The sequence below is a fragment of the Rhinoraja longicauda genome, chromosome 3, assembly GCF_053455715.1.
Source record: "Rhinoraja longicauda isolate Sanriku21f chromosome 3, sRhiLon1.1, whole genome shotgun sequence".
In the NCBI taxonomy this organism is placed as follows: Eukaryota; Metazoa; Chordata; class Chondrichthyes; order Rajiformes; family Arhynchobatidae; genus Rhinoraja; species Rhinoraja longicauda.
In genome coordinates, this window is record NC_135955.1 from 101,180,092 (window position 1) to 101,247,850 (window position 67,759).

Consider the following 67,759-nt stretch of genomic DNA (forward strand, 5'->3'; position numbering starts at 1 on the left):
GAAGGAATGGGTGACGTTTCGGTCGAGACCCTTCTTTTAGTCTGAAGAAACGTCGCCCATTCCTTCTCTCCTGAGATGCTGCCTGACCTGCTGAGTTGCTCCAGCATTTTGTGAATAAATACCTTCGATTTGTACAAGCATCTGCAGTTATTTTCTTATACTCAATGATTGACTCACTCTGCATTATAGACAATAAATAGACAATAGGTGCAGGAGGAGGCCATTCGAGCCAGCACCGCCATTCAATGTGATCATGGCTGATCATTCTCAATCAGTACCCCGTTCCTGCCTTCTCCCCATACCCCCTGACTCCGCTATCCTTAAGAGCTCTATCTAGCTCTGTCTTGAATGCATTTTTAGAATTGGCCTCCACTGCCTTCTGAGGCAGAGAATTCCACAGATTCACAACTCTCTGACTGAAAAAGTTTTTCCTCATCTCAGTTCTAAATGGCCTGCCCCTTATTCTTAAACTGTGGCCCCTGGTTCTGGACTCCCCCAACATTGGGAACATGTTTCCTGCCTCTAACGTGTCCAACCCCTTAATAATCTTATACTTTCGATAAGATCTCCTCTCGTCCTTCTAAATTCCAGTGTATACGAGAGTTGGGACATTTAGAAACGCGATCCGCGATAGAAACCGCCTGTATTATATTCTCATCGTTTCTCTAACGTGAAGCAACTATCTTGAGGTCTGACATGAGTCTGAAGAAGGGTCTCGACTCGAAACGTCGCCCATTCCTTCTCCCCAGAGATGCTGCCTGAGTTACTCCAGCTTTCTGTGTCTATCTTCGGTGTAAACCAACATCTGCAGGGTTCCCCCCCACATATCTCGAGGTGCAAGTATACCAAAGTTTTCCTACCGGGTTTGCAAGACGAGACGGCGGGGAACAACACGACCCGAGTCGCACCGGGCGCTGAAACGTCTCGCGGCCGAACCGGGCGGTGGTAGGAAGACACAAACATTCCCTCAGCTGGACGAGAGGGCAGAGGATCTAAGGGGATAGAGGAACAGAAAGAAATTTGCATTAGGCGAGAAATAGTATTGGGTAGACTGATGGGACTGAAGGTTGATAAATCCCCAGGGCCTGATGGTCTGCATCCCAGGGTCCTCAGGGAGGTGGCTCTAGAAATAGTGGACGCATTGGTGATCATTTTCCAATGTTCAATAGATTCAAGATCAGTTCCTGTGGATTGGAGGATAGCTAATGTTATCCCACTTTTCAAGAAAGGAACGAGAGAGAAAACGGGGAATTACAGTCCGGTTAGCCTGAGATCGGTGGTGGCAAAGATAGAAACATAGAAAATAGGTGCAGGAGGAGGCCATTCGGCCCTTTGAGCCAGCATCGCCATTCATCGTGACCTTGGCTGATCGTCCGTGCCTGCCTTCTCCCCAAATCCCTTGATTTCACTAGCCCCTAGAGCTCTATCTAACTCAGAAATGCTGGAGTCAATTATTAAAGAGGTAATAATGGTGCATTTGGATAGCAGTAAAGGGATAAGTCCAAGTCAGCATGGAGTTATGAAAGGGAAATCATGCTTGGCTAATCTTCTGGAATTTTTTGAGGATGTGACAAGTAAAATGGATGAAGGGGAGCCAGTGTATGTAGTGTATCTAGACTTTCAGAAAGCCTTTGATAAGGTCCCACACAGGAGATTTGTGAGCAAAATTAGAGCACATAGTATTGGGGGTAGGGTATTGACATGGACAGAGAATTAGTTGGCAGACAGGACCAAAGAGTAGGAGTAAACAGGTCCTTTTCAGAATGGCAGGCAGTGGCGAGTGGTGTGCCGAAGGCTTGGTGTTGGGGCCGCAACTGTTTACCATATATTAATGATTTGGAAGAGGGAATTAGAAGCAACACCTAGCAAGTTTGTGGATGACACAAAGCTGGGTGGCAGTTTAAACTGTGAAGAGGATGTTAGGAGGTTGCAGGGTGACCTGGACAGATTGAGTGAGTGGGCAGATGCAGTATACTATAGATAAATGTGAGGTTATCCACTTTGGGGGCAAAAACAAGGAGGCAGATTATTATCTCAATGGTGTCAGTTTAGGTAACGGGGAAGTGCAGCGAGACCTGGGTGTCCTTGTACACCAGTCACTGAAAGTTGGCGTGCAGGTACAGCAGGCAGTGAAGAAAGCTAACTGCATGTTGGCCTTCATAACGAGAGGATTTCAGTATAGGAGTAAGAGGTTCTTCTGCAGTTGGAAAGGGCCCTGGCAAGACCACATCTGGAGTATTGTGTACAGTTTTGGTCTCCTAATTTGAGGAAGGACATCCGTGTAATTGAGGCAGTGCAACGTAGGTTCATGAGATTGATCCCTGGGATGGCGGGACTGTCATATGAGGAAAGATTGAAAAGACTAGGCTTGTATTCACTGGAGTTTAGAAGGATGAGAGGGGATCTTATAGAGACATATAAAATTATAAAAGGACTGGACAAGCTGGATGCAGGAAAAATGTTCCCAATGTTGGGGGAGTCCAGAACCAGGGGCCACAGTCTTAGAATAAAGGGGAGGCCATTTAAAACTGAGGCGAGAGGAAACTTTTTCACCCAGAGTTGTGAATTTGTGTAATTCTCTACCACAGAGGGCAGTGGAGGCCAATTCACTGGATGAATTTAAGAGAGAGTTAGATAGAGCTCTAGGGGCTAGTGGAATCAAGGGATATGGAGAGAAGGCAGGCACGGGTTACTGATTGTGGATGATCAGCCATGATCACAATGAATGGCAGTGCTGGCTCAAAGGGCTGAATGGCCTCCTCCTGCACCTATTTTCTATGTTTCTATGAGTTGCGATCAAAGTAAAAGGTTGGATACGAAAACATCTAATTCTGTGTTTCACACAACGGGGAGATTTGTGATGTTATTGCAAGTGGATTTCAAGGCTTGGTGAAGTCCTTTCCCATGTGTGTTTATGTCCGGCAACTGAATCATCCCACCAAAAACTCTCCAGAGATGCTGCCTGTCCCGCTGAGTTACTCCGGCTTTTTGGGTCTATCTACCAAGAACTAGCATCTGTAGTTCCTTCCGACACATTGTACCAACAACTAGAGTTCAGTTTAGTTTAGTTTGATTTAGTGAAACAGGCCCTTTTGGCCCACTCAATCTCTTGTGTCTCCATTTCAAAACACTTCCCAGTGAACCTCCTGCCTAGGAATATAAGAAAATAACTGCAGATGCTGGTACAAATCGAAGGTATTTATTTCACAAAATGCTGGAGTAACTCAGCAGGTCAGGCAGCATCTCAGGAGAGAAGGAATGGGTGGCGTTTCGGGTCGAGACCCTTCTTCAGACTCCTGCCTAGGAACACAAGCCAGGCAGGGCTGTTGGTAAGCAGAAAAGGGCAATTGCTCACTTACTTAAGCAACGCACAAAATGCTGGAGGAACGCAGTGGGTCTGTGGAGGGAACGGACAGACGGAATTTCGGGTCCGAAGCCTTATTTGGTGGTGTTTATAAGACTTCTGGATTAGCGCATGGATATGCAGGGAATGGAGAGATATGGATTATGTGCAAGCAGATAAGAGATGGTCTTGGTATCATAGGTAGACATAAAAAGCTGGAGTAACTCAGCGGGTCAGGCAGCATCTCTGGAGAGAAGGAATGGGTGACGTTTCGGGTCTCTTAACATCACCCATTCCTTCTCTCCAGGGATGCTGCCTGTCCCGCTGAGTTACTCCAGCATTTTGTGTCTACCTTCGATTGAAACCAGCATCTGCAGTTTTCTTTCCTACAGGGTCTTGGCATCCTGTTTGGCACAGACATTGTGGGCCGAAGGGCCTGTTCTTGTGGTTCTAGGCTCAGACTTTTAATGGAGTGGTTAGAGCGCCGTGTGACAAGCTCACGTACACACGCAGTGTGCGGGCAGAAGGGAAAGTCCATACGTTTTCGGAGCAGAATTACGGCTGTTCGGCCCATCGAGTCTATGCAACAAAGACCGCGGGAAGGGGAATTGGGTTGTTTTTTTGGCGAACCAGGCTCTCCCCACCTTCCTTTTCCGAGTCACCAGTCACCAGAAACCCCAAATACCGGCCACCGAATGGTGAACAAGGTCTAATTGACCTGGACGATGACACGTTGGTGTTGTACTTCGTGGTCCGGTACCTTTGTTGAGACTCTGGACGGACCACAAGTACACGTGTGTAAAAGGTTACAATGTTGGAGCTTAACTCCAGGCTGTTTATTCCGTGGCTACCTGGAACCAGAGTGGCCACCTAATCACATCATTACCTTATATACACATTACTACACAGGCAAACAAAGTAGTCCTTGTGATACAATAAAGTAGTCCCTACAATATCACAACAGTTGGCCTGGCTCGCCTCAACGGAGCTGCAGGTCTAAAAGACATACGACAGAGAGATCTATTCCTCTTTTCCTCCAGAGATGCTGCCTGACCCGCTGAGTGCCTCCAGCACTTTGCATCTATCTTTGGTGTGGACCAGCATCTGCAGTTTTCCCCGTTCCTACATTTTCAAGAGCTTTAGATCCGGACCCCAATAACTGATCTCAATGATCGACTCGTTTATTCACAAAATGCTGGAGTAACTCAGCAGGTCAGGCAGCATCTCAGGAGAGAAGGAATGGGTGACGTTTCGGTCGAGACCCTTCTTTTAGTCTGAAGAAACCTCGCCCATTCCTTCTCTCCTGAGATGCTGCCTGACCTGCTGAGTTACTCCAGCATTTTGTGCATAAATACCTTCGATTTGTAGCAGCATCTGCAGTTATTTTCTTATACTCAATGATTGACTCACTCTGCACGACGAGTTATAGACAATAGACAATAAATAGACAATAGGTGCAGGAGGAGGCCATTCGGCCCTTCGAGCCAGCACCACCATTCAATGTGATCATGGCTGATCATTCTCAATCAGTACCCCGTTCCTGCCTTCTCCCCATACCCCCTGACTCCGCTATCCTTAAGAGCTCTATCCAGCTCTCTCTTGAATGCATTCAGAGAATTGGCCTCCACTGCCTTCTGAGGCAGAGAATTCCACAGATTCACAACTCTCTGACTGAAAAAGTTTTTCCTCATCTCAGTTCTAAATGGCCTACCCCTTATTCTTAAACTGTGGCCCCTTGTTCTGGACTCCCACAACATTGGGAACATGTTTCCTGCCTCTAACGTGTCCAACCCCTTAATAATCTTATACGTTTCGATCAGATCTCCTCTCATCCTTCTAAATTCCAGTGTATACAAGAGTTGGGACATTTAGAAACGCGATCCGCGATAGAAACCGCCTGTATTATATTCTCATGATTTCTCTAACGTGAAGCAACTATCTTGAGGTCTGACATCAGTCTGAAGAAAGGTCTCGACTCGAAACGTCGCCCATTCCTTCTCCCCAGAGATGCTGCCTGAGTTACTCCAGCTATCTGTGTCTATCTTTGGTGTAAACCAGCATCTGCAGGGCTTCCCCCCCCCACATATCTCGAGGTGCAAGTATACCAAAGTTTTCCTACCGTGTTTGCGAGACGAGACGGCGGGGAGCAACACGACCCACAACACGAGGAGAACTTTGCAAATCATCCCCGGGCGTTGTTTCCGGAATAAACTCCGGACTCTGGATATGTTGGTAGAGTTGCTCGCTGGCGCTGCTCACAGTGATGAACGACGGCGACCACCCACTCAATGACTCACTCACCCACCCACCCCTTCACCCCACCTCTCCCCTTCGCTGCGATGCTGGGCAGTTGGCTGCGACTGAGAGAGGAGAGTGGTCCGCAGTGAGCGGACGGAGAGGGAGAGATAGGGGGGGGGGGGAGAGAGGGGGAGAGAGAGAGGGGGAGAGAGAGAGAGAGGGAGAGAGAGAGGGGGAGAGAGAGAGGGGGAGAGAGAGAGGGGGAGAGGGAGAGGAGGAGAGACAGTGGGAGGGAGAGATGGAGAGGGGGAGAGAGAAGGGGGAGAGAGAGGGGGAGAGAGAGAGAGGGGGAGGGAGAGAGGACGAGAGAGAGACAGAGGAGTGGGAGGGAGAGAGGGAGGGGGAGAGAGAGGGAGAGGGAGAGAAAGAGGGGGAGAGAGGGGGAGAGAGAGAGGGAGAGAGAGAGGGGGAGAGAGAGGGGGAGAGAGAGAAGGGGAGAGAGAAGGAGAGAGAGGGGGAGAGAAGGAAGGAGAGAAAAGGAGAGGGGGAGAGGGAGAGAGAGAGAGAGTGGGAGAGGGAGAGAGAGAAGGAAGGGGAGAGAATGGGAGAGAGGGAGATAATGGGAGAGGGGGAGAGAGAGAAGGAGAGAGGGAGAGGGAGAAGGAGAGAGAGGAGTGGGAGAGGGGGAAGAGAAGGAAGGAGAGAAGGGGGGGGGGGGTAGGGAGAGAGGGAGAGGGAGATAGAGTAGTGACCGCGGCTCTCTCTGTTGCCACCGCCGATGATCGCTCGCCGGCTCCAGTCGATTTCTCAATCACACCTCTCTCCTGATTTAGCAACTGTCCGGAAACAATTCCAGGCACCAATTGCCTGCAGGGTGCAACAAAGTGAAGCGTTCAGCGAGATCGGAAATTTAAAAGAAACCCCCACAAAACGGATAAAGCTGGGAGACAAGGAGAGGGTTTAACGTCGCAGCGAGGAAGGCAGATCAGATGAACAGGGCAGGACAGGGCTGGGCTGGGCTGGGCTGGGCTGGTGCTGTGGGATGGAGACTGGACGCTTCAAGTGGCCACAGAGGCTGATGTGGGAGACGCATTACTCTGACACTAACGGGGAGGGAGGGAGGTGGTTGGTGTGGGGAAGGGAGGGGAGGAGGGGGGGGGGGGGTGGGGAAGGGGGCGGGCAGTTTGTGGTCTGCTTCCCACACTAGGGATTCGCAGCACACAGGCTGGAGGGCAAATATGTTTGAATGATAGCGAGAATAAACTGAGAATAGATAGACTGGGAACAGAGGGGGTGCGTCAAGAGTCAAGAGCGTTTCATTGTCAAGTGTGTCCCGGACACAGAACAATGACATACTTACTTGAAAAAAACTTTTTCAATCAGAGAGTTGTGAATCTGTGGAATTCTCTGCCTCAGAAGGGCAGTGGAGGCCAATTCTCTGAATGCATTCACGAGAGAGATAGATAGAGCTATTAAGGATAGCGGAGTCAGGGGGTATGGGGAGAAGGCAGGAACGGGGTACTGATTGAGAATGATCAGCCATGATCACATTGAATGGCGGTGCTGGCTCGAAGGGCCGAATGGCCTCCTCCTGCACCTATTGTCTATTATCTATTGTCTATTGTCTAGCAGCACTACAGAATATGTCAAGTCAAGTTTATTATAAGAAAAGTGTACTATACTACAAGTATACTACAAGTGTAGTATAAGAAAATAACTGCAGATACTGGTACAAATCGAAGGTATTCATTCACAAAATGCTGGAGTAACTCAGCAGGTCAGGCAGCAATATGTAGACACGGTACACTGTAAACAAGATAATCAACGGGGAAAAAAAATCCGTATATATATCAAATGTTTCAAATGTCGTTTATTGTCACATGTACCAATTAAGGTGCAGTAATATGCGAATTGCCGTACAGCCATACGGAAAAGCGACAAGACACACGACTACATAAAAGTTAACATAAACATCCACCACATCCTCACTGTGATGGAAGGCAAAAAAAAGTCCAATCTCTTTCCTCTTTATTCTCCTGCATTGGGGCAGTCGCTGGCGCAGCGGTAGAGTTGCTGCTTTACAGCGAATGCAGCGCCGGAGACTCAGGTTTGATCCTGACTACAGGCGCTGTCTGTACGGAGTTTGTACTTCTCCCCGTGACCTGCGTGGGTTTTCTCCGAGATCTTCGGTTTCCTCCCACACTCCAAAGACGTACAGGTTTGTAGGTTAATTGACTGGGTAAAATGAAGCACATTTAGTGTACAAAATCGTGAGAGGAATCGGGAAGACGCACAGTCTCTTGCCCAGAGTACGAGAATCGAGAACCAGAGAACATAGGTTTAAAGTGAGGGGGGAAAGATTTAATAGGAACCTGAGGGGTATCTTTTTCATACAAAGGTTGGCGGATGTATGGAACGAGCTGCCGGAGGAGGTAGTTGAGGCAGGAACTATCGCAATGTTTAAGAAATATTTAGACAAGTACATGGATAGGACAGGTTTAGAGGGATTCGGGCCAACTCAGGCAGGTGGAACTAGTATAGATGGGACATGTTGGCCAGTGTGGACATGTTGGGCCGAAGAGCATATTTCCACGCTGTAAGACGATGACTCTACTGTGCAGAGCCAAATTTAGTACTTTGAAATGTATTAAGATGATATTCAGAAATTATTCATGTAATTATCATATCATATATCATATATATACAGCCGGAAACAGGCCTTCTCGGCCCACCAAGTCCGTGCCGCCCAGCGATCCCCGCACATTAACACTATCCTACACCCACTAGGGACAATTTTTACATTTACCCAGCCAATTAACCTACATACCTGCACGTCTTTGGAGTGTGGGAGGAAACCGAAGATCTTGGAGAAAACCCACGCAGGTCACGGGGAGAACGTACAAACTCCTTACAGTGCAGCACCCGTAGTCAGGATCGAACCTGAGTCTCCGGCCTCACCACATGATTCATGTTCAGAAGTGGGAGGCTCAATCCCAAGCAAATTTGTTTTGCATTCCTTTCATTGCCAAGGTCAAGTATGCAACTCTGGCAGCAACTGCACATTATTCTCAGAAGCACAGGAACATTGTCCTTAAATTATTTATAATTTAGCTGCTCAACTAGACCAAGTGTACCCGTTGGGCCCAGGGCCATTTTTACAGCATTATGGGCCCCCGGGCAAAGCAGTGTACTGGGGCCCCTACCGTTACTCTCCCCCACCCCCCTTTCCCTACCAGCCCCCCCCCCCCCCCCCTGTCGTGCTGGCGAAAAGCACTTACCGAAAAGCACTTAGCGATGGACTTAGGGTGCTACATTGTTGCGAAAAGCACTTACAGATCGCTGTGAGAAGCACTTAGTGACCGAAAATGTTGCGAAAAAAGCACTTATTGAACCTACATTTTTAAAGTAGTATTTATTTATTGCAAGTCACTTAACATACACAGATCAGCATGGGGCCCCTATGCTCGTGGGCCCCTATGCTCGTGGGCCCCCGGGCAAATGCCCATCAGGCCCATGCGTTAAGACGGCCCTGGTTGGGCCCAAACCTCTCCTGCATTGGTGCAGCACCCTCTCCTCCCCCCCTCCGTTCTCCCTTCTCACCCCTTCCTCTCCCCCTCAACCCCCCTTATCCCCCCTCCCCTCCCTCCCTTCCCCCCCTCCTCCTCCCCTCCTCCTCCCCCTCCATCTTCCCTTCTCACCCCTTCCCCTCAACTCCCCTTATCCGTCCTCCCCTCCTCCTCTCCTTCCCGTCCTCCCTCCTCCTTCCCCTCCCTCCTAAGCCCCCCATCGCTCCCCCCCTCCTCCTCCCCTCCCCCCTCCTTAGGAGATAAATTTTATACTTTAAAATGTGAATAACTTTTAAAATATGACACCAATTTCAATGAAACCTCTTCCATTAGCACCAAAGGGATGACGGTGAGTAAGGTGGGCCTAAAATTGTCGGGCTATCATGTACCGATTTGGCTGTAGTTCAGGAACAAACAAACAAAAGAGAGTTGTAGTATATAGATGTTATACATGATATAAAATTTCACGGCCACTCTTTTTCCAATGTAACATTTTATTGCACTCTGACACATTAAAATAACAATCGAGAAATATAAAACAATAAAATAGGTATTCAGAAAATTCATTCATAAAGTGATAGTCTATTTACCCTTCTCATAAGTCAGTCATGCGAAGCTTTAGTGCAAGAGAATTCTCAGCGACTTTGTTTATTTTGCCAGGGTCTGTAGTACACACTGTTCCTTGCATTCCTCTGGAATGGAAGTCTGCAGTGACTTTTCATTTCCCATGGAGAGTTGTATAAATGACAGGACATATTTTTCCACAAATAAAGGCGTTTTCAGTTGTTTGGGTTTTAGAGATCACTAGACCAAGTGGACCTAACTTGGGTCAAACCTCTCCTGCATTGGTGCAACACCCTCTCCTCCCATGATCAGATCAGCCATAATTGAATGGCGGAGTAGACTTGATGGGCCGAATGGCCTAATTCTGCTCCTTGAACTTATGTAGGACAAACCCGCACTGCACGTCTTTAAGACATGGGAGAAAACCTGGAGCACCCGGAGGAAACCCACACTGTAACAGGGAGAAAGCTCAAACTGCACACAGACAGCACCCGAGGACAGGATTGAACCCTGGCCTCTAACGTTACGAGGGGCCAACTCTACCAGTTGTTATTTAGAAAGTACAATATCAGATAGTCTAATATCATATCATATCATATCATATATATACAGCCGGAAACAGGCCTTTTCGGCCCTCCAAGTCCGTGCCGCCCAGCGATCCCCGCACATTAACACTATCCTACACCCACTAGGGACAATTTTTACATTTACCCAGCCAATTAACCTACATACCTGTACGTCTTTGGAGTGTGGGAGGAAACCGAAGATCTCGGAGAAAACCCACGCAGGTCACGGGGAGAACGTACAAACTCCTTACAGTGCAGCACCCGTAGTCAGGATCGAACCTGAGTCTCCGGCGCTGCATTCGCTGTAAAGCAGCAACTCTACCGCTGCGCTACCGTGCCGCCCATAGTTGACCACCTCGGCCGTTTAATCTAATAGTTAGCCACCTCTGCCGTCAGTAATGGAGAGGGTTTCTCTATTTTTTCAAATCAGTTTATTGCCAGTGTGAAATATGAAGGCAGGTGAATTACGGGCGCAATGGTGGTGTCATCTATCTGCCTGTGGGGTGTTATTGAAGCAACATGGATGGGAATCTAACGTAGGAGCAACAGTGATCACACTGCCTAATCCGACTGCCCTCAGTGTTTTCATCAGGGAGACTGTTTATGGCAACCATTAGTGAAACTCCTGACGTTCAACCTCCCCACCACTTTGCACAACTGAACCATATAACAATTACAGCACGGAAACAGGCCCGTTCGGCCCTACCAGTCCATGCCGACCACTTTCTCTGACCTAGTCTCATCTACCTGCTCTCAGACCATAACCCTCCAATCCCCTCCCATCCATATACCTATCCAATTTACTCTTAAATAATAAAATCGAGCCTGCCTCCACCACTTCCACCGGAAGCTCATTCCACACAGCCACCACCCTCTGAGTAAAGAAGTTACCCTTCATGTTACCCCTAAACTTTTGTCCCTTAATTCTGAAGTTATGTCCCCTTGTTCGAATCTTCCCCACTCTCAAAGGGAAAAGCCTACCCACGTCAACTCTGTCCGTCCCTCTTAAAATTTAAAAAACCTCAATCAAGTCCCCCCTCAACCTTCTATGCTCCAAAGAATAAAGACCCAACCTGTTCAACCTCTCTCTGTAGCTTAAGTGCTGAAACCCAGGCAACATTCTAGTAAATCTCCTCTGTACCGTCTCCATTTTGTCGACATCCTTCCTATAATTTGGCGACCAGAACTGCACACCATACTCCAGATTCGGCCTCACCAATGCCCTGTACAATTTCAACATTACATCCCAACTTCTATATTCGATGCTCTGATTTATAAAGGCAAGCATACCAAACGCCTTCTTCACCACCCTATCCACATGAGATTATACCTTCAGGGAACAATGCAGTTATTCCCAGATCCCTCTGCTCCACTGCATTCCTCAATTCCTTACCATTTACCCTGTACGTCCTATTTTGATTTGTCCTACCAAAATGCAGCACCTCACACTTATCAGCATTAAACTCCATCTGCCATCTTTCAGCCCACCCTTCCAAAAGGCCCAAGTCTCTCTGTAGACTTTGAAAATCTACTTCATTATTAACTACGCCACCTATCTTAGTATCATCTGCATACTTACTAATCCAATTTGCCACACCATCATCCAGATCATTAATGTAAATGACAAACAACAGTGGTCCCAACACAGATCCTTGGGGTACTCCACTAGACACTGGCCTCCAACCTGACATACAGTTGTCAACCATTACCCTCTGGTATCTCCCATTCAGCCATTGTTGAATCCATCTTGCAACCTCACTATTAATACCCAACGATTTAACCTTCTTAATCAACCTTCCATGTGGAACCTTGTCAAATGCCTTACTGAAGTCCATATAGACAACATCCACAGCCTTGCCCTTATCAATTTCCCTGGTAACCTCTTCAAAAAATTCAAGAAGATTAGTCAAACATGACCTTCCAGGCACAAATCCATGTTGACTGTTTCTAACCAGGCCTTGTTTATCCATGTGATTATATATATTGTCCCTAAGTATCTTTTCCATTAATTTTCCCACCACAGACATCAAACTAACAGGTCTATAATTGCTAGGTTTACTTTTAGAACCTTTTTTAAAGAAAGGCACATGCGCAATGCGCCAATCTTCCGGCACCATCCCCGTTTCTAATGACGTTTGAAATATTTCCGTCATAGCCCCTGCTATTTCTGCACTAACTTCCCTCAATGTCCTAGGGAATATCCTATCAGGACCTGGAGACTTATCCACTTTTATATTTTTCAAAAGTGTCCATACCTCCTCTTCTTTGATCCTCATACTTTCCATCACTACTCTACTTGTTTCGCTTACCTCACATAATTCAATATCCTTCTCCTCGGTGAATACCGAAGAAAAGAAATTGTTTAATATCTCCCCCGTTTCTTCCGTCTCAGCACATAGCTGTCCACTCTGACTCTCTAATGGACCAATTTTATCCCTCGCTATCCTTTTGCTATTGACATATCTGTAGAACCCCTTGGGGTTTACTTTTACATTACTTGCCAAAGCAACCTCATATCTTTTTTTCGCTTTTCTAATTTCCTTCTTAAGATTCCTTTTACATTCTTTATATTCCTCAAGAACCTCATTTACTCCCTGCCGCTTATATTTATTGTATATCTCCCTCTTTTTCCGAACCAAGTGTCCAATTTTCCTGGAAAACCACGGCTCTTTCAAATTATTATTCTTTCCTTTCCACCGAACAGGGACATAAAGACTCTGTATTCTCAAAATTTCACCTTTAAATATCCTCCATTTTTCTATTATATCCTTTTCATAAAACAAAATATCCCATTTCACTCCTTTTAAATCCTTTTTCATCTCCTCAAAATTAGCCTTTCTCCAATCCAAAATCTCAACCCTTGGTCCAGATTTGACCTTCTCCATAATTATATTGAAACTAATGGCATTGTGATCACTAGACCCAAAGTGCTCCTCAACACATACCTCCGTCACCTGACCCGTCTCATTTCCTAACAGGAGGTCCAACACTGCCCCTTCTCTGGTAAGCACCTCTACGTATTGCTGCAAAAAACTATCCTGCACACATTTTACAAACTCCAAACCATCCAGCCCTTTAACAGAATGTGATTCCCAGTCTATGTACGGAAAATTGAAATCACCCACAATCACTACTCTGTGCTTACTACTAATATCTGCTATCTCCTTACATATTTGCTCTTCCAATTCTCGTTCCCTATTTGGCGGTCTATAATACACCCCTATAAGTGTTGCTAAGCCTTTCTCATTTCTGAGTTCCACCCAAACAGCCTCCCAAATCGAGCCTTCTAGTCTGTCCTGCCAAAGCACTGCTGTAATATCCTCCGACAAGCAATGCAACACCCCCACCTCTTGCCTCTCCGATTCTATCACATCTGAAACAATGAAATCCTGGAATATTTAATTGCCAATCGCAACCCTCCTGCAACCATGTTTCACTGATCGCCACAACATCATACTTCCAGAACTGAAGATAGACAACTGAAGTGGCGGCACGGTGGCGCAGTGGTAGAGTTGCTGCCTTACAGCGAATGCAGCACTGGAGACTCGGGTTCGATCCTGACTACGGGTGCCGTCTGTACGGAGTTTGTACGTTCTCCCCGTGACCTGCGTGGGTTTTCTCCGAGATTTTCGGTTTCCTCCCACACTCCAAAGACGTACAGGTATGTAGGTTAATTGACTGGGTAATTGTAAAAATTGTCCCTAGTGTGTGTAGGATAGTGTTAATGTGCGGGAATCGCTGGGCGGCGCGGACTCGGTGGGCCGAAGGGCCTGTTTCCGCGCTGTATCTCTAAAAAAAAAATGTTAAAAATCTAGACACAAAATGCCGGAGTAACTCAGCGGGTCAGGCAGCATCTCTGGAGAGAAGGAATAGGTGACATTTCAGGCCGAGACACTGCTTCAGACCGAGTCAGTGGTTACAACTGAAAACGACTGGGTTAAAGACGACATAAATATTATAAAACAAGCAGTGTAGCGCAGCGGCAGTTATTGTCTTACAGCACCAGAAACCCGGGTTCAATCCTGACCACAGGTGCATGTTTGTACAGAGTTTGTACATTCTCCCTGTGACCAGAGTGGGTTTGCTCAGGGTGCTCTGGTTTCCTCCCATGCTCCAAAGACGTAGGTTAATTGGCTTTGGTATAATTATCTTGAATTATATTCGACATCGATGCGGTGTCCTGGGAGAGCCTTGCAGCTGACCGTACGAGGTGGAGAGGTACCCTGAACCAACATCTCAAAACGGGGGAAGAGAAACTGACGAAGACAGCGGCAGACAAGCAGGCACGCAGAAAGGAGCGCGGCAACTTCAACAGACCAGAGACCACACACAAACGTGATCTTTGCGACAGAGAATGTCGCTCCCGTATTGGTCTCTTCAGCCACAAGCGACGTTGCTCTAGCCGAGGTGTGGAGCCAGCAGCCAACTAGGATGCATCATCAGCCATGACCAAGGGGGCATAAGAATGATCAATTGTCCCTACTGTGTGCGGGATACTGCTAATGTGTGGCGATCGCTGGTCGGTGCAGACTCGGTGTGTATAAGGACGGACCTGTTTCCACGCTGTATCTCTAAACTAAACTAAACAGCACAATTATAGAATTGATTTGGCCAAAGGTAGCTGTGATCCAGTGGAGAAATGTAGAATAGGGGGAAGACGGCGGGTGAAGAGAAATGACATTCTGGCCTTCCATCACAGTGAGGAGGGGACTGGAGGGGACTCACTGTGATGGATGTTACTTTTTTTTGTTTTTTTGTTTTGTGTTGGTTTGTGGTTGTGTAAATTGCTTATTTTATTGCTCTTACTGTTGGACTGTGTGTGACGAAACCTCGTCCAAAAGACTTGTTTTTTGGATAGTAGTCAATAGTCAATTTATTTGTCACATACACATAAGTGTGCAGTGAAATGAAAAATTACCCGCAATTCAACAATAAGACCAATAAGATAAATCAATAAAAATGCAATAACACATACCATCATAACCAACACCAAACAAAAGAAACATCCATCACAGTGAGTCTCCTCCAGTCACCTCCTCACTGTGATGGAAGGCCAGAATGTCTTTATGATAATAAAGGTAATTCTGATTCTGAAGAGTACAAAATAATTTGATCGCAGTTAGCTAGGGCCCAGAGTTTTCTAGAATGCTGTTGTATTTAATAAGATCACCAGAACAAAAATCTTAGGATGTATTTAACATGATTGCCTCAACACCATTCTGCTGATTTTGCTGATGGGGGGTGGAAGTTCCCACTCTATTAATCCGTTCTTTTACCTGAATCATTTTGTTCTGCCCAGAACGCAGAAGGTGATGTAGCTGGTTTTGGAAGGAGGACGATGCGTAATAATAAATCAATGGATCAAGACAACAGCTCACACTACCCAGGCACACGCAGAGCTGGTAAGGAAAATAAAGGAAATCCCCTTTATCGTGAAAAAGATTCAGGACGTGTAACACCAGGATGATGTTAGTGGGTGTAAAACAGACAATGAACACACAGAGTACAATGATCGCCAGGACGATGGCATGTCTCTTCCCCTGCCGGTTGACCGCACTGGCCGAGTGCAGCGTTGAGATTATCTTCGCGTTGCAGACTGTGTTGACGACCAGGGGAACGAGAAAGAAAACGACCAAGAGGTAGGGTAGATAGTTGCGGATAAAGGTGTACAGGTCGTCGGAATACTGCACGTCGTGGCAGGTGGTGATGTTCAGGTAGCGGATGTACACGGCCTGCTCTGTGAGGAAGAGGGGAAGAGTGCCGCAGATGGAGAGGAGCCAGGAGGCGAGGCAGAGACAGGCTGCTCGCCGGCGGCTCCGCCAGATGGTCCACCTGATAGCGTAGACCACGGCCAGGCAGCGGTCCACACTGATGCAGGTCATCAGCAGCACCGAGCTGCACATGTAGGCGTAGAAGCCGGCTGTCACCAGGCGGCACAGGAACGAGCCGAGCCGCCAGTCGTTGCCGGAGAAGTGGTAGGAGATCTTGAGCGGCAGAAGCAGCGCGAACAGCAGGTCGGCAGCCGCCAGGTTGGTCACGTATATCACCACCGAGTTGTTGGCTGTGCCCACCTTGAAGAGGAACACCAGGATCGCCAGCAGGTTGAGCGGCAGGCTGGCGACAAGCACCAAGATGTAGAGGGCAGGAATGACCACCGTCGTGCCCAGGCCCATCACGTGTCTCCTCAACGTCTCCGAGCTCCACGCTGCGGGCACTGGCACTGGTCCCCTCCTCTGGGAACCGCTGCCGTCGGAGATTTTGCGATACCGGCTCCCTCCAAAGGTTTTGGGAGAAAGGTTAATTCGGGAACTCGAGTTCCTCTCTGAAAATACAAGAACATTAAAAAAATAATAATAATGTAAACACGTTTATAGACAATATTGCCCTTCGAGCCAGCACCGCCATTCAATGTGATCATGGCTGATAATTCTCAATCACTACCCCGTTCCTGCCTTCTCCCCATACCCCCTGACTCCGCTATCCTTAAGAGCTCTATCTAACTCTCTCTTGAATGCATTCAGACAATTGGCCTCCCACTGCCTTCTGAGGCAGAGAATTCCACAGATTCACATTATGCTACTAAACGTACAAGATTATTAAGGGGTTGCACACGTTAGAGGCAGGAAACATGTTCCCAATGTTGGGGCAGTCCAGAACCAGGGGCCACAGTTTAAGAATAAGGGGTAGGCCATTTAGAACTGAGATGAGGAAAAAACCTTTTCAGTCAGAGAGTTGTGAATCTGTGGAATTCTCTGCCTCAGAAGGCAGTGGAGGCCGAATGTCTATTGTCTAAATAATATCAACTACCCCTCACTAGAACTTTTCATCTCCAACTGCCGGCGTGACATTAACTACCTCAAATTCTCCACTCCCGACTCACTCTAACCTCTCCCCTCCTGATCGTGCAGCCCTCCACTCACTCTGCAACAACCCTGACTTAGTCATAGAGTCTGAAGAAGGGTCTCGACCCGAAACGTCACCAATTCCTTCTCTCCAGAGATGCTGCCTGACCTGCTGAGTTACTCCAGCATTTTGTGATTTATACCTTCGAATTGTATCAGCACCTGCAGTTATTTTCCTACACTTCCGACCCCACGAGGAGCAACACAAAGATCCACAACTTCAATTCAATACAATTCTGAGGCTTAGTTTTAGTTTACAGACCGAATCCGCACCAACCAGCGATCCCCGCACATTGACACTATCCTAGGTGGACACAAAATGCTGGAGCAACTCAGCGGGTCAGGCAACATCTCAGGAGAGAAGGAATGGGTGACGTTTCGGGTCGAGACCCTTCTCCAGACTGAGTAGGAAAATAACTGCAGATGCTGGTACAAATCGAAGGTATCACAAAATGCTGGAGTAACTCAGCAGGTCAGGCAGCATCTTGGAGAGAGGGAATGGGTGACGTTTCAGGTCGAGACCCTTCTTCAGACTGATGATTTTATGATACCTTCTTCACTGATGTCAGGGGAGGGGCTTCAATTTGAACCAACATTTGCAGTTATTTTCCTTAACACTACCCCACACACACTAGGGACAATTCACACATACACCAAGCCAATTATCCTACATACCTGTACGTCCTTGGAGTGTGGGAGGAAACCGAAGATCTCGGAGAAAACCCACGCGGTCACGGGGAGAACGTACAAACTCCGCAGACAGCACCGGGGGCTCTGGCGCTGCAAGCGTTGTAAGGCAGCAATTCTACCGCTGCACCACCATACTGCCCGCCCGAGGAATGAAAGACAATAAATAGACAATAGGTGCAGGAGTAGGGCATTCGGCCCTTCGAGCCAGCACCACCATTCAATGTGATCATGGCTGATCATTCTCAATCAGTAACCCGTTCCTGCCTTCTCCCCATACACCCTGACTCCACTATCCTTAAGAGCTCTATCTAGCTCCCTCTTGAATGCATTCAGAGAATTGACCTCCACTGCCTTCTGAGGCAGAGAATTCCACAGATTTACAACTCTCTGACTGAAAAAGTTTTTCCTCATCTCCGTTCTAAATGGCCTACCCCTTATTCTTAAACTGTGGCCCCTGGCATAGACTATTTTCTAAATGGGAAGAATATTCTGAGATCGGAGGTGCAAAGGGACTTGGGAGTGCTGGTACAGGATTCCCAAAAAGTTAGTATGCAAGTCGAATCGTTAGTAAGGAAGGCAAATCCAATGCTTGGATTTATTTCGGTAGTTGATGTGGAAAGGATATTTTCACTAGTGGGAGACTCCAGGACCAGAGGCCATAGCCTCAGAATACAAGGACGTACCTTTAGAAAGGAGATGAGGAGGAATTCTTTTAGTCAGAGGGTGGTGAATCTGTGGAATTCATTACCACTGACGGCTGTGGAGGCCAAGTCAATTGATATTTTTAAGGTGGTGATTGACAGATTCTTGATTAGTACAGGTGTCAGGGGTTATGGGGAGAAGGCGGGGTTGAGAGGGAAAGATAGATCAGCCATGATTGAATGGCGGAGTAGACTTGATGGACTGAATGGCCTAATTCTGCTCCTATAACTTATGAAATATTTCGTTATCTCAGTCCTACTTGCTGAACCCCAATCCTGTGACCATGAGCTAGGTTACTGCCCAATTCACTTCGGCCCCACTGCGGACATTGGACTTTGTCTCTGGAACTGTGTGCTGCAATGCCAAGAACTATATTCTGCACTCTGTATCTTTCCATTTGCATTACCTATTGTTCTAGAGTTTGGCCTGATTGTATGATTGTAACACCATTGTCAAGTTTGCAGACGACACAACGGTGATCGGGCTGATCACCAACGGTGATGAAACAAAATACAGAGCGGAGGTGCAGAACCTGGCGGACTGGTGCTCTGATAACAACCTGTCCCTAAATATCACCAAGACCAAGGAGCTGATCATCAACTTCCATAGGTCACATAACAGGGAATACGCCCCGATCTTTATCAACGGGGACAGTGTGGAGAGAGTGGCCAGCTTCAAGGTTCTGGGCACTCACATTTCGGAGGACCTCACATGGTTCAATAACACTGCAGCGGTGGTCAAGAAGGCATAGCAATGACTGTTCTACCTAAGAACACTGAAGAAGTCTGGTCTACCCCAACAGCTGCTGACGACCTTCTACCGCTGCACCATAGAGAGAATCCTAACACATGGCATCCCTTTGTGGTACCTCAGCTGCACGGTGACAGAGAGGAAAGCTCTTCAGCGGGTAGTCCATAGAGCTCAGAGGACCATCGGAATACAGCTACCAGCCTTGGAGGGCATCCACAACACACGATGCCTCAGAAAAGCCACCAGCATCCACAAAGACTCTTCACACCCCTGCAACAGTCTGTTTGAACTTCTACCATCGGGCAGATGATACAAGGCCTCCCCGTGACCTCGTGGATTTTCTCGTAGATTAATTGACTTGGTGCATGTGTAGGATAGTGTTAATGTGTTAAGCGTTGGTTGGTGCGGACTCTGTGGGCTGAAGGGCTTGTTTCCACGCTGTATCTCTAAACTAAACTAAATCAATCCCATCCCTGGCCTGAAGTTGATGGAGAGTGATAGAATCACAATGCAAGTGATTCTATGAATTATTCCAGCACAACAATGAAAATATATTTTCATGGATAATTAAGGGTTGGTTGGTGAAATTAACTCACTATGTTTGTTCTTCATATGGATTTAAAATAGCCCAAAATGACAAACTTCAGTAAAAGTCTCCACTAGATTTTTCTCCATATCTTTAGACTTTAGAGATACAGTGTGGAAACAGCCCCTTCGGCCCACCGAGTCAGTGCCGACCAGCGATCCCCACACACTAATACTATCCTTCGGCCCACCGGAGCCGCGCCGCCCAGCGATCCCCGCACACTAACACTCTCCTACACCCACTAGGGACAATTTCTTGCTTTGCTCTCATCTTTAGTATATGTTTGAAGCGCCTCACTCCGACCTCAACTATCACCCCTCCCTACCCTCTCTCCCCAGTTCACCAAACCGTTTCAGCAAACCGGTTAGCGCATTAGTGAAATGTCCGGGGGGGGGGGGGAGCTGATCTGTGGAAGACTTGCGGCTCGCATTGCATTGTGACGTCACAGGCTGAACACCGGCGGGGGGTGGGGAGCGCGAGCTGATCTCTCATAGGTGCACGGGTACCATTGTGACATCACACGCTGAAGCCCTTCAGGAAATGGGTTAGAATTGAAAATTTTAAACTTTAAAATCTCTCTAGCTTTAAAAATGTAGTTTCAATTTGAATGAAAGTAGTTTTAATATATGGCCAGGATAATGGTGAATATGGTGGTGCAAAAAATGTAGCGCTATGGTGTACCGTTTTAGGTGCGCGAGCGTCAAAAGATAAGCTGTCCACATACACACAAACACACGGACATCACGTACACTAGACCGAGTGGGCCCGTTGGGCCCGTCCTCGTAGGGTTTCCATTGCGACCTGGGAAAATTGCTTATTTCTTTAAAATAAATTGTCTGTTTAAAAAATAATAATAATAATCTCAGGGGGGGGGTGGGGGGGTTGGAGGAGATGGGGGGGCGGAGAGGAGGGGGTGGTGGTGGGGAGGGGGGAATGGGGTGGGGGAATGGGGTGGGGGGAATGGGGTGGGGGGAGGGGAACGGGAGCGGGAGCCACTGACACCATCCTTCCAGCGGCCATCTTCTTTCCCCTTCACTCTAAAATTCTTATGGGGTTGGACAGGCTAGATGCAGGAAGATTGTTCCCGATGTTGGGGAAGTCCAGAACAAAGGGTCACAGTTTAAGGATAAGGGGGAAGTCTTTTAGGACCGAGATGAGACCGTTTTTTTTCACACAGAGAGTGGTGAATCTGTGGAATTCTCTGCCACAGAGGGTAGTTGAGACCAATTCATTGGCTATATTTAAGAGGGAGTTAGATGTGGCCCTTGTGGCTAAAGGGATCAGGGGGGTATGGAGAGAAGGCAGGTACAGGATACTGAGTTGGATGATCAGCCATGATCATATTGAATGGCGGTGCATGTTCGAAGGGCCGAATGGCCTACTCCTGCACCTATTTTCTATGTTTCACTGTGGTGTCGTGCTCCTCCAGGGGAGGGGGAGCGCAATTAAAGGCAGTACAGGGAAGGGGATAGGGTGTGACCGAGGAGCCTTGGACCCAAAGCCTCTCCTGTATTGATGTCAAGTCAAGTCAAGTCAATTTTATTTGTATAGCACATTTAAAAACAACCCACGTTGACCAAAGTGCTGTACATTTGATTAGGTTCCAATAGAAAAAAAAAATGAAAACATACAGTAGCACGCAAACAGTTCACAGCGCCTCCTCAATGAGCCTCAAACGCTAGGGAGTAGAAATATGTTTTGAGCCTGGACTTAAAGGAGTCGATGGAGGGGGCAGTTCTGATCGGGAGAGGGATGCTGTTCCACAGTCTAGGAGCTGCAACCGCAAAAGCGCGGTCACCCCTGAGTTTAAGCCTAGACCGTGGGATAGTGAATAGCCCCAAGTCGGCCGATCTGAGGGACCTGGAGTTAGAGAGGGGGGTTAGAAGATTTTTGATGTAGGGGGGGGAGTGTCCATTTAGGGCTTTATACGTGAATAGGAGGAGCTTGAAGTTGATTCTGTACCGTACAGGGAGCCAGTGGAGAGAGGCCAGAATCGGGGTGATGTGGTCCCTTTTACGGGTACCCGTCAGGAGTCTCGCTGCGGCGTTTTGGACCAGTTGCAGGCGGGACAGGGAAGATTGGCTGATCCCAGTGTATAGGGAGTTGCAGTAGTCTAGGCGGGAGGAAATGAAAGCGTGAATGATTTTTTCTGTGTCGTCGAATTTGAGGAAAGGTTTGATTTTAGCTATGGTTCGAAGTTGGAAGAAGCTGGCTTTTACCACAGCGTTGACTTGCTTATCAAATTTTAATGCAGAGTCAAATATCATGCCGAGGTTTTTGACATGCGGTTTGACTAGGCAGGATATGCTTCCAAGACTGCCTGTTATCAATTTGATGGAGTCGATGTAGCACCCTCAACCCCCTACTCAATCACCCTTATCCCCCCCACCCTCCCATCTTCCCTGACCCCCACTGTCCCATCTTCCCTGACCCCCACTGTCCCTTCTCCCCCACCACCACCCCTCCTTCCCCACCCCTGCTGTCCCCTTCCCCCCACCCCTCCTCCCCATTCCCTCTTCCCTCCTCCCCACCGCACCCTGCCCTCCTCCCCAGTCCCACTCTCCCTCCCACCCCCACTCGCACTCTCCCCACCTTAAATGTGCTATACAAAAAAAATTGACTTGACTTGACCCCCTTTCCACCACTTTCCCCTCCCCCACCCCAATTCTCTCCTCCCTCAGCCCCACTCTCACTCTCCCCAGCCCCCCTTTCTCCCACTCTCTCCTCCCCCACCCCCGTTTCCCCCACCCTCTCCTCCCTACCACCCCCCGTTCCCCCACTCTCCTCCTCCCCACCCCCCATATTCTCTCCTCCCCCAACCCCTCTCTCCCCCAGCCCCACTGACTCTCCCCGACCCCCTCTCCTCCAACCCTCCTCACCCACCCCGACTCCCCCACTCTCTCCTCCCCCACCCTCATCCCCCTCCCACCCCTACCCTCCACCCACTCTCCCCAAACACATTCTCACTGTCCCCCTCCCTTCCATCCCCTCTTCCCCACCCCCACTCTCTCCTGACCCCCAGTCGCCCTTTCCCCCCACACCCCCTCTCTCCCCCCCACCCTCCCCCTCCTTTCACTCTCACTGTCCCCTTCCCCCCCGTCCACCTTCCCCCCACTCCCTCCCTCCCATCCCCTTTCTCCTCCCTTCACCACCATCCCCCCTCCCCCCCAGCTGTCCCCCTCCCCAGTCTCACTCTCCCTCCCACCCCCACTCTCTGCTCCTCCCAACCTCCCCCACTGTCCCTGTAACCCCCACTGTCCCCATTCCCCCCACCACCACTCTCTCATCCCCCCACCACCACCCTCCCCTGCTGTCCCCTTCCCCCCACCCCTCAACCTCCCCACCTGCACTCTGCCCTCCTCCCCAGTCCCACTCTCCCTCCCACCCCCACTCGCACTCTCCCCCACTCTCCCCTCTTCCCCCGAAGCCCCACTCTCTACCCCCCACCACTCTCTTCCCCCACCACCACCCTTCCCCCCACACCCCTCTCCTCCCCTTTCACTCACTGTCCCCTCCCCCCCTCTTCCATAACCGTCACTGACACCTCCCCCCTCTTCCCCCCACCACCACCACCCCCCCACTGCCCCCCTCCCCAGTCCCACTCTCCCTCCAACCCCCACTCTCTGCTCCTCCCACCCTCCCCCCATTCTCTCCTCCTCCCACTCCCTCTCCCTGCCAATCTCTCCTCCACTCCCCCCACCCCTCTCCTCCCCTAGCCCCACTCTCTCTCCCCATCCCACCCTCCAACCCCCACCCTCCACCCACTCGCCCCACCCCCCATTCTCACTGTCCCCTTCCCCCGCACCCCCACTCTCCCCTCCCCCACTGTCCCCCTTCCCCCCCACCTACTCTCTTCCCCCACCACCACCCACTCTTCCCCCCACCACCACCACTCTCTTCCCACCAACACCACCCCCCTTCCCCTCCACACCCCTCTCTCCTCCCCTTTCACTCATTGTCCCCTCCCCCCCACTCTTCCCTGACCCCTCTGTTCCTCACACTCCCCCTCCCCCATCTTCTCCTCCCCCCAAAAACCCTCTCCCCGCCAATCTCTCCTCCACTCCCCCCACCCCTCTCCTCTCCACCCCTCTCCCCACCTTCACCCCCCACCCTCCCCTCCCCTCCCCCACCTTCACCCCCACCCTCCCCTCCCCCCATTTTCTCCTCCCGCAGCCCCCCCTCTCACTCTCCCCATCCCCCCTCTCCCCACCCCTCTCCTCCCCTACCTTCAACCCCACCCACCCACACTCCCCCCCTCCCCCCGCTTCCCCACCCCCACTGTCCCCTTCACCCCACACTCCTCCCCCACCCTCCTCACCCACCACCCCCCTTCCCCCCACTCTCCTCCCCTTCCCTTGCCCCCACTCTCCTCCCCCACCACCCCCTTTCCCCCACTCTCCTCCCCCAGCTTCCCCTCCTCCCTCACCCACTCCCCCTCCCCTTTCACTCTGTCCCCTTCCCCCCACCCACCTTCTCCCCCTTTTCCTCCCCCATTCTTCACTGACACCCACTGTTCCCCTTCCCCACCCCCTTTTCCCCCCACCACCCCCTCCCCAGTCCCACTCTCCGCTCCCCAGTCTCCACTTCCCTGACCCCCACTGTTCCCCTTCCCCCACCCCCGCTCCCTTTTCTCCCAACCACCCCCCCACCCCCGCTGTCCCACTCTCCCCTTCGCCCCACTCTCTCCTCCGACTCTCACTCCCCTTTCCCCACCTCCCCCTTTCGCCCCACCCTCACCCCCCTCCTACCCCTACCTCCACCCACTCGGCCCCCACGTCCACTCCCCTCCGTGGAGCCGTTGGCGGTGAAGGACACTTACCGAGCGTGCAGGGAGGAGGAGGGAGCTCCGGACTACTCGAGTCGGGCAGCGGCGGGTCTGGGTGAGTGGGGAGGGGAGAGAGGCGCGACGGGAGGCGCGCACAAGATGGCGGAGCGTGAGGAGGCCGCCATCTTTGTGAAGTCGCGACCGTCGGTGGCAGCGGCCGCTGAAGGAGGAGGAGAAGCTGCCCGCTGCGCTGCGGCCTGTGTGCGGTAACGGTGCTGGGCCCGGGCGGGAGGGGAGGGGGAGGGCAGCAGTAGAGCTCTCGTCACCTGGAATTGACATGCACTATCGTCAGTCGGGCGGGTGCCGCATCCCGCCCCGCCCCGCGCCGCGCCCCCCCACGCCACGCGCCGCCCCACGCCACGCGCCGCGCCCCCCCACGCCACGCGCCGCGCCCCCCCACGCCACCCTACGCCACGCGCCGCGCCCCGCCGCGCCCCCCCACGCCACGCCCCCCCACGCCACGCCCCCCCACGCCACGCCCCCCCACGCCACGCCCCCCCACGCCACGCCCCCCACGCCACGCCCCCCCACGCCACGCCCCCCCCACGCCACGCCACGCCGCGCCCCCCCACGCCACGCGCCGCGCCCCCCCACGCCACGCGCCACGCCCCCCCACGCCACGCGCCACGCCCCCCCCCACGCCACGTGCCGCGCCCCCCCTACGCCACGCGCCCCCCCCCCCACACCACACGCCCCCCCCCCCACCCCACTCGTCACCCCGCATTGACAGGCACTATCGTCAGTCGGGCGGGTGCCGCATCCCCCCCCCCGCCGCCCCCCGCCCGAGCGGGAGAGGCGACGGCGACTACATCTCCCGGCGGTCAGCGCTGCCCGACCTGAGTAATGTCAGATGCGGGGACGGGCGACGGTGCACGGGGGGCATTAGTTAATGGTCCGCGGGGGCGGGGGAGGGGGTGCGTGCGGTAACGGTGCTGGGCCCGGGCGGGAGGGGGGACTCGAGGACTCCGTGGGGTGGGTTGAAGGGACGGATGAGTGGACAACAGTCCGACCATCTCCCTCCTGCTCAGTAGTGTCCCCCGGGTGTGCGAAAGCGGGGAGAGTGAGGAGAGGGTAGGCGGTGATTGCGGGCGGGCGGCTCCGCTAACGGCGTCCATCTTGTTTGTGCGAGTGAGGAGGCCGTGCGTGGTGACGTCAGACGCACAGCACGTGAAAAAAATGTGTTTAGAAATGAGAGTTTTAAAGTTTACTAGACCATAGTGGGCCCGTCCTCGTAAGGTTTCCATTGTGACCTGGGGAAATCACGTATTTTCTTTAAAATAAATTGTCTGTTAAAAAAACAACGACATGGCAGGATTTGCTGTGAATCTGAACGTTATTCTATCAAACCAAAAAAGCCGTCTTCAAGCGGGGTGGATCACAGCCTGGCATGCAAGAGTCAGACTTTCTGAAACAAATTACAACCGTCCAAGAACTTGAGCCAAAAGCTGTTAACTGCACCAAGGTCCTTGTTTGGCACACACGGACTGAAAAGGCAAACCTCGTTTTTGAACCTAAACAAAACCAGGATGTAATTCACATCGAAGTATAGAACCGCTATTCTCGGAATAGAACGTGCAGGGAGCTCTGCACGCATCCTGGAGAACCTGCAACGAAAGTTTACACAAGCAATCTGTGGCAGCAGAAAGTAGGATAAATTATTATTCACTTGGGACACTTTTCCAAGCAAGAGTTAACATCATCAATTTAAAAATTGTCATCTGCATGTTTTGTAGCACAATGTTCATTTCAATAAAAGTATGTCACGAACAAATAAAAAATCTTCCTCCTAAAAAAAAAGAAAAAAAAAAAAGAATCTCAATGGGGGCGGAGGAGGAGGGGGGGGGGGGGGGGCTGGAGAGGGGAGGGTGAGGAGGGGGGAATGGGGTGGGGGAGACACTGACACCGTCCTGCCAGCGGCCATCTAATTTCTCCTTCACTGTGGTGCCCTGCTCCTCCAGGGGAGGGGGAGCGCAATTAAAGGCGGTACAGGGAAGGGCAGAGGGTGTGACCGAGGAGCCCTGGACCCAAAGCCTCTCCTGTATTGGTGTAGCACTCTCAACCCCCTAAATCCCCCTTATCCCCCCCTTCCCTACCCCCCACTCTGCCATCATCCCTGACCGCCACTCTCTCATTCCCCCCTCCTCCCCCTCACGCGTTTTTTCTTTAAAATACATTGCCTGTTAAAAATAAATAAAATGAATCTCAATGGGGGGTGGAGGAGGGGGGAATGGGGTGGGGGAGGGGAAAGGGGAGAGGGAGCAACTGACACCGTCCTGCCAGCGGCCATCTTCTTTCTCCTTTACTGTGGTGCCGTGCTACTCCAGCAGAGGGGGACGCAATTAAAGGCAGTACAGGGAAGGGGAGAGGGTGTGACCGAGGAGTCTTGGACCCAAAGCCTCTCCTATATTATTGTAGCACCCTCAACCCCCTACTCAATCCCCCTTATCCCCCCTCCCTACCCCCAAATCTCCCCTCTTCCCTGCCCCCACTTTCCCCCTTCTCCCCCACACCCACTCTCTCCTCCCCCCACCACCACCCCCTCCTCCTCCCCACCCCTGCGGTCCCCTTCCCCCCACCCCTCCATTCCACCCCCACTCTTCCCTCCTCCCCACCCGCAATCTGCCCCCTCCCCAGTCCCACTCTCCCCCTCGGCCCATTCTCACTCTCCCCCCATTTACCCACCACCCCCACTCTCTCCACCCCCCACCCTCTCCTTCCCCCACCCTCCTACCCCCACCCTCCCCTCTCCCCCCAGTCTCCCCACTTCCCTGACCCCCACTGTTCCCCCTTCCCCCCACCCCCGCTCCCTTTTCCCCCAACCACCCCTATATAACAGTATAACAGTATAACCCCCCCTGTCCCCCCTCCACGTCCCACTCTCCCCTTCGCCCCACTTTCACGCCCCTTTCCCCCACTCTCTCCTCACCCCCCTCCTACCCCCATCCTTCCCTCGGCCCCCACGTCCACTCCCCTCCGTGGAGCCGTTGGCAGCGAAAGGCACTTACCGAGCGAGCATGCAGGGAGGAGGAGGAGGCAGCTCCGGACTACTCGAGTCGGGCAGCGAAGGATGTGGGGGCGTCGGGACGGGAGAGAAGCGGGAGGAGAAAGGCGCGGCGGGGGGCGCGCACAAGATGGCGGAGCGTGAGGAGGCCGCCATCTCTCTGAAGTCGCGACGGGCCGTCGGTGGCAGCGGCCCTCGTCGACGCCGCCATCGGAGGAAGCGGCCGCTGAAGGAGAAGAAGAAGCTGCCGGCTGCGCTGCGGCCTGTGTGCGGTAACGGTTCCATAATCTCCAAACGTTGTCAAAAATACTTAACGCCAATCATTACACCAACTTCTCTCAGCAGCCAACTACAACACGTCATATCAGTTAAAAAATCTCCAACCTTATGAATAATTTCTGAATTCATATCTGTGCATGAGTTACATGGAATTCCTCGCTTACAAACCATTTATGGTGCCATTCCGACAACATGATTTTATCATCAGAATGGATTTTTTCAAGACTTATTCCAAGATTTGTGCATATCATCTAGGTTTAATTTTTTTAAATTAATTAAAATAAACTTTATTGAAGATAAAAAAAATAAGTATAAAGCGGATGTAGCATAGAGTGGAGTATAGAAGTTGGGAGGTTATGTTGCAGTTGTACAAGACGTTGGTGAGGCTGCATTTAGAGTATTGTATTCAGTTCTGTGCACTCTGCTACAGGAAAGATGTTGTCAAGATGTCAAGGATACAGAGAAGATTTACAATGATGTCGCCAGGACTGGAGGGTCCGGGCTGTAGGGAGAGGTTGAGTAGACCTGGACTCTATTGTAAATTTCCCCGGTGGGGGACGAATAAAGGAATATATTATTATTATTATTATTACTCCTTAGAGTGCAGGAGGATGAGGGGTGATTCTCTGCCTCAGAAGTGGAATTCTCTGCCTCAGAAGGCAGTGTAGGTGTAGGCCAATTCTCTGAATGCATTCAAGAGAGAGCTAGATAGAGCTCTTAAGGATAGCAGAGTCAGGGGTATGGGGAGAAGGCAGGAACGGGGTACTGATTGAGAATGATCAGCCATGATCACATTGAATGGCGGTGCTGGCTCGAAGGGCCGAATGGCCTCCTCCTGCACCTATTGTCTATTGTCTTATTGAGGCGTAAAAATATCAGGAGAGGAATACATCAGGTACATGGATAGGACAGGTTTTGGAGGGATATGGACCAAATCCTTGCAGGTGGGACTGGTGTAGCTGGAAGATGTTGGCCGGTGTGGGCAGGTTGGGCCGAAGGGCCTGTTTTCACACTGTATCACTTTATAACTCTCCCTGACTCTATCACCCGCTGAGTTACTCCAGCGTTCTGCATCCCGAAACATCACCCACCCTTTTTCTTCAGAGATGCTGCCTGACCCGCTGAGTTATTACATTTACTTCGTGAATTTCTTGTTCAGGTGCCAGAGTGTGTGATTCAGTGTTGATCGCCTCCTCCCACTCTCCAGATCACTACTCTTTTCATGATATCGTTAACTTTCAGTGTCTTTCCACTTCCTTGAGCTCTCTGAGCCCGGCACTCCATCCACCAATGTTATGTTTCGCAGGTACTTGGCTCCTACCTCCCTCCGAGTTTTTGGCAAACCTGAAAGTCAGGATACAGCCCGAAATGTACGCAGTAATCTGGAAAGATTGGTTATTAGTAGGACGTTCCTTTAGGAAGGAGATGAGGACGAATTTCTTTAGTCAGAGGGGTGGTGAATCTGTGGAATTCATTGCCACAGACAGCTGTGGAGGCCAAGTCAGTGGATATTTTTAAGGCAGAGATAGGTAGATTCTTGATTAGTACGGGTGTCAGGGGTTATGGGGAGAAGGCAGGAGAATGGGGTTATGAGGGGAAGATAGATCAGCCATGATTGAATGGCGATGCAGACTTGATGGGCCGAATGGCCTAATTCTGCTTCTATCACTTATGAAATTATTAAAAGGGAAACATGTTTTTGGATGACAATGAAGGCTATTCTATTCTATACAAGAGATTGCAGGTGTGTGGGGTCTTGAGGAAAGCACAAAGTGCTGGATTAACTCAGTGGCTCAGGTAGCATCAGTGGAGGGATTGAATAGGGAACATTTCGGGTCGGGACCGTTCTGAAGGGATTAGTCCAAAGAAGGGTCTCGTCCCGAAACGTTACCTGCCCATTCGCTCCCCCGCTGAGTTCCTCAGGTACTTTGTATTTTGCTTATCGTTAGAGGGCTGGCATTTAGTCTGCCCACTCTAATTACAGAGTTTTAGTCTTCGCAATCCCAACGAAACGGCCGTGCAATCTGTTTCCGAAGACACGGGTAACCACGAATAAAAGAATGGCTTTGGAAGTTAAGGTGCTAAACCCTCCTCTCTCACGCACGTTGGATAACGACTCACCGAGACAGACACAAACAACTTGAAGCGTGAAGAACTGTCCCGACCCAAAACATCACATATCTGTCCCGACCCAAAACATCACACCTTCCCTCTGAAGATGCTGCCTGACCCGCCGAGTTACTCCAGCAACTTTGTGCTTGCTCAGTACCCCACCATCCACTCACTGTCTCTTGCGTCTCCACTCGGGGAGACCGTTGCTACAACGCTCCCACATGCAACAGCTAAGCCAACCCGTCCTCAATTCCTTCAAGTGTGTCGGAAGGAACTGCGGGTGTTGCTTTACACTGAAGATGGACTCAACACTGAGCGAATAGGTGACGTTTCGGGTCGAGACCCTTCTTCGGGCGTCTGAAGTTCTTCCCGAAAGAACTTGAAGTGTGAAGATCTTCAGGCAAGACACAAAATGCTGGAGCAGCTCAGCGGGACAGGCAGCATGTCTGGAGAGAAGGAACGGGTGACGTTTCGGGTTGAGACCCTTCTTCAGACTGATAAATATTATAAAACAAACAGCACAGTTAAACAATTGATTTGGCCGAAAGAACTCTGAAGAACTTCAGCCGTCTGAAGGAGATGCTGCCTGTCCCGCTGAGTTACTCCAGCTTTTTGTGCCTATCTTCGGTTTCAACCAGCGTCTGCAGTTCCTTCTTACACAACTGTATTAGACACATAGAAAATAGGTGCAGGAGGAGGCCATTTGGCCCTTCGAGCCGAGCCAGCACCGCCATTCATTGTGACCATGGCTGATCATCCACAATCGGTAACACATCCTTTAACGAAAATGTCCAGTTACCCCAGTATTTTCATTTTCTCTCTCTCTCTCTCTCTCTCTCGTCTCTCTATCTCTCTCTCTCTCTTCTCTCTCTCTCTCTCTCTCTCTCTCTCTCTCTCTCTCTCTCTCTCTCTCTCTCTCTCTCTCTCCTCCTCTCTCTCTCTCTCTCTCTCTCTCTCTCTCTCTCTCACACACACACATACATATATATATGTGTGTGTGTGTGTGTATATATACACACACACACATATATATATATATATATCAGTCTGAAGAAGGGTCTCGACCCGAAACGTCGCCCATTCCTTCTCTCCTGAGATGCTGCCTGACCTGCTGAGTTACTCCAGCTTTTTGTGAATAAATACCTTCGATTTGTACCAGCATCTGCAGTTATTTTCTTACACTATATATATATATATATATATATATACACACATACACATACACACACATATATACATACATATATACACACACACACATATACATACATATATACACACACACATACATATATAAACACACACATACATATATACACACACATATACATACATACATATACACACATACATATATATACACACACACACATATGTATATATATATATATATATATATATATATATCTATCTATCTATATAATACTAAAACTCAGATCTTGTGTTATATATATATATATGCGCGTAACAGCGGTTTCTCTGATTTCGTCAAAACGGTATACTACTAAAACTCAGATCTTGTAGCTTTGTATATATATTCCACTGATGTCGGCTGAATACGGCAATTCCGGCAAAACGGTGAACCGTAGCGCCACGATTTTTGAAACGCCTTAATCAGCATGCGGTTCGCTGCTGGAAAATGATATTTGTATTTAATTCGGACGCATATCTTTTAAGTTACAGAGGTCTAAAGGTGCTGCCCCCCTCATTTATCGAAGTTTTGACAGAAGGGGGGCGCTGCGGTCCGGCAGTGCTCAGTACGCATGCGCGGAATCTCCTCACTCTGTACTCAGCACGCATGCGCGGCATCTCCTCACTCGCACCAAAACAATGGACGCCGTTAGCGGCGCAAGCCCGCGATTTCACCGGCTCACCTCTCCTCTCTCCCCTTGCTTCTCTCCTCTCTCCCACACCCGGGAGAACATCTCCCCGCTATCCCCCCCCCCCCCCCCCCGGGCCCCCTCCCCCCTCACTCTCTCCCCCCTCCACAAATACAGCCCCATCTCTCATCACCCTCCCCCCTCCATCATCAACAACCACCCTCCCTCCACCACTCCGTGTGGGCACGGCCCAACGGGCCCGCTTTGAACGGGCACACTTGTTCTAGTCTATCTATCTATATAATACTAAAACTCTGCGGTCCAACATTCCGTATGTATATACGAAGATTCCGTATGTATATACGGAAGATTCCGAAGATTTCTGTCCATAACTTACAAACCCTGCTCCTCCCAGACGGTACACCAAAGCGCTACGATTTTTGTACCGCCGTATTCACCATTGACGTGGGCAACTGTGTAAGTACTTTCGTTCAAATTGAAGCTACCTTTTTAAAGCTAGAGAGATATTAAAGTTTAAATTTTCATTTCTACACTTTTCTTGAAGGGTCCAAACCCTACTCCTCCCAGACGGTACACCAAAGCGCTACGATTTTTGTACCGCCGTATTCACCATTAACATGGGCAACTATTGTAAGTACTTTCCGTTCAAATTGAAGCTACCTTTTTAAAGCTAGAGAGATATTAAAGTATAAATTTTCATTCTAACCCTTTTCTTGAAGGGGCTTCAGTGCGTGATGTCACAATGGCACCCGTGCACCAATGAGAGATCAGCTCGGTTTTAAATTTACATCTTCAGCTTGTGACGTCACAATGCTTGTGTGAGATTGTTGCAACATTGTTGCGAAAAGCAACTGCCAGTTTTTTAAAGTTGTGCAAGTCACTTAACATACACAGATCAGCATGGGGCCCCTATTCCCTCCCTCCCCCCCTTCCCCCCCTCACCCCTTCCTCCCCACTCCTTCCCACCTCCATCCCCACTCCCTCCCCCCCCTCCTCCCCAACTCCCTCCCCACCTCCCTCACCCCTCCTCCCCTAACTCCCCCCCTCCCTCCTTCCCTCCATCCTCCCCCCCTCCCTCCACCCTTCCATCCCTCTCCCCTTACCCCTCCTTCCACCCTCCCTCCCCCCCTTCTGGTTACAAAGGAAACCCTACGGGACGGGCCCAACGGGGAAAGAGGGGTACTGGGAAAAGGGGAGGTCCCCCTCCCTCCCCTCCCCTCCCCCCTCCCCCTCCCCCCTAACCCCTCTCCCTCCCCCTTCCCCCTCCCCTCCTCCCTCCACACCTCCCTCCTCCCTCCCTCCCCTCCTCCCGGTTACAATGGAAACCCTACGAGGACGGGCCCAACGGGGAAAGAGGGGTACTGGGAAAAGGGGAGGTCCCCCTCCCTCCCCCTTACACGCTCCCTCCCTCCCCCTCCCCCTCTCCCTCCCCCTCCCCTCCCCCCTCCCTCCCCCTCCCCTCCTCCCTCCACACCTCCCTCCTCCCTCCCCCCTACCCCCCTCCCTCCCCTCTCCCTCCTCCCCCTTCCCCCTCCCTCCCCCTCCCCTCCTCCCTCCCCCTCCCCTCCTCCCTCCACACCTCCCTCCTCCCTCCCTCCCCCTTCCCTACCTCCCCTCCTCCCGGTTACAATGGAAACCCTACGACGACGGGCCCAACGGGAAAGAGGGGTACTGGGAAAACGGGTGGTCCCCCTCCCTCCCCCCTTCCCCCCTCCCTACCCCCTCCCTCCCCTCTCCCTCCCCCTTGCCCCTTCCCCCCTCCCCCTCCCCTCCCCCCTCCACACCTCCCTCCTCCCTTCCCTCCCCCCCACTCCCCTCCCGGTTACAATGGAAACCTTACGAGGACGGGCACAACGGGGAAAGAGGGGTACTGGGAAAAGGGGAGGTCCCCCTCCCTCCCCCTTCCACCCTCACCCCTTCCCCCCACCCCTCCCCTCTCCCTCCCCCCTCCCTCCACCTCCCCCCCTTCCCCCCCTCCCCCTCCCTCCCCCTCCCCTCCTCCCTCCACACCTCCCTCTTCCCTCCCTCCCCCCTCCCTCCCTGCCTCATGGTTACAATGGAAACCCTACGAGGACGGGCCCAACGGGGAAAGGGGTGTGCTGGGGAAAGGGGGGGGGAGAGTAAGAGTGTATCTGGGGAGAGAGAATGGGGGGTTCTGAGAATGGGGACTGGGGAGGGGGACAACAGGGGGCTTGGTGGTTTGGGAAAGAAGAGGACTGGGAAAAGGGGAGGTACCCCTCCCTCCCCACTCTCCTCCCTCCCTCATCCCTCCCTCCCTCCCGTCCCAGCAGCGCTGACCGCCGGGAGGTGTAGTCGCCGTCGCCTCTCCCGCTGTTTGATTTCATTTATAACAAAGACATTTATTTAAAATGAGGAATGTGATTTTCATTAAGTTTGATTTTATTTATTTTAAAAAAGCTGATGCTCTATAGATAAGTTTATTTCCTTTTCAACAAAGAACGCTGTTTATTTTAAAGTAAAATAGACCCTCCCCCCACCCCCCTCCCTCCCCTCTCCCTCCCCATCCCCCTCCCCTCCTTCCCCCTCCCCTCCCCCCTCCACTCCACCCTCCCCTCCCCCCCTCCCTCCCACTTCCCTCCCTCCCATCCTCCCGTTACAATGGAAACCCCTACGAGGACGGGCCCAACGGGCCCACTCGGTCTAGTCTATATACTACTAAAACTCTGCGGTCCAACATTCCGTATGTATATGTGTATGTACGCAAAGATTCCGAAGAGTTTCTGTCCATAACTTACAAACCCTACTCTCCAGACGGTACACCAAAGCGCTACGATTTTTGTACCGCCATATTCACCATTAACCTGGGCAACTATTGTAAGTACTTTCGTTCAAATTGAAGCTACCTTTTTAAAGCTAGAGAGATATTAAAGTTTAAATTTTCATTTCTAACACTTTTCTTGAAGGGGCCAAACCCTACTCCTCCCAGACGGTACACCAAAGCGCTACGATTTTTGTACCGCCGTATTCACCATTAACATGGGCAACTATTGTAAGTACTTTCGTTCAAATTGAAGCTACCTTTTTAAAGCTAGAGAGATATTAAAGTTTAAATTTTTCATTTCTAACCCTTTTCTTGAAGGGCTTCAGCGCGTGATGTCACAATGGCACCCGTGCACCAATGAGAGATCAGCTCGCGATGGACAAGCGGCTGCTATTGGGTGTTTACTACTTTAAATTTACATAATTTTTTTTCTGACCTTTTTTTTCAAGGTCTTCAGCTTGTGACGTCACAATGCTTGTGTGAGATGGTTGCAACATTGTTGCGAAAAGCAACTGCCAGTTTTTTAAAGTTGTGCGAGTCACTTAACATACACAGATCAGCATGGGGCCCCTATTCCCTCCCTCCCCCCCCCCTTCCCCCCTCAACCCCTTCCTCCCCACTCCTTCCCACCTCCACCCCCCTCCCTCCCCCCCTTCCCCCCTCCCCTCCCCCCTCCCTCCCCCTCCACACCTCCCTCCCTCCCCCTTCCCTCCCTCCCTCCTCCCGGTTACAATGGAAACCCTACGAGGACGGGCCCAACGGGGAAGAGGGGTACTGGGAAAAGGGGAGGTCCCCCTCACTCCCCCCTTCCCCATCCCATCCCCCTCCCTCCCCTCTCCCGCCCCCTTCCCCCCTCCCTTCCCCCCTCCCTCCCCTCCTCCCTCCACACCTCCCTCCTCCCTCCCTCCCCTTCCCTCCCTCCATCCTCCCAATGCTTGTGTGAGATGGTTGCAACATTGTTTTGAAAAGCAAGCTGACAGAAGCACTAAGTAGCCGCGAATGTTTCAAAACCAGCACTTAACTGCGAATGTTTTTTTAAAAAGCACTTAACGCGAATGTTTCAAACAAGCAATTAAAAAGCACTTATTTTTTTTAAAGTATTTTTTATTCCAAGAGAATGGGGAGGGTCTGAGAATGGGGACTGGGGAGGGGGACAACAGGGGTCGTTGCGGTGGGGCTTGGTGGTGGGGGAAAGAGGGGTACTGGGAAAAGGGGAGGTCCCACTTCCCCCCTCAACCTCTTCATCCCCCTCCTTCCCACCTCCATCCCCACTCTCTCCCCCTTCAATCCCAACCTCCATCACCACTCAGCCCCTAACTCACCCGTCCCTCTTTCCCTCCATCCGACCCTCCCCCACTCCCTCCCCCCCTCCCCTCCAGCCTTCACCCCTCTCCCCCTCCCCCCTCCCTTCCACCCTCCCTCCCCCCCTCCCGGTTACAATGGAAACCCTACGGGGACGGGCCCAACGGGGAAAGAGGGGTACTGGGAAAAGGGGAGGTCCCCCTCCCTCCCCCCTTCCCCCTCCCCTCCCCCCTCCCCTCTCCCTCCCCCTCCCTCCCCCTCCCCCCTACCCCCCTCCCTCCCCTCCCCCCTACCCCCCTCCCTCCCCTCCCCCCTCCCTCCCCTCTCCCCTCCCTCCCCTCCCCTCCTCCCTCCACACCTCCCTCCTCCCTCCCTCCCCCTTCCCGCCCTCCCCTCCTCCCGGTTACAATGGAAACCCTACGAGGACGGGCCCAACGGGGAAAGAGGGGTACTGGGAAAAGGGGAGGTCCCCCTCCCTCCCTCCCCCCTACCCACCTCCCTCCCCTCTCCCTCCCCCCCTACCCTCCTCCCTTCCCCCCTCCCCCCTCCCATCCCCCCCCTCTCCCCCCTCCCTCACCCCTACCCCCCTCCCTCCCCTCTCCCTCCCCCCTCCCCCCTCCCCTCCCCCCTCCCTCCCCCCTCCCTCCCCTCCTCCCTCCCCCTTCCCTCCCCCAACCCTCCCCCTTTCCTCCCATCCCGGTTACAATGGAAACCCTACGAGGACGGGCCCAACGGGCCCACTCGGTCTAGTCTTCTATATAATACTAAAACTCTGCGGTCCAACATTCCGTATGTATGTATGTATATGTGTATGTACGGAAGATTACTTACAAACCCTACTCCTCCTAGACGGTACACCAAAGCGCTACGATTTTTGTACCGCCGTATTCACCATTAACCTGGGCAACTATTGTAAGTACTTTCGTTCAAATTGAAGCTACCTTTTTAAAGCTAGAGAGATATTAAAGTTTAAATTTTTCATTTCTAACCCTTTCTTCAAGGGGCTACATTTGTTTCCAAATGTTTCCAGAAAAGGATTTAGTTTTCAGCAAGGATTTAGTTTTCAGCTTGTGACGCTACATTGTTTCGAAAAGCTTCCAAGAAGTCTTTTTTGTTATTGCAAGTCAAGTCAAGTCAAGTCAGTTTTATTTGTATAGCACATTTAAAAACAACCCACGTTGACCAAAGTACTGCACATCTGATTAGGAAAAAACAACAAACATCTGATTAGGGAAAAAAAAAAGAATGAAGGCTATAGTGGTCACTTGACATACACAGATCAGGAGGACGGGCCCAACGGGCACACTTGGAGAGTAAGAGTGGGGCTGGGGGAGGAGAGAATGGGGGTGTGGGGACGGGCCCAACGGGCCCTCTTTTCCGGGCCCAACGGGCACACTTGGAGAGTAAGAGTGGGGCTGGGGGAGTGAGAATGGGGGGTGTGGGGACGGGCCCAACGGGCCTCTTTCTAGTATACTACTAAAACTCTGCGGTCCAACATTCCGTATGTATATGTGTATGTACGCAAAGATTCCGAAGAGTTTCTGTCCATAACTTACAAACCCTACTCCTCCCTGACGGTACACCAAAGCGCTACGATTTTTGTACCGCCATATTCACCATTAACATGGGCAACTATTGTAAGTACTTTCGTTCAAATTGAAGCTACCTTTTTAAAGCTAGAGAGATATTAAAGTTTAATTTTCATTTCTAACCCTTTTCTTGAAGGGGCTTCAGCGCGTGATGTCACAATGGCACCCGTGCACCAATGAGAGATCAGCTCGGTTTTAAATTTACATCTTCAGCTTGTGACGTCACAATGCTTGTGTGAGATTGTTGCAACATTGTTGCGAAAGGCAACTGCCAGTTTTTTAAAGTTGTGCAAGTCACTTAACATACACAGATCAGCATGGGCCCCTATTCCCTCCCTCTCAACCCCTTCCTCCCCACTCCTTCCCACCTCCATCCCCACTCCCTCCCCCCCTCCTCCCCAACTCCCTCCCCACCTCCCTCACCCCTCCTCCCCTAACTCCCCCCCTCCCTCCTTCCCTCCATCCCTCCCCCCCTCCCTCCACCCTTCCATCCCTCTCCCCCTCCCCCCTCCTTCCACCCTCCCTCCCCCCTTCTGGTTACAAAGGAAACCCTACGGGGATGGGCCCAACGGGGAAAGAGGGGTACTGGGAAAAGGGGAGGTCCCCCTCCCTCCCCTCCCCTCCCCCCTCCCCCTCCCCCCTAACCCTCTCCCTCCCCCTTCCCCCCTCCCCTCCTCCCTCCACACCTCCCTCCTCCCTCCCTCCCCTCCTCCCGGTTACAATGGAAACCCTACGAGGACGGGCCCAACGGGGAAAGAGGGGTACTGGGAAAAGGGGAGGTCCCACTTCACCTCTCAACCCCTTCCTCCCCCCTCCTTCCCACCTCCATCCCCACTCCCTCCCCCCCTCCCTCCCCCTCAATCCCAACCTCCATCACCACTCAGCCCCTAACTCCCCCCCTCCCTCCTTCCCTCCATCCCACCCTCCCCCACTCCCTCCCAACTCCCTCCACCCTTCCATCCCTCTCCCCCTCCCCCCTCCTTCCACCCTCCCTCCCCCCTCCCGGTTACAATGGAAACCCTACGGGGACGGGCCCAACGGGGAAAGAGGGGTACTGGGAAAAGGGGAGGTCCCCCTTCCCCCCTCAACCCCTTCCTTCCCACCTCCATCCGCACTCCCTCCCCCCTCCTCCCCCTCCCTCCCCAACTCCCTCCCCCCTCCCCCTCCCCCTAACTCCCCCCCTCCCTCCTTCCCTCCATCCCTCCCTCCCCAATCCCTCCCCCCTCCCTCCACCCTTCCATCCCTCTCCCCCCTCCTTCCACCCTCCCTCCCCCCTCCCGGTTACAATTGAAACCCTACGAGGACGGGCCCATCGGGGAAAGAGGGGTACTGGGAAAAGGGGAGGTCCCCCTCCCTTCCCCCTTCCCCCTCCCCTCCCCCCTCCCTCCCCCTCCCCCCTACCCCCTCCCTCCCCTCCCCTCCTCCCTCCACACCTCCCTCCTCCCTCCCTCCCCTTCCCTCCCTCCCCTCCTCCCGGTTACAATGGAAACCCTACGAGGACGGGCCCAACGGGGAAAGAGGGGTACTGGGAAAAGGGGAGGTCCCCCTCCCTCCCCCTTACACGCTCCCTCCCTCCCCCTCCCCCTCTCCCTCCCCCCTCCCCTCCCCCCTCCCTCCCCCTCCCCTCCTCCCTCCACACCTCCCTCCTCCCTCCCCCCTACCCCCCTCCCTCCCCTCTCCCTCCTCCCCCTTCCCCCTCCCTCCCCCTCCCCTCCTCCCTCCCCCTCCCCTCCTCCCTCCACACCTCCCTCCTCCCTCCCTCCCCCTTCCCTACCTCCCCTCCTCCCGGTTACAATGGAAACCCTACGACGACGGGCCCAACGGGGAAAGAGGGGTACTGGGAAAACGGGTGGTCCCCCTCCCTCCCCCCTTCCCCCCTCCCTACCCCCTCCCTCCCCTCTCCCTCCCCCTTGCCCCTTCCCCCCTCCCCCTCCCCTCCCCCCTCCACACCTCCCTCCTCCCTTCCCTCCCCCCCACTCCCCTCCCGGTTACAATGGAAACCTTACGAGGACGGGCACAACGGGGAAAGAGGGGTACTGGGAAAAGGGGAGGTCCCCCTCCCTCCCCCTTCCACCCTCACCCCTTCCCCCCACCCCTCCCCCTCTCCCTCCCCCCTCCCTCCACCTCCCCCCCTTCCCCCCTCCCCCTCCCTCCCCCTCCCCTCCTCCCTCCACACCTCCCTCTTCCCTCCCTCCCCCCTCCCTCCCTGCCTCACGGTTACAATGGAAACCCTACGAGGACGGGCCCAACGGGGAAAGGGGTGTGCTGGGGAAAGGGGGGGGGAGAGTAAGAGTGTATCTGGGGGAGAGAGAATGGGGGGGTCTGAGAATGGGGACTGGGGAGGGGGACAACAGGGGGCTTGGTGGTTTGGGAAAGAAGAGTACTGGGAAAAGGGGAGGTACCCCTCCCTCCCCACTCTCCTCCCTCCCTCATCCCTCCCTCCCTCCCGTCCCAGCAGCGCTGACCGCCGGGAGGTGTAGTCGCCGTCGCCTCTCCCGCTGTTTGATTTCATTTATAACAAAGACATTTATTTAAAATGAGGAATGTGATTTTCATTAAGTTTGATTTTATTTATTTTAAAAAAGCTGATGCTCTATAGATAAGTTTATTTCCTTTTCAACAAAGAACGCTGTTTATTTTAAAGTAAAATAGACCCTCCCCCCACCCCCCTCCCTCCCCTCTCCCTCCCCATCCCCCTCCCCTCCTTCCCCCTCCCCTCCCCCCTCCACTCCACCCTCCCCTCCCCCCCTCCCTCCCACTTCCCTCCCTCCCATCCTCCCGGTTACAATGGAAACCCTACGAGGACGGGCCCAACGGGCCCACTCGGTCTAGTATACTATTAAAACTCAGATGTTGTATCTATATATATATATTCCACTGATGTCGGCTGAATACGGCAATTCCGGCAAAACGGTGAACCGTAGCGCCACGATTTTTGTACCGCCTTAATCAGCATGCGGTTCGCTGCTGGAAAATGATATTTTTATTTAATTCGGACGCATATTTTTTAAGTTACAGAGGTTTAAAAGTGCTGCCCCCCCTGATTTATCGAAGTTTTGACAGAAGGGGGGCGCTGCGGTGCGGATTTATTCTCCATTGTGATGTCACAATGCCCCTGTGAGATGAACTCGAGCAGACCCCCCTTCCCCCCCCCCCGTGGTATTCAGCGTGTGACGTCACAATGCCCCTGTGCTACATTGTTGCGAAGAGCTGTCAAGTCAAGTCAATTTTATTTGTATAGCACATTTAAAAACAACCCACGTTGACCAAAGTGCTGTACATCTGATTAGGTACTAAGGAAAAAAATGAAACATACAGTAGCATGCAAACAGTTCACAGCGCCTCCTCAATGAGCCTCAAACGCTAGGGAGTAGAAATAGGTTTTGAGCCTGGACTTAAAGGAGTCGATGGAGGGGGCAGTTCTGATGGGGAGAGGGATGCTCTTTCCACCCTGCCCCCTCTCTCCCTCCCCCCTCCCCCCTTTCCCCCCCTCCCCCCCTTTCCGCTCTCCCCTTCCCCCTCCCTCCCCTCCTCCCTCCTCCCTCCCTCCCCCTTCCCTCCCTCCCTCCTCCCGGTTACAATGGAATCCCTACGACCCCTTCCCCCTCCCTCCCCCTCCCCCCTACCCCCCCTCCCCTCTCCCCCCCCCTCCCCCCTCCCCCCCCCCTCCCCCCCCCTCCCCCCTACCCCCTCACTCCCCCCTTCCCCCTCCCCTCCCCCCCTCCCTCCCCCTCCCCTCCTCCCTCCACACCTCCCTCCTCCCTCCCTCCCCCTTCCCTCCCCTCCCCTCCTCCCGGTTACATGGAAACCCCTACGAGGACGGGCCCAACGGGGAAAGAGGGGTACTGGGTAAAGGGGAGGTCCCCCTCCTCCCCCCTTCCCCCCTCCCCTCCCCCTCCCTCCCCTACCCCCCTCCCTCCCTCCCCTCTCCCTCCCCCTACCCCCTCCCCTCCCCCCTCCTTCCCCATCTCCCTCCACACCTCCCTCCTCCCTCCACACCTCCCTCCTCCCTCCCTCCCCCTTCCCTCCTCCCGTCCTCCCGGTTACAATGGAAACCCTACAAGGACAGGCCCAACGGGGAAAGAGGGGAACTGGGAAAAGGGGAGGTCCCCCTCCTTCCCCCCTTCCCCCTTCCCCTCCCCTCCCTCCACCTCCCCCCTACCCCCCTCCCTCCACTCTCCCTCCCCCCTCCCCCCCTTCCCCCTCCCCTCCCCCTTCCCTCCCCTCCCCTCCTCTCTCCACACCTCCCTCCTCCCTTCCTCCCTTCCTCCCCCTTCCCTCCCTCCCCTCCTCCCGGTTACAATGGAAACCCTACGAGGACGGGCCCAACGGGGAAAGGGGTACTGTGAAAGGGGGAGGTCCCCCTCCCTCCCCCTCTACCCCCTACCCCCCCTCCCCCCCTTCCCCCCTCCCCCCCTCCCTCCCCACCTCCCTCCCTCCCTCCCCCTCCTTCCCTCCCCTCCTCCGGTTACAATGGAAAACCTACGAGGACGGGCCCAACGGGGAAAGAGGGGTACTGGGAAAAGGGGAGGTCCCCCTCCCTCCCCCTTCCCCCCTCCCCCTCCCCTACCTCCCCCCTCCCTCCCCCTCCCCCCTTCCCTTCTCCCTCCCCCCTTTCCCCCCCTCCCCCCTTTCCCCCCTCCCCCCCTTTCCGCCCTCCCCTTCCCCCCCTCCCTCCCCTCCTCCCTCCCTCCCCCTTCCCTCCCTCCCCTCCTCCCGGTTACAATGGATCCCTACGAGGACGGGCCCCAACGGGGAAAGAGGGGTACTGGGAAAAGGGGAGAGCCCCCTCCCTCCCCCCCTTCCCCCACCCATCCCCCCTCCATCCCCCTACCTCCCCTTCCCCTTTCCCCCTCCACCCCTACCCCCTTCCCTCCCCTCTCCCTCCCCCCTTTCCCCCCTCTCCTCCCCCTCCCCTCCTCCCTCCACTCCTCCCTCCCTCCCCCCTCCCTCCCCGCCTCCCAGTTACAATGGAAACCCTACAAGGACGGGCACAACGGGGAAAGAGGGGGTACTGGGAAAAGGGGAGGTCCTCCTCCCTCCCCCCCTTCCCTCTCCCCTTCCCCCCTCCCCCCTCCCCTCCCTCCCTCCCCCCTCCCTTCCCCCTACCCCCTCCCTCCCTCTCCCTCCCCCCTCCCCCTCCCCCCTCCCATCCCACAACGGGTAAAGAGGGGTACTGGGAAAACAGGTGGTCCCCCTCCCCCCTCCCTCCCACCTCCCTCCCCGCCTCCCGGTTACAATGGAAACCCTACGAGGAAGGGCCCAACGGGCCCACTTGGTCTAGTATAATACTAAAACTCAGATCTTGTGTTATATATATATATATGCGCGTAACAGCGGTTTCTCTGATTTCGTCAAAACGGTGAACCGTAGCGCCACAATTTTTGCACCGCCTTAATCACCACGCGGTTATCTGCTGCAAAATTGTTTTTTATTTAATTCGGTCGCATGTTTTTTAAGTTACAGAGGTTTTAAAGCGCTCCCCCCCCCCCCTAAATTATAGGGGGGCGCTGCGGTGCAGATTTAGTTTTCAGCTTGTGGCTTGTGACGGCTACATTTGTTTCGAAAAGTTTCCAGAAAAGGATTTAGTTTTCAGCTTGTGCCGGCTACATTGTTTCGAAAAGTTTCCAGAAAAGCACTGATTGTTTTGTTATTGCAAGTCAAGTCAAGTCAAGTCAAGTCAAGTCAATTATATTTGTATAGCACATTTAAAAACAACCCATGTGGACCAAAGTGCTGCACATCTGATTAGGAAAAAAAAAAAAAAAGAAGGTTATAGTGGTCACTTGACATACACAGATCAGGAGGACGGGCCCAACGGGCACACTTGGAGAGTAAGAGTGGGGCTGGGGGAGGAGAGAATGGGGGGTGTGGGGACGGGCCCAACGGGCCCGCTTTGAACGGGCACACTTGTTCTAGTATACTATTAAAACTCAGATCTTGTATGTGTATGTATTTTTTTGGGGTTTGGCCTGGTATATAGATAACAGCGATTGCGGCAAAACGGCGAACCAAAGCGCGACGGTTTTTCGCACCGCCTCAATCGCCAATCTTCAATCGCCAATCTCGCGCTCGCTCGGCCGTGATATTTTCATTTAATTTGGTCGCGTGTTTTTTAAGTTACAGAGGTTTTAAAGCGCTGCCCCCCCCCCTTTTCAGGGGGGCGCTGCGGTGCAGATTTAGTCTTCAGCGTGTGATGTCACAATGCCCCTGTGAGATGAGCTCGAGCTGACCCCCCTTCCCCCCCCTTCAGCGTGTGATGTCACAATGGACAAGCAGCTGCTATTGGGTGTCTACTCTTTACAAATTTACATCTTTTTATTTTTAACCTTTTTTTTCAAGGTCTTCAGCTTGTGACGTCACAATGCTTGTGTGAGATGGTTGCTACATTGTTGCGAAAGGCAACTGATTGTTTTTTAAAGTTGTCTTTTTTATTGCAAGTCATTTAACATACACAGATCAGCATGGGGCCCCTATGCTCGTGGGCCACCGGGGCAAGTGTCTCGAAAAAAGAAAGGGGAGGTCCCCCTTCCCCCTCAACCCCTCCCTCCCCCTTCCACTCCCCCCTCCCTCCCCCTTCCACTCCCCCCCTCCCTCCCCCTCCCTCCAACTCCCCCCTTCCCCTCCCCTCCCTTCCCCCCTCCCCTCCCACCCCTTCCCCCTCCCCTCCCCTCCCCTCCCCCCCTCCATCCCCCTCCCCTCCTCCCTCCCCCCTCCCTCCCCGCCTCCCAGTTACAATGGAAACCCTACGGGGATGGGCCCAACGGGGAAGAGGGGTACTGGGAAAAGGGGAGGTCGTCCTCCCTCCCCTCCCCCTCCCTCCCCTCCCCCCTCAGTCCCCTCCCCCCTCCCCCCCTCCCCTCCCCCTTCCCCCCTCCCTTCCCTCCCCCTCCCTCCCCCTCCCCTCCCCCCTCCACACCTCCCTCCTCCCTTCCCTCCCCCCACTCCCCTCCCGGTTACAATGGAAACCCTACGAGGACGGGCCCAACTGGGAAAGAGGGGTACTGGGAAAAGGGGAGGTCCCCCTCCTTCCCCCCTCCCTCCCCCTTCCCCCTCCCTCCCCCCCACTCCCCTCCCGGTTACAATGGAAACCCTAGAAGGACGGGCCCAACGGGGAAAGAGGGGTACTGGGAAAAGGGGAGGTCCCCCTCCCTCCCCCTCCCCCTCCCCTCCCTCCCCACTACCCCCTCCCTCCCCCCTCTCCCCTCCCCTCCTCCCTCCTCCCTCCCTCCCACTTCCCTCCCTTCCCTCCTCCCCTCCTCCCGGTTACAATGGAAACCCTACGAGGACTGGCCCAATGGGGAAAGAGGGGTACTGGGAAAAGGGGAGGTCCCCCTCCCTCCCCCATTCCCTCTCCCCTCCCTCCCCTCCCCCTCCCCCCCTCCCTCCCCCTCCCCCTCCCCCCCCTCCCTCCCCTCTGCCTCCCCTTCCCCCCTCCCCTCCCTCCCCCTCCCCCCTACCACGCTCCCTCCCCTCTCCCCCCCTTCCCCTCCCCCCTCCATCCCCCCCTCCCCTCCCCCTCCACACCTCCCTCCTCCCTCCCTTCCCTCCCCCCCACTCCCCTCCCGGTTACAATGGAAACCCTACGAGGACGGGCCCAACGGGCACACTTGTGCTAGTATATATATACACACACACATATATACATACATATATACACACACACATATACATACATATATATATACACACACACACATATACATACATATATACACACACACACACACATGTATATATTTATATATATATAAAATCATCTTTCATTCTTCTTCCCCTCCCCCTTCCCTTTACCCCTTACTCCACCCTCCCTGCCCCCTGCTCACCGGACTGTAGAGCAGAGCCCCCGCCAGCCAGAACCAGCAACTCTGTCCGGGACATCCCGTGTGTGAGAGGATTCTCCCCACTCTTCACAAGTGAAGCGCAGTCCGCTAACCGCCTCTCTCCTTTCCTCCCTCCGCTGTTTTCTCTTTTGGTTCTCTACTTTAGCCTCAGAAGCTTATCCGTCAACTTCAGCTTGCACTTTTCGTTTTATTATCGAGTTGAACGATTCCTGGAAAACACTCCCCGTCTGCATGTTTGGGGAGTGTTCTTAAAGTGGTCAGACCTCACCCGGTTAACCATAGCCACACGATGTCTCACTTGACAAATATGACTATGCCTTCAAGCAATGAGCGCTGAAATACCTTAAAAACATATATATATGGGTGTAAAATAGTGCCGCTGTCGCCTCCATCTCCATAGCAACGGTGTAAACCCAACCAGGCACATGCCTCCAGTTAGGTTTAGTTTAGTTTATTGGTGTCAGTGTACCGAGGTACAGTGAAAAGCTTTTGTTGCATGCTAACCAGTCAGCGGAAAGACAATACATGATTACAATCTATCCATTTACAGTGTACAGATACATGATAAGAGAATAATGTTTAGTGCAAGGTAGAGCCAGCAAAGTCCGATCAAGGATAGTCCGAGGGTCACCATCTTATCTGATTCCAGCACCAGCTTCAGACTCAATACCTTTGTCATCACCAAAATTCTTTGTTCCCACTCCATTACATTTCCTCACTTTGGACCCACAATTTCTCTTTAACCTGAAGGACAGCGATTTGTCATCAAGAACGAACATAGAACAGTGCAGCAACGAGAACAGGCCCATCGGCCCTCAATGTCTGTGCCAAACGTGATGCCAAGACGGTCTCATATCTAAAACCAACCTACCTCCCATTGTCTCCATCTACACTTCATGCTGTCTCAGCAAGGCCACCAGCTTAATCAAGGTCCATCCATCTCCCTTCTCCCCTCAGACTGGAGGTACAGAGGTTTGAAAATGTAAACCTCCAGATTCAGGGACAGTTTCTTCCCTACTGTTATCAAGCAACTGAACCGTTCTCTCACCAGCTAGAGAGCAGTCCTGACTTCCCATCCACCTCATTGGAGACCTTTGAATTACCTTTAATCGGACTTTATGAGACTTTATCTTGCATTAAACGTTATTCGATTTACCCTGTATCTGTATACTGTGAAGGGCTTGATGGTAATCATGTATAGTCTTTCCATTGACTGAATAGCACGCAACAAAATCCTTTTCACTGTACCTCAGTACACGTAAAAATAATTAAAATAAACTAAACTTAGAAAAAAAGCTTGCAAAACACAATTGGAAGAAACCCAGGTCCATGTTAGTGCAAGAGGCTGTCATAGTGACCTATTGTCGAGGGGAGGATTAGGATTGTGTGGGTTGGTTCAAGAATGACAGCTGTTGGAAAGTAGCTGTTCGTGAAGCTGGTGGTGTGGTCTGCCATGCTTCTGTATCTATAAGAAGATAACTGCAGATGCTGGTACAAATCGAAGGTTTTTATTCACAAAATGCTGGAGTAACTCAGCAGGTCAGGCAGCATCTCGGGAGAGAAGGAATGGGTGACGTTTCGGGTCGAGACCTTTCTTAAGCTTATGTATCTCCTGCCCGGTGGTAGCCGTGAGATGAAGCCATGGCCCAGATGATGGGGATCCTTGATGATAGTTCATAAGTTCATAAATTCATAAGTGATAGGAGCAGAATTAGGCCATTCGGCCCATGAAAGTCTACCCTGCCATTCAATCATGGCTGAACTATCTCTCCCTCCTAACCCCATTCTCCCGCCTTCTCCCTATAACCCCTGACACCCGCACTAATCAGGAATCTATGTATCTCTGCCTTAAAAGTATCCATTAGCTTGGCCTCCACAGCCGTCTGTGTCAATGAATTCCACAGATTGACCACCCTCTGACTTAGATAAATTTCTCCTCATCTCCTTCCTAGAGGAACGTCCTTTAATTCTGAGGCTTTGACCACTGTCCCACTAGTGGAAACATTCTCTCCACATGATAGATGCCACCTTCTAGAGAGAGCACCTCATGTCGATGCCTTAGATCACATGTGTCAAACTCAAGGCCAGCGGGCCGAATCCGGCCCGCCACGTCATTTTATGTGGCCCGTGAGAGCTTAATTGTCATTGGTCGAATATCTTTTAAGTTAAAGATATTTTAAACTTTAAAACTTTCATTTCTAAACACACACATTTTGTCCAAGTGCTGTGCGTCTGACGTCACCACGCACGGCCTCTCCTCACTCGCACAGACAAGATGGCCGCCGTTAGCGGAGCCGCCCGCCCGCAATCACGGGCTCCACTCCCCTCACTCTCCCCGCTCTACCACACCCGGGGGGCGGGGCGGGGCGGGCACTCCCGAGCAGGAGGGAGATGGTCGGACTGATGGTCCGCTCATCTGTCCCTTCAACCCACGTCACGGCGTCATCGAGTCCCCCCTCCCGCCCGGGCCCAGCACCGTTACCGCACACAGGCCGCAGCGCAGCGCAGCGGGCAGCTTCTCCTCCTCCTCCTCCAGCGGCCGCTTCCACCAACGGCCCCGTCGCGACTTCACAAAGATGGCGGCCTCCTCACGCTCCGCCATTTTGTGCACGCCTCCCGCAGCGCCTCTCTCCCCTCTCCTCCACTTCTTCCAGAGTAGCCGCCGCCTGACTCGGGTAGTCCCACCTCCGCTGCCCGACTGAGTAGTCCGGAGCTCCCTCCTCCTCCCTGCACGCTCGGTAAGTGCCTTTCGCCGCCAACGGCTCCACGGAGGGGAGGGGACGTGGGGGCCGAGTGGGTGGAGGGAAGGGTGGGGGTAGGAGGGGGGATGAGGGTGGGGGGAGGAGAGAATGGGGGGTGGGGGGAGGAGAGTGGGGGAAAGGGGGTGGTAGGGAAAGGGGTGGAGTGGGATTGGGGAGGGGGACAGCAGGGGTGGTTGGGGGAAGAGAGAGTGGGGGTGGGGGAACGGGAACAGTATGGGTCAGAGAAGAGAGTGGGGGGGAGGGGAGTGGGGGAGGAGCAGAGGGTGGGAGGGAGAGTGGGACTGGGGAAGGGTGTGGTGGTGGGGGGAAGAGAGAGGCGGTGGGAGGAAGGGGACTGGGGGTCAGGGAAGAGTGGGGGGAGGAAAGGGGGAGAAGGTGGGTGGGGGGAAGGGGACAGTGAGAGTGAAAGGGGAGGAGGGGGTGGGGGAGGAGAGAGGGGGTGTGGGGGGGAAGGGTGGTGGGGGAAGGGGACAGTGAGAGTGGGGTAGGAGGGGGGTGAGGGGAGGAGTGTGAGAGAGTGGGGCTGGGGAGGAGAGAGTGTTGGAAAGGGGGATGGTGGGGAAAGGGGTGGGGGAGAGTGCGAGTGCGTGTGGGAGGGAGAGTGGGACTGGGGAGGAGGGCAGAGTGCAGGTTGGGAGGAGGAGGGGTGGGGGGAAGGGGACAGCAGGGGAGGGGGGGTGATGGTGGGGGGTTGAGAGTGGAGGAGGGGGACAGTGGGGGTCAGGGGAGAGTGGCAGGAGGGAGGAAAAGGTGGGGGTAGGAGACAGTGAGTGAAAGGAGGGTGTGGGTGGGGGAGGAGAGGAAGTGTGGGGGGAAGGGGGGTGGTGGAGGGGGGAAGTTAGTGGGGGGGGAGGGGGACGGTGAGAATGCAGGTGGGTGGAGAAGGTAGGGGTGGGAGGGAGGTGAGGGGAGGAGAGAGTGGGGGAGGCGGGGTGGAGGAGAGTGGGGCTGGGGGAGAAGAGAATGTGGGGGGTGGGGGAAAAGGGGGCCAGTTACAACCGGCCCTTTGAGTCGCACCATAATGCTGATGTGGCCCAGGGTGAAAATGAGTTTGACACCCCTGATGTACATGATTAGCACGGGTGTCAGGGGTTATTGGGGGAGGGGGGCAAAAGGCAGAAGAATGGGGTTGGGGGGGAAATATAGAGAGTCATGAGTGATACAGTGTGGAAACAGGCCCTATGGCCCAACTTGCCCACAAATGCCCCAGCTGCACTAGTCCCATTTGCCTGCGCTTGGTCTATATCCGTCCAACCCTGTCCTATCCATGTACCTGTCCAACTGTTTCTTAAACGATGGGATAGTCCCAGCCTCAACTACCTCCTCTGGCAGCTCGTTCCATACACCCGCCACCCTTTGTGTGAAAAAGATACCCCTCAGATTCCTATTAAATCTTTTCCCCTTCACCTTGAACCCGTGGCCTCTGGTCCTTGATTCCCCTGCTCTGCGCAAGAGATTCTGCGCATCTACCCGATCTATTCCTCTCATGACCAGATCAGCCATAATTGAATGGCGGAGTAGACTTGATGGGCCGAATGGCTTAATTCTGCTCCTAGAACTTTTGAAGGACAAACCCGCACTGCACGTCTTTAAGACATGGGAGAAAGGCTGGAGCACCCGGAGGAAACCCACACTGTCACAGGGAGAAAGCTCAAACCCCACACAGACAGCACCCGAGGACAGGATTGAACCCTAGCCTCTAACGTTGCGAGGGGCCAACTCTACCAGTTGTTATTTAGAAAGTACAATATCAGATAGTCTAATAGTTAGCCATCTCTGCCGTCAGTAATGGAGAGGGTTTCTCTTTTGTTTTCAAATCAGTTTATTGCCGGTGTGAAATACGAAGGCAGGTGAATTACGGGCGCAACCAATAGACAATAGGTGCAGGAGGAGGCCATTCGGCCCTTCGAGCCAGCACCGCCATTCAATGTGATCATGGCTGATCATTCTCAGTCAATACCCCGTTCCTGCCTTCTCCGCATACCCCCTGACTCCGCTATCCTTAAGAGATCTATCTAGCTCTCTCTTGAATGCATTCAGAGAACTGGTCTCCACTGCCTTCTGAGGTAGAGAATTCCACAGATTTACAACTCTCTGACTGAAAAAGTTTTTCCTCATCTCTGTTCTCAATGGCCTACCCCTTATTCTTAAACTGTGGCCCCTTGTTCTGGACTCCCCCAACATTGGGAACATGTTTCCTGCCTCTAACGTGTCCAACCCCTTAATAATCTTATATGTGACCTAGAGTCAGTGATTACAAATGAAAACAACTGAGTTAAAGACGACATAAATATTATAAAACAAGCAGTGGGGCAGCACGGCGGCGCAGCGGCAGTTATTGCCTTACAGCACCAGAGACCCGGGTTCAATCCTGACCACAGGTGCTTGTTTGAACGGAGTTTGTACATTCTCCCTGTGACCAGAATGGGTTTCCTCAGGGTGCTCTGGTTTTCTCCCATGCTCCAAAGACGTAGGTTAATTGGCTTTGGTATAATTATCTTGAATTATATTTGAAGGCGCTCGACATCGATGCGGAGTCCTGGGAGAGCCTTGCAGCTGACCGTACGAGGTGGAGAGGTACCCTGAACCAACATCTCAAAACGGGGGAAGGGAAACTGATGAAGACAGCGGCAGACAAGCGGGCACGCAGAAAGGAGTGCGGCAACTTCAACAGACCAGAGACCACATACAAACGTGACCTTTTCGACAGAGAATGTCGCTCCCGCATTGGTCTCTTCAGCCACAAGCGACGCTGCTCTAACTGAGGTGTGGTCAACTAGGATGCATGATCAGCCATGACCAAGGGGGCCTAAGAATGATCAATTGTCCCTACTGTGTGCAGGATACTGCTAATGTGTGGCGATCGCTGGTCGGCGCAGACTCGGTGTGTATAAGGATGGACCTGTTTCCAGGCTGTATCTCTAAACTAAATAAACAGCACAATTATAGAATTGATTTGGCCAAAGGTAGCTGTGATACAGTGGAGAAATGTAGAAAAGGGGGAAGACGGCGGGTGAAGAGAAATGACATTCTGGCCTTCCATCACAGTGAGGAGGGGACTGGAGGGGACTCACTGTGATGGATGTTACTTTTTTTTTGTTTTTTTTTGTGTTGGTTTGTGATTGTGTGTGTGTAATTGCTTATTTTATTGCTCTTACTGTTGGACTGTGTGTGACGAAATCTCGTCCGAAAGACTTGTTTTTTGGATAAGTAGTCAATAGTCAATTTATTTGTCACATACACATAAATGTGCAGTGAAATGAAAAATTGCCCGCAATTCAACAATAAGACCAATAAGAATAATCAATTAAAATGCAATAACACATACAGTCATAACCAACACCAAACAAAAGAAACATCCATCACAGTGAGTCTCCTCCAGTCACCTCCTCACTGTGATGGAAGGCCAGAATGTCTTTATGACAATAAAGGTAATTCTGATTTATTCACAAAATGATGGAGTAACTCAGCAGGTCAGGCAGCATCTCAGGAGAGAAGGAATGGGTGGCGTTTTGGGTCGAGACACTTCTTCAGACTGGTAATTCTCAGAAAGGTAATTCTGATTCTGAAGAGTACAAAATAATTTGATCGCAGTTAGCCAGGTCCCAGAGTTTTAGAATGCTGTTGTATTTAATAAGAAAGGGACCCATTTATCCCCACTCTTTGCTTTCTGTCTGTCAACCAATTTTCTATCCATGTCAGTACCCTACCCCAATACCATGTGCCCTAATTTTGCCCACTAATCTCCTATGTGGGACCTTGTCGAAGGCTTTCTGAAAGTCGAGGTGCACCACATCCACTGACTCTCCCGTCAATTTTCCTAGTTACATCCTCAAAAAATTCCAGATTTGTCAAGCATGATTTCCCCTTCGTAAATCCATGCTGACTCGGAATGATCCTGTTACTGCTATCCAAATGCTCAGCAATTTCGTCTTTTATAATTGACTCCAGCATCTTCCCCACCACTGATGTCAGACTAACTGGTCTATAATTACCCGTTTTTTCCCTCCCTCCTTTCTTAAAAATTGGGATAACATTTGCTATCCTCCAATCCACAGGAACTGATCCTGAATCTATAGAACATTGAAAAATGATCTCCAATGCCTCCACTATTTCTAGAGCCACCTCCTTAAGTACCCTGGGATGCAGACCATCAGGCCCTGGGGATTTATCAGCCTTCAGTCCCATCAGTCTACCCAAAACCATTTCATGCCTAATGTGGATTTCCTTCAGTTCCTCCATCACCCTAGGTTCTCTGGCCCCTAGAACATTTGGGAGATTGTGTGTATCTTCCTCAGTGAAGACAGATCCAAAGTAACGGTTTAACTCGTCTGCCATTTCTTTGTTCCCCATAATAAATTCCCCTGCTTCTGTCTTCAAGGGACCCACATTTGCCTTGACTATTTTTTTCCTCTTCACGTACCTAAAAAAACTTTTGCTATCCTCCTTTATATTATTGGCTAATTTACCCTCGTACCTCATCTTTTCTCCCCGTATTGCCTTTTTAGTTAACTTTTGTTGCTCTTTAAAAGAGTCCCAATCCTCTGTCTTCCCACTCTTCTTTGCTATGTTATACTTCCTCTCCTTAATTTTTATGCTGTCCCTGACTTCCCTTGTCAGCCACAGGTGTCTCTTACTCCCCTTAGAGTCTTTCCACCTCTTTGGAATAAATTGATCCTGCAACCTCTGCATTATTCCCAGGAATACCTGCCATTGCTGTTCTACCGTCTTCCCTGCTAGGGCCTCCTTCCAATCAATTTTGGCCAGCTCCCGCCTCATGCCTCTGTAATCCCCTTTGCTATAATGCAGTGACCAGTGGGGTACCGCAAGGTTCGGTGCTGGGACCCCAGCTATTTACGATAGCTATTAGACGAAGGGATTAAAAGTGCCATTAGCAAATTTGCAGATGATACTAAGCTGGGGGGTAGTGTGAATTGTGAGGAAGATGCAATAAGGCTGCAGGGTGACTTGGACAGGTTGTGTGAGTGGGCGGATACATGGCAGATGCAGTTTAATGTAGATAAGTGTGAGGTTATTCACTTTGGAAGTAAGAATAAAAAGGCAGATTATTATCTGAATGGTGTCAAGTTAGGAGGAGGGGCAGTTCAACGAGATCTGGGTGTCCTAGTGCATCAGTCAATGAAAGGAAGCATGCAGGTACAGCAGGCAGTGAAGAAAGCCAATGGAATGTTGGCCTTCGTAACAAGAGTTGAGTATAGGAGCAAAGTGGTCCTTCTACAGTTGTACCGGGCCCTGGTGAGACCGCACCTGGAGTACTGTGTGCAGTTTTGGTCTCCAAATTTGAGGAAGGATATTCTTGCTATGGAGGGCATGCAGCATAGGTTCACTAGGTTAATTCCCGGAATGGCGGGACTGTCATATGTTGAAAGGCTGGAGTGATTGGGCTTGTATACACTGGAATTTAGAAGGATGAGGGGGGATCTTATTGAAACATATAAGATAATTAGGGGATTGGACACATTAGAGGCAGGAAACATGTTCCCAATGTTGGGGGAGTCCAGAACAAGGGGCCACAGTTTAAGAATAAGGGGTAGGCCATTTAGAACGGAGATGAGGAAGAACTTTTTCAGTCAGAGAGTGGTGAAGGTGTGGAATTCTCTGCCTCAGAAGGCAGTGGAGGCCAGTTCGTTGGATGCTTTCAAGAGAGAGCTGGATAGAGCTCTTAAGGATAGCGGAGTGAGGGTGTATGGGGAGAAGGCAGGAACGGGGTACTGATTGAGAGTGATCAGCCATGATCGCATTGAATGGCGGTGCTGGCTCGAAGGGCTGAATGGCCTACTCCTGCACCTATTGTCTATTGTCTATTATCACCAGAACAAAACTCTTAGGATGTATTTAACATGATTGCCTCAACACCATTCTGCAGATCGCGCTGATGGGGGGTGGAAGTTCCCACTTTATTAATCCGTTCTTTTACCTGAATCATTTTGTTCTGCCCAGAACGCAGAAGGTGATGTAGCTGGTTTTGGAAAGAGGACGAAACGTAATAATAAATCAATGGATCAAGACAACAGCTCACACTACCCAGGCACACGCACAGGATGTAGGCAAAATAAAGGGACTCCTCTTTTTCGGGATAAAGATGCAGGGCGTGTACCACCAAGATGATGTTAGTGGGTGTAAAACAGACAATGAACACACAGAGTACAATGATCGCCAGGACGATGGCTTGTCTCTTCCCCTGCCGGTTGACCGCACTGGCCGAGTGCAGCGTTAGGATTATCTTCGTGTAGCAGGCTGTGTTGACGACCAGGGGAACGAGAAAGAAAACGACCAACTGGTAGGGCAGATAGTAGAGGGAAAAGGTGCGCCAGGCGTCGAAAGACAGCACGTCGTGGCAGGTGGTGATGTTGAGGTCGGCGATGTACATGGTCTGCTCTGTAAGGAAGAAGGGTAGAGTGCCGCAGATGGAGAGGAGCCAGGAGGCGAGGCAGAGACAGGTGGCTCGCCAGCGGCTCCGCCAGGAGGTCCACCTGATGGGGTAGACCACGGCCAGGCAGCGGTCCACACTGATGCAGGTCATCAGCAGCACCGAGCTGCACATGTAGGCATAGAAGCCGCCCGTCACCAGGCGGCACAGGATGGGGCCAAGCCGCCAGTCGTTGCCGGAGAAGTGGTAGGAGATCATGGGCGGCAGAAGCAGCACGAACAGCAGGTCGGCCGCCGCCAGGTTGATCATGTATATCACCGTCGGGTTGTTGGCCAAGCCGACCTTGAAGAGAAACACCAGGATTGCCAGCAGGTTGAGCGGCAGGCTGGCGGCAAGCACCAAGGTGTAGAGGAGAGGAATGACCACCGTCGTGCCCGGGCCCGTCAGGTATCCCCTCACCGACTCTGAGACCCACACTCCAGGCATTTCATTTGCCTACGAGTGACTCCCATTCAACCCCCGTCTCGACGCTGGCACTAGCGCGGGTCCCCTCCTCTGGGAAGGGGCGATTTTGCGATACCGGCTCCCCCCAAAGGTTTTGGAAAAATGTTGCTTCGGGAACTCGAGTTCCTCTCTGAAAATACAAGAACATTTTTTTTTTAAATTAATAATTTAGACTCGTTTATACACAATAGACAATATTGCCCTTCGAGCCAGCACCGCCATTCAATGTGATCATGGCTGATCATTCTCAATCAGTACCCCGTTCCTGCCTTCTCCACATACCCACTGACTCCGCTATCCTCTATCTAGCTCCCTCTTGAATGCATTCAGAGAATTGGCCTCCACTGCCTTCTGAGGCAGAGAATTCCACAGATTCACATTATGCTACTAAACGTATAAGATTATTAAGGGGTTAGACACTTTAGAGGCAGGAAACATGTTCCCAATGTTGGGGGAGTCCAGAACAAAGGGCCACAATTTAAGAATAAGGGGTAGGCCATTTAGAACTGAGATGAGGAAAAAACTTTTTCAGTCAGAGAGTTGTGAATCTGTGGAATTCTCTGCCTCAGAAGGCAGTGGAGGCCAATTCTCTGAATGCATTCAAGAGAGAGCTAGATAGAGCTCTTAAGGATAGCGGAGTCAGGGGGTATGGGGAGAAGGCAGGCGGTGCTGGCTCGAAGGGCCGAATGGCTCCTCCTGCACCAATTGTCTATTGTCTAAATGATACCAATTAATACCAAGCATACCAATACCCTCACTAGAACTTTTCATCTCCAACTGCTGGCGTGACATTAACCGCCTCAAATTCTCCACTCCCCTGACTCACTCTAAACTCTCCCCTCCTGAACGTGCAGCCCTCCACCCACTCTGCAACAACCCTGACGTAGTCATAAAGAGTCTGAAGAAGGGTCTCGACCCGAAACATCACCCATTCCTTCTCTCCAGAGATGCTGCCTGACCTGCTGAGTTACTCCAGCATTTTGTGAATAAATACCTCCAATTAAGAACATACCGACCCAACGTCACCCATTCCCTCTCTCCTGAGATGCTGCCTGACCTGCTGAGTTACTCCAGCATTTTGTGATTTATACCATCGATTTGTACCAGCACCTGCAGTTATTTTCCTACACTTCCGACCCAAGAGGAGCAACGCAGTCAGACCCTCGGTTGGACGCAGAGCGTTGCAAAGATCAACAACTTCAATTCAATAAAATTCTGAGGCTTAGTTTTAGTTTACAGACCGAATCCGCACCAACCAGCGATCCCCGCACATTGACACTATCCTAGGTGGACACAAAATGCTGGAGCAACTCAGCGGGTCAGGCAGCATCTCAGGAAAGAAGGAATGGGTGATGTTTCGGGTCGGGTCGAGACCCTTCTTCAGACTGAGTAGGAAAACAACTGCAGATGCTGGTACAAATCGAAGGAATCACAAAAAGCTGCAGTAACTCAGGTCAGGCAGCATCTAGGAGAGAGGGAATGGGTGACATTTCGGGACATAGAACATAGAAAATAGGTGCAGGTGTAGGCCATTCGGCACTTCGAGCCTGCACCGCCATGCAACATGATCATGGCTGATCATCCAGCTCAGTAACCTGTACCTACCTTCTCTCCATACCCCCTGATCCCTTTAGCCACAAGGGCCACATCTAACTCCCTCTTAAATATAGCCAATGAACTGGCCTCAACTACCTTCTGCGGCAGAGAATTCCACAGACTCACTACTCTCTGTGTGAAGAAATGTTTTCCCATCTCGGTCCTAAAAGACTTCCCCCTTATCCTTAAGCTGTGACCCCTGGTTCTGGACATCCCCAACATCGGGAACAATCTTCCCGCATCTAGCCTCTCCAACCCCCTAAGAATTTTATATGTTTCAATAAGATCCCCCCTCAGTCTTCTAAATTCCAGCGAGTACAAGCCTAGTCTATCCAATCTTTCTTCATATGAAAGTCCTGCCATACCAGTACGTCCTTGCAGTGTGGGAGGAAACCGAAGATCCCAGAGAAAACTCACGCGGTCACGGGGAGAACGTACAAACTCCGTACAGACAGCACCGGGGTCTCTGGCGCTGCAAGCATTGTAAGGCAGCAACTCTACCGTTGCAACACCATACCGCCCGCCCGAATAATGAAAGACAATAAATAGACAATAAACAATAGGTGCAGGAGTAGGCCATTCGGCCCTTCGAGCCAGCAACACCATTCAATGTGATCATGGCTGATCATTCTCAATCAGTACCCCGTTCCTGCCTTCTCCCCATACCCCCTGACTCCGCTATCCTTAAGAGCTTTATCTAGCTCCCTCTTGAATGCATTCAGAGAATTGGCCTCCACTGCCTTCTGAGGCAGAGAATTCCACAGATTTACAACTCTCTGACTGAAAAAGTTTTTCCTCATCTCCGTTCTAACTGGCCTACCCCTTATTCTTAAACTGTGGCCCCTGGCATAGACTATTTTCTAAATGGGAAGAATATTCTGAGATCGGAGGTGCAAAGGGACTTGGGAGTGCTGGTACAGGATTCCCAAAAAGTTAGTATGCAAGTCGAATCGGTAGTAAGGAAGGCAAATCCAATGCTTGGATTTATTTCGGTAGTTGATGTGGAGAGGGTATTTTCACTAGTGGGAGACTCCAGGACCAGAAGCCATAGCCTCAAAATACAAGGACGTACCTTTAGAAAGGAGATGAGGATGAATTATTTTAGTCAGAGGGTGGTGAATCTGTGGAATTCATTACCACTGACGGCTGTGGAGGCCAAGTCAATTGATATTTTTAAGGTGGTGATTGACAGATTCTTGATTAGTACAGGTGTCAGGGGTTATGGGGAGAAGGCAGGAAAATGGGGTTGAGAGGGAAAGAAAGATCAGCCATGATTGAATGGCGGAGTAGACTTGATGGACTGAATGGCCTAATTCTGCTCCTATAACTTATGAAATATTTCGTTATCTCAGTCCTACTTGCTGAACCCCAGTCCTGTGACCATGAGCTAGGTTACTGCCCAATTCACTTCGGCCCCACTGCAGACATTGGACTTTGTCTCTGGAACTGTGTGCTGCAATGCTGAGAACTATATTCTGCACTCAGTCTGAAGAAGGGTCTCGACCCGAAACGTCACCCATTCCTTCCCTCCCGAGATGCTGCCTGACCTGCTGAGTTACTCCAGCATTTTGTGAATAAATATCTTCGATTTGTACCAGTATCTGCAGTTATATTCTTATACTATATATTCTGCACTCTGTATCTTTCCATTTGCATTACCTATTGTTCTAGAGTTTGGCCTGATTGTATGATTGTAACACCATTGTCAAGTTTGTAGACGACACAACGGTGATTGGGCTGATCACCAACGGTGATGAAACAAACTACAGAGCGGAGGTGCAGAACCTGGCGGACTGGTGCTCTGATAACAACCTGTCCCTAAATACCACCCACACTCCAAATACATACAGGTTTGTAGATTAATTGACTTGGCGTATGTGTAGGATAGTGTTAATGTGTTAAGCGCTGGTTGGTGCGGACTCTGTGGGCTGAAGGGCTTGTTACCACGCTGTATCTCTAAACTAAACTAAATCAATCCCGTCCCTGGCCTGGCCTGAAGTTGATGGAGAGTGATAAAATCACAATGCAAGTGATTCTATGAATTATTCCAGCACAACAATGAAAATATATTTTCATGGATAATTAAGGGTTGGTTGGTGAAATTAACTCACTATGTTTGTTCTTCATATGGATTTAAAATAGCCCAAAATGACAAACTTCAGTAAAAGTCTCCACTAGATTTTTCTCCATATCTTTAGACTTTAGAGATACAGTGTGGAAACAGCCCCTTCGACCCACCGAGTCAGTGCCGACCAGCGATCCCCCCACACTAATACTATCCTACACGCAAGGGACAATTTACAATGTTACTGAAGCCAAATTGCCTACAAACCTGTACATTTTTGGAGTGTGGGTGGAAACCAGAGCACCCACAGAGAACCCACGCGGTCATAGGGAGAACATAGAAATTCTGTACAGACAGCACCCATAATCAGGATCAAACCAGGGTCTCTGGGGCTGCAAGGCAGCAACTCTACGACTGTGCCACTGCACCACCACCAGATAGATCTGTTTCTATCTATCACCCAGGAGCCTCGGCATCAACACCCCCCCCCCCCCCCCCCTCCTCACCCATCTAGTTTAGATTTTAGATTTAGAGATACAGCGCAGAAACAGGCCCTTCGGCCCACTGGGTCCGCGCCGCCCAGCGATCCCCGCACACTAACACTCTCCTACACCCACTAGGGAAAAAAAATTTTACACACATTTGCCCAGCCAATTAACCTAACCTATTCCATCTGCACATCATCCCCCATCTCATCTGGTTCCATCTATCTCCCAACACTCCCCCTGTTACACCTCTCCCCCTCACTTCCATAGACTGGTTATCATCCCTCTCTCCTTTCAATCCTGAGGCAGGAACGATCACCCCTTTATCTCCAAAGATGCTGCCAGACCCATTGAGTTCTGCCAGCAGAATGTTACTTGTGCCAGATTCCATCACCTGCATGTAGCCTCTTGTGTGTCACCTATTGTTTTGCTTTTAATAAATGTGAACTCGTATCCCACGAGACATACAACCATGGTTGAAGAAGAATAAAGTAAAACTAAATTAGCTGCCTATTCATTTCCTATTTTTGACTTTGCAAACTTCTGACAGTCATTTCAGTGACCCATGTGCATCTGTTACAAATCCATCCACATTACTTATGGTTTCCTGTTCAACTTTGTACTTTCCACCATTTCCTTTCACTCGAACATCTGAGTGCAATTATTTACTGAGGCTGCCCCTGGGATATTGTGGACAGGTCTGATACTTCCTCCTGGGCGTGTGTACATTTACAATGGAGGGAATGTGACAAAGCTGTCCAGGGTGAAGCTTTTTGTTCTGCGAGCAGAGATGAAACAGACTTTATTATCTCGAGTTTAGTGAGATAATCTCTTTAAAATCTACAAAATTCCTGACGGGCATAATGATGTCGATGGTGAGATGATGTCAAATTCTTAAGGGATTTGATGAGGTCAATGGAGAGAGATAACATGGTGTCTCGACCCAGGATTGAAAGTCTAAGAAAAAGCAACAGACAAAAGTGCTGGAGTAACTCAGCAGCATCTCTGAAGAACTAAACATGTCCTCTCTTCATCTCCTGGCTTAGTCCACAAATCTGCCTATAAAAACACCCCTGTGCAGGAAGGAACCGAAGATGGACACAAAGCGCTGGAGTAACTCAGAGGGTCAGGCAGCTTCTCTGGAGAAACAAAGGCTGGGCAATGCTTCTGATCAGAACCCCTTCTTCAGACTGAAGAATAAAACCACCCCTCACCTGTATCCACCATCACTTGTCAGGCCTTGTCCTGCCCTGCCTATTTTCTTAGCTTCCTCCCCCCCTCCCTTATTGTAGTTACTCTGGAGGAGGGTCCCAACCCAAAACGTGGCCCAACCGCGTCTTCCAGAGGTGCTGCCCGACCCACTGTTACTCCAGCACTTTGTGCCTTATTGTTGTAAATCAGCATCTGCAGTTCCTTGTTTCTCGGAAAAATCTGTTTGCTGTTAAGCACCAAGATGGATAGAAATGTCTTCACCTAGACGAAAGCAAATCCTTGGACCATCTCTATGAACGAGTGTACCAGAGGTCAGTATCTGGGTATATTGAAGATGGATCAATCTGTTTGATTCAGGTTTATTATAGTCACATGTACTGAGGAACAGTGAAAAGCATTGATTTGCATGCTATCCAATTAAATCAGATAATACTATACATAAATACAATCAAGCTAAACTCAAGTACAATATGTAAAGCAAAGGGAAGGCACAGAGTGCAGGATATAGTTCTCAGCTTTTTAGTGCAACAGTTCCAGAGCCAAAGTCCAATATCCGCAATGTGATAGAGGAGAATCAGACTGTGCCATAGCTTATGGAAGGACCTTTCGGAAGCCTGATAACAGAGGATAGAAACTGTCCCCAAGATTGGTGGTGCATGTTCAAGCTTCTGTTTCTTCTGCCCGAAGGGAGTGGAGAGACTAAAGAATAACCGGGAAAGGTCTTTGTTTATGTTCGCTGCTTTGCCGAGGCAGTGTGAAGTGTGGATGGAGTCAATGGTGGGGAGTCTGACCTGTGTGATGGATATTAAAGGAAATGAGTGGTGCAGGGTTAGAGTTGGAAAGTGGCACAGAGGTAAGAGATCAGCCACAATTTCCATGAATGACAGAACAGGTACAAAGGGCTGCATGGTCTAATTGGAGCCACTGCAACCTGACCCTGGGTGCAGTCATGACTTCTCTGGGAGCACAGATTGATGAGTTAAATTTTCTTTTCTTTAAATAAAAGGACTAACTGTGCTACTTTTCATTTATAGTTTAGTTTCAAGGTACAGCGTGGAAATAGGCCCATCGGCCCACCGAGTCCGCACCGACCAGCGATCCCCATGCACTAATACTATCCTACACGCTAGGGACAATTTACACTTATACCAAACAAATTATTCTACAAAACTGTACGTCTTTGGAGTGTGGGAAGGAACCGGAACTCCCGGAGAAAACCCACGCAGGTCTGGGGAGAACGTACAAACTCCGTACAGACAGCACCCGTAGTCGGGATTGAACCCGGGTCTCCGGCGCTGCAAGCGCTGTAAGGCAGCAACTACCAACTCTACCACTGTGCCGCCCTTAGTGATAGATTATTTATGTTTATGTAGCTCAGGGGTGTCGAACACATTTTCACCCCGGGCCACATCAGCATTATGGTTGCCCTCAAAGGGCCGGTTGTAACTGGCCCCCCTTTCCACCACTCTCTCCTCCCCAGCCCCTCTCTCTCTCCCACTCCTCTCCTCCCCCCACCCTCACCCCAATCCTACCCCCACCCTCCCCACCACACTCGCACCACCCCCATTCTCACTGCCCCTCCCCACCCCCACTGTCCCCTCTACCCCACCCCCACTGTCCCCTTCCCCCACCCCCACTCTTCCCCCCACCACAACCACCCTTCCCCCCACCACCACCCCCCCTTCACCCCACATCCCCTCTCTCCTCCCCCACCCTCCTCCCCCACCACCTCCTCCACTTTCACTCTCACTGTCCCGTTCCCCCCACCCACCTTCTCCCCCTTTTCTCCCCCTCACTCTTCCCTGACCCCAGTCCCCTTCCCCCCACCCCCACTCTCTCTTCCCCCCACCACCACCCCCTTCCCCAGTCCCACTCTCCCTCCCACCCCCCACTCTCTGCTCCACCCACACTCCCCCTCCCCCCACTCTCCCCTCTTCTCTGACCCCCACTGTTCCCCTTCCCCCCACCCCCACTATCTCTTCCCCCAACCACCCCCCACCCCTGCTGTCCCCCTCCCCAGTCCCACTCTCACTCCCCCCCTTTCCCCACCACCCCCTTCCCCCACTCTCTCCTCCCCCCATTCTCTCCTCCCCCCCCATTCTCTCCTCCCCCCACCCTCACCCCCCTCCTACCCCCACCCTTCCCTCCACCCACTCGGCCCCCACGTCCACTCCCCTCCGTGGTGCCGTTGGCGGCGAAAGGCACTTACCGAGCGTGCAGGGAGGAGGAGGCAGCTCCGGACTACTCGAGTCGGGCAGCGGCGGCTACTCTGGAAGAAGGGGAGGGGAGAGAGGCGCTGCGGGAGGCGCGCACAAGATGGCGGAGCGTGAGGAGGCCGCCATCTTTCTGAAGTCGCGACGGGTCGTCGGTGGCAGCGGCCGCTGAAGGAGGAGAAGCAGCTGCCCGCTGCGCTGCGCTGCGGCCTGTGTGCGGTAACGGTGCTGGGCCCGGGCGGGACTCGAGGACGTCGTGACGTGGGTTGAAGGGACGGACGAGCGGACCATCAGTCCGACCATCTCCCTCCTGCTCAGGAGTGTCCCCCCGGGTGAGGGGAGTGAGGGCGGTGATTGCGGGCGGGCGACTCCGCTAACGGCGGCCATCTTGTCTGTGCGAGTGAGGAGAGGCCGTGCGTTGTGACGTCAGACGCACAGCATGTGGGAAAAATGTGTTTAGAAATGAGAGTTTTAAAGCTTAAAATGTCTGTAACTTACAAGATATTCGACCAATGCCAATTAAGCTCTCACGAGCCACATAAAATGACGTGGCGGACCGGATTCGGCCCGCGGGCCTTGAGTTTGACACATGTGCTCTAACGTGTCCAACCCCTTAAATAATCTTATACGTTTTGATAAGATCCCCTCTCATCCTTCTAAATTCCAGTGTATACAAGCCTTGTCGCTCCAGTCTTTCAACATATGACAGTCCCGCCGTCCCGGCGTGTCCCGCACCTGACCTTCCTCCCGTGGTGCCTCGTCGGCAGAGGGTCAAACAAGATGGCCGTCGCTGCCGAGCTGCCGCTGCAGGAGAGGTTTCCACCCAATGGGTCCACGGCTCTCTCTGGCTGACGCGATGGTTGCCCGGGGCGAGGTGAGTGGCTCCCTCCTCCTGTCCCCCCTCGCCCGCCCACGGCCCCAGGGTCCACGAATCATCAGTTAGGGGGGGGGTAGCCAGGCCCTTGCACGGAGGGTTGCCAGGCCCGCAGGAGAGATTTAAAAATCACTTTTTAAACTTTAATACTTACGTAAGATGGCTGCCGCATCCGCTTGCACAGTTGGGGAGGGTTGACGCGCGGAGGGGTGGGTGGGACAAGCTTGACTCTTGTCGGTGTGGATAAGTTGGGCCGAAGGGCCTGTTTCTATGCCGTATGACTAATTTAATTAATATAGAATGAAATAACGACAGAAATAGAATCTGCATGAAGCACAAAATCCTTTGAGCCATGTCCATTATCCAATAAGATACGGCCTCAACTCTGTTCCTGTCTTAACCTCACATCCTGACTTCCATAATCTCGAAACGTTGTCAAAAATACTTAACGCCAATCATTACACCAACTTCTCTCAGCAGCCAACATATCAGTTAAAAAATCTCCAGCCTTATGAATAATTTCTGAATTAATATCTGTGCATGAGTCATATGGAATTCCTCGCTTACAAACGATTTAGTTAAGGTGCCATTCCGATAACATGATTTTATCATCAGGGGAGGTCCCCCTCCCTCCCCCTTCCACCCTCCCCCTCCCCCCCTACCCCCTCCCTCCCCTCTCCCTCCCCCCCCTTCCCCCCTCCACTCCCCCCCTCCCCTCCCCCCCTCCCTCCCCCTCCCCTCCTCCCTCCACACCTCCCTCCTCCCTCCCTCCCCCTTCCCTCCCCTCCCCTCCTCCCGGTTACAATGGAAACCCGAGGACGGGCCCAACGGGGAAAGAGGGGTACTGGGAAAAGGGGAGGTCCCCCTCCCTCCCCCCTTCCCCACTCCCCTCCCTCCCCCCCCCTCCCTCCCCTCTCCCTCCCCCCCTTCCCCCTTCCCCCCTCCCCTCCCCCCTCCCTCCCCCTCCCCTCCTCCCTCCACACCTCCCTCCTCCCTCCCTCCCCCTTCCCTCCCTCCCCTCCTCCTGGTTACAATGGAAACCCTACGAGGACGGGCCCAACGGGGGAAAGAGGGGGTACTGGGAAAAGGGGAGGTCCCCCTCCCTCCCCCCTTCCCCCCTCCCCTCCCCCCTCCCTCCCCCCTCCACAATACCCCCCTCCCTCCCCCCTCCCCTCCCCTCCCCCCATCCCCTACCCCCTCCCTCCCCTCCCCCCTACCCCCCCTCCCTCCCCCATCCCCCCTTCCCCCTCCCCCCCCTCCCCTCCTCCCTCCCCCCCCCTTCCCTACCCCCCACTCCCCTCCCGGTTACAATGGAAACCCTACGAGGACGGGCCCAACGGGCCCACTTGGTCTAGTTATATTACTAAAACTCTCATATATATTGCATTTAGTGCGTGCCCGAAATACAGCCAAAACGGTACACAATAGCGTGACAATTTTAGCAAGTTTCGTTACACTTTAAAAACAATTAACTTAATAAACTTTAATAAACGCTCCCCCCCCCCCGCCCCACCAGGAGGACCGGTGCCCGTCCCGGCATGTCCTGCACCTGACCTTCCTCCCGTGGTGCAGCGCGTTGGCAGAGGGTCAAACAAGATGGCCGTCGCTGCCGCTGCAGGAGAGGTTTCCACCCAATGGGTCCACGGCTCTCTCTGGCTGACGCGATGGCTGCCCGGGGCGAATTGAGTGGCTCCCTCTCCTGTCCTCCCTCGCCCGCCCACAACCCCAGGGGACACTCCCCGGCTGCCAACGGGTCCACGGATCATCAGTTAGGGGGGGGGTAGCCAGGCCCGCGGGAGAGATTTAAAAATCACTTTTTAAACTTTAATACTTACGTAAGATGGCTGCAGCATCCGCTTGCACAGTTGGGGGAGGGTTGACGCTCGGAGGGGTGGGTGGGACAAGCTTGACACTTGTCGGTGTGGATAAGTTGGGCTGAAGGGCCTGTTTCTACGCTGTATGACTAATTTAATTAATACTAGACCAAGTGGACCCGTTGGGCCCATTCCTCGTAGGGGGGGGGGGGGGGTGGGGGGGCAGGGAAAGGGAGAGGGTATGATTGAGTGAGGCCTGGACCCAAAGCCTCTCTTGTATTGCAGCACCCTCAACCCCCCACTCATCCCCCCCTCCTCCCCCTACTAACCCACTCCATCCCCCCTAGCCACCCCCACTTGCTCCTCCCCTGCCCCCACCCGGGAACGCGGGGGGATGGAGTGGCTGAATGTTAGACCAATGCAGTAGAGGTTTGGGGGAGTTTCAAAGGGGGTTCAGGGGGGATTAATTGGGTGAATGGAGGGTGGAAGAGAGGGGGGGATAATGGGGCTGGGGATGGAGTGGGTGAGATGAGGATAAGGGGGTGGGTTGAGGAGGGGAAGATAAGGAGTTGAGGGGGGGTGGATGTGTGGTGCTCTTAAAAAAAACAACCTGAAACCAATTTAAGTTAATGCAGCACAGGTTTGGAGGAGTTTTAAGGGGGATTAAAGGGGGAATGGAGTGCGTGAGTGGGGCTCTGAAGAAAAATGCTAAACACAATTTCAGTTAATGCAGGAAAGGTTTGGGTGAGTTTTAAGGGGAGGCGGGGTTGAGGTGGGAATGGAGTGCGTGAGTGAGGGGATGGGGTGGCTGAGTAAGGGGAGGGTGTTAGACCAATGCAGTCGAGGTTTGGGGGAGTTTTAAAGGGGGCTGAGGGGGGATGAATTGGGCGAATGGAGGGTGGGATAAGGGGGCTGAGGGGGATGGAGTGGATAAGGGGGGTTGAGGTGGGTTGTGGCGGGAGATGATAAGTGGGGTTGAGGGGGTGTGGATGGAGTGGGGCTTTTACAAAAACCTGAAACCAATTTAAGTTAATGCAGCACAGGTTCGGGGGGTTTTAAGGGGGATTGAGGGGGGAATGGAGTGCGTGAGCGGGGTTCTGAAAAAAATCCCAAACACAATTTAAGTTAATGCAGGAGAGGTTTGGGGGAGTTTTAACGGGGGGGTTGAGGTGGGAATGGAGTGTGCTCCCCCCCCCCCTCCTCCCTCCTCCCCCTCTCCTCCCCCCCTCCCCCTCACCCAGTCCATCACCCTCCCCCCCTTCACCCACCATCCCCCCTCAGCACTGCAGTCAGTCGGGCGGGTGCCCCATCTCGGCGTGGGAGAGGCGACTACACCTCCCGGCGGTCAGCGCGGCCCGATCTGAGGAGTGGCAGGCGCGAGGCATGCCGGGACGGGCGGCTGTGCTCCGAGGGGGGTGGCGGGGGCGCGCATTAGTGAAAGGTCCGGGGGTGGGCGGGGGAGCGCATTGGTGAAAGGTCCAGGGCGGGTTAGCGCATTAGTGAAAGGTCGGGGGGGGGGAGCTGATCTGTGGAAGACTTGCGGCTCGCATTGCATTGTGACGTCACAGGCTGAACACCGGCGGGGGGTGGGGAGCGCGAGCTGATCTCATAGGTGCACGGGTGCCATTGTGACGTCACACGCTGAAGCCCTTCAGGAAATGGGTTAGAATTGAACATTTTAAACTTTAAAATCTCTCTAGCTTTAAAAATGTAGTTTCAATTTGAATGAAACCATCCACTGACACCATCCTTCCAGCGGCCATCTTCTTTCCCCTTCACTCTAAAATTCTTATGGGGTTGGACAGGCTAGATGCAGGAAGATTGTTCCTGATGTTGGGGAAGTCCAGAACAAAGGGTCACAGTTTAAGGATAAGGGGGAAATCTTTTAGGACCGAGATGAGAAAGTTTTTTTTCACACAGAGAGTGGTGAATCTGTGGAATTCTCTGCCACAGAGGGTAGTTGAGACCAGTTCATTGGCTATATTTAAGAGGGAGTTAGATGTGGCCCTTGTGGCTAAAGGGATCAAGGGGTATGGAGAGAAGGCAGGTACAGGATACTGAGTTGGATGATCAGCCATGATCATATTGAATGGCGGTGCTGGCTCGAAGGGCCGAATGGCCTCCTCCTGCACCTATTGTCTATTGTCTTATTGAGGCGTAAAAATATCAGGAGAGGAATACATCAGGTACATGGATAGGACAGGTTTTGGAGGGATATGGACCAAATCCTTGCAGGTGGGACTGGTGTAGCTGGAAGATGTTGGCCGGTGTGGGCAGGTTGGGCCGAAGGGCCTGTTTTCACACTGTATCACTTTATAACTCTCCATGACTATCACCCGCTGAGTTACTCCAGCGTTCTGC

General features: G+C 52.2%; 1 protein-coding gene and 1 pseudogene across 1 annotated transcript; both read right to left on the minus strand.

Moving 5' to 3' along the window:
- Positions 1-15,460: 15,460 nt before the first annotated feature.
- LOC144592285 (proteinase-activated receptor 1 pseudogene) lies at positions 15,461-45,519 on the minus strand (annotated as a pseudogene).
- An 8,570-nt stretch (positions 45,520-54,089) lies between these two features.
- LOC144592286 (proteinase-activated receptor 1-like) lies at positions 54,090-55,134 on the minus strand. Its single transcript, XM_078396813.1, has one exon. It carries the CDS (start codon positions 55,119-55,121, stop codon positions 54,090-54,092), a length of 1,032 nt encoding a protein of 343 aa, XP_078252939.1. The 5' UTR covers positions 55,122-55,134.
- Positions 55,135-67,759: the final 12,625 nt, after the last annotated feature.

Bases quoted from the DNA above. Each gene is read 5' to 3' on its own strand.
- LOC144592286 (XM_078396813.1), bottom strand. From the start codon at position 55,121: ATGCCTGGAGTGTGGGTCTCAGAGTCGGTGAGGGGATACCTGACGGGC.